General features: G+C 34.6%; 3 protein-coding genes across 4 annotated transcripts; 2 read left to right on the top strand and 1 right to left on the bottom strand.

Annotated features, from left to right (window-relative positions):
- The first annotated feature begins 1,575 nt into the window (after window positions 1-1,575).
- LOC131634225 (uncharacterized) lies at window positions 1,576-7,313 on the top strand. 2 transcript variants are annotated; one of them, XM_058904880.1, is made up of 15 exons: window positions 1,576-1,733; window positions 1,835-2,103; window positions 3,183-3,273; window positions 3,513-3,597; window positions 3,912-3,996; window positions 4,153-4,222; window positions 4,318-4,387; window positions 4,552-4,597; window positions 4,706-4,946; window positions 5,036-5,241; window positions 6,068-6,142; window positions 6,278-6,347; window positions 6,545-6,625; window positions 6,733-6,812; window positions 6,914-7,313. In XM_058904880.1, exons 2-15 carry the CDS (start codon window positions 1,988-1,990, stop codon window positions 6,990-6,992), a joined length of 1,395 nt encoding a protein of 464 aa, XP_058760863.1. In that variant the 5' UTR covers window positions 1,576-1,733; window positions 1,835-1,987; the 3' UTR covers window positions 6,993-7,313. The 2 variants fall into 2 exon arrangements, with proteins under 2 accessions (XP_058760863.1, XP_058760867.1); XM_058904884.1 differs by lacking the exon at window positions 1,835-2,103 and having other exon boundaries at window positions 1,654-1,733.
- A 15,882-nt stretch (window positions 7,314-23,195) lies between these two features.
- On the top strand, window positions 23,196-24,790 carry LOC131634217 (transcription factor MYBS1). The gene is made up of 2 exons (XM_058904871.1): window positions 23,196-23,819; window positions 24,014-24,790. The coding sequence occupies exons 1-2, from the start codon at window positions 23,380-23,382 to the stop codon at window positions 24,486-24,488; spliced, it is 915 nt and encodes a 304-aa protein (XP_058760854.1). The 5' UTR covers window positions 23,196-23,379; the 3' UTR covers window positions 24,489-24,790.
- Window positions 24,791-26,128: 1,338 nt separating this feature from the next.
- On the bottom strand, window positions 26,129-45,981 carry LOC131634209 (histone deacetylase 15). The gene is made up of 18 exons (XM_058904865.1): window positions 45,858-45,981; window positions 45,418-45,554; window positions 45,144-45,329; window positions 44,844-44,955; window positions 44,236-44,312; window positions 43,334-43,409; window positions 43,110-43,174; window positions 42,624-42,679; window positions 42,280-42,403; window positions 42,061-42,186; window positions 41,894-41,944; window positions 41,616-41,684; window positions 41,106-41,214; window positions 40,214-40,293; window positions 39,864-39,946; window positions 39,733-39,778; window positions 39,464-39,635; window positions 26,129-26,564 (listed from the first exon to the last, which is right to left on the bottom strand). The coding sequence occupies exons 2-18, from the start codon at window positions 45,514-45,516 to the stop codon at window positions 26,437-26,439; spliced, it is 1,659 nt and encodes a 552-aa protein (XP_058760848.1). The 5' UTR covers window positions 45,517-45,554; window positions 45,858-45,981; the 3' UTR covers window positions 26,129-26,436.
- Window positions 45,982-72,089: the final 26,108 nt, after the last annotated feature.

Below are 72,089 nucleotides of genomic sequence, written 5' to 3'. Positions count from 1 at the left end.
ATAAAAAAAGGAAATAAAGAAAATTAGAAAATAGAAGAAAAAGCGCAAATTGGAGAGAAGCTGAATACGTGAAAGAGGAGAAGAAGATGAAGAGAGCTTTCAAGAATTTCGAATTAAGGTAAGGGGGACTCTTCCGATTAATATCTCTTATGTATTCATGAGTAGTAGGATTGATTAGGGTCTTATTTGATTCAATTTGAATATGTTAGGTTTTGAGATTATTGGATTTTGGGAAGTTTCATAACTTTTGCATGATTTGATGGAATTGGATGATGATGATTGTGTATGATGTTGATTGACTATTAAAACATGTTCGAATTATGTGGTATTATGTGAATTGATGCTGTTTCTATATGGTAATCGTTTTGGTACGAAGTTAATTGAGTTGGAAAATGGAAAGTGATGTCAAAAGTGATTTTTTGGGTTACTGGTACGCGGTAACTGGTTACTTGAGGTGAGGTAACCGGTTACCTCGTCTGTGTTTTGTGTTGTTGTTGCTGTCTGGGAGGCAGTAACCGGTTACTCGGATTGAGGACCTCCCAAAATTTAGAGCCATGTGTTGTAGCACTTCCTGCATTTCTATAGAGCCGACCCTGACTCTGTATTTGTGGTTTCTCTGTGTTTGTTAGAGAGTGACTTTCAATATTAAAGTGCTGATATATTTATAGCCTCACATGGACCTTAAATCGAATGAACCAATTCTTCCTAAAATACAACAACATGAGGGGAAACGTGTGGTTAATTTCCTACCATTCAAGAGACATTGTTAAATTTCACGACTTCCTATATGATGAATGTTGACCCAATGCATGCTCACCCACAATCACACGTTGCATATAAACGAGTGGAAAGTTGGGCGATGGATCCACATAAGTGATAGTCAAACCAAACGAAGAACGCTCGAACTAATACCATAGGCGACTCGGAAAGACCAAAGCGTACGCCTCTCATCCATGCACCAATGTTTCCCCCAATTATTCGAATATATATAGATACAAATAAAAAATTAAACAATATTTGTTAAAAATATATAAACAACAATAAAGAAAAAGATAAAATGATATTAATAGTAAAAATAAATGCTTTAAATTTAAAATGAGAGAGATGATAAGGAAAAAGTTGAAGGAGAAAACAAATTAAAATAGAAAAATAAAAAAAAGTAGAGAGAAAAAAGAAATATATAAAACAGAAAAGATATTAAAAAAATTTAAATAAATAAATAAATATTTAAATAATTAGTTCGAATTATTAAATAAACAATTAAAAATATAGTTGGGTAAAGTACTACAATTAAGATATATGTTAGTTGAACTAAATAGATTGATTAACATTAATATATTAGATTGATATTATAAAATTTAATATGTTTATACAAAATTAGTTTATTTTATAGAAAGTAGTGAAAACAATGTCTTGTCGTCTTTTTAGATTTTATGTGGTTTATGTATTCGGATACGTGTTATTTTTCCATTTTGTTTGAGTCTATGAGAGTATGAGATATTGATAAAAAATTATAATAATAAATAAAATAATAGATAAAAGATAAAAAGCAAGATTATTTTAATTAAACCAACGTTTTCAATGATAAATTAAAAAAAATACATAATTAACATAAAACAAAATAAATAAATGAGGAACAAACAACGTTGTTTCGGGTGGGTGAATTTGAATTGACTCACTCAAAATTCCAAGGTTGTAAGCTGAAAGAAACCAGAACAAGAAGAACAATTAAGGTATAGAATAATTTTTGTTGCGTTAATTTAGAGTATTAAATTCAACAACAATTGACACTGACTCTCACATGTTTCCTTTTTACTTTCCTTTCCTGTTTCAGAATCTGTTTATAGTGTAATGTAACTGAAAAACCCAAACCATGGACTCGACTGGATAATTAACGTGTGTGTCACAGATAGATCTTATTTTCGATTTGGGTTTTTCGTTTTCTGTTCTTTCGGTGGGTTTGCTTTTGTTATCACAAGACGACAAGATGAGCTGGAGTAGGGTGTTGAAATCGGCGCAGGCTCTCGCCGCTCACACTTTTCTCATCTGTTTTACTCTTTTGCTGTTTCTCAAGCTTGATCATCTCATCTCTTCCTCTTGGTGGTTAGTTTTCTTTTTTCTTTTTTTTTTTTTTTTTTTTGCTTTTTCTCTCTTTTAATTGTTGTTATTTTGGAGACAAGGGGTTAATGATGTTACCCAAATCAGTGTCTGGTTGGAAAATATACAGGGTTGGTTTGGTGTAATCACATGCAATGTCTGATTTCTTTTTTCTGGTCTCACCAAATAATTCAATTACCATCAATATTTTAATTACCCCTAATTACAAAACTCTCAACAGTTTTTTTTAGCACTGTTGTATTTCTAGGGTTTCAGCTTGACACTTCTAGTAAAACTGGAACAGACTTCTGTTCTGACTGTGAATTGATTTATGTAAAACTGATTTTCTTGTGGGAAACACTTGTTTGTATATATTGCATGATACGGGTATGGTTCGGTATCGGATATTGATTTGTTACAGAGTACGACATTTTTATTACTGCCCAGAAAATTTTCAAATATACTATATTTCAATTCAAGATTGAAATCAGGAAAGGGGATATTTACATAACTGGAAATAGGGAAAGAATATGTACGTAGTGAGAAAGGGAAAGAATCTACGAGGTACTAAGGAAAGTATCAACATTATCTATAGAAAGAATCATGTAAACATAGTTATTTTTTTAAAAAATTTACTAAGTACGCGATTGTTGTACCCTTTAATTTATCTGACTAAAGTTACAGATTAGTACAGTCCCAATTCCCAAAGAGTGCCTGTGTGTATTCAAATGGAGTACCCAATATTTTTGTGTTTGAAAAATATTTTGGTTACATGATCGATCCAAATTAAGTACTCAGCAGTCAAAACGTACAGAATAGACGGATGGATTGAGTTTTGAAGTATTTGTGCATCATAGTGCAAAGTACGAGCAGATAATGTTGGTGGTTTATTCACCCATAGTTGTTCAAATAAAATGTAAAAGGATTCCTGAAGAAAAGGGGGAAAATAGTTCAGTTGATTGTGTTGTCTAAACTTTGTTATTGTGGAAATTTTATGATAGTAAATATGTGTGGCAAATTGCAGTGTGTATTAGATTCTGAGAAGATGTTGATTATAAGTCACTGACTTCAGCTTTTACACACAGGATGATATTTTCACCTCTTTGGATGTTCCATGGCGTTGTGGCTCGAGGAAGGTTTTCATTACCTGCACCCTCAGCTCCGCGTAATCGACATGTATGCCAATGCCATTTTTAACTGAAATTTGAGACATTTTTTTATTGTGAGTTTTTGTTTTGTTATTGTGGATATCCGACCATTAAACTTTAGAACCATGAATAATTGTATTGTTTTAAAACTTAGTTTTTTGAATCTTTATTTCATCTTTCTTTTAGAAATTACTATTATCATATTTTCCCCCTGTTAATGATTATTATGACAACTAAATACAATACTAATTTTCTATGGTGTAACAGTGGGCACCGTGTCATGCCGTTGTCGCAACGCCATTGCTTATTGCGTTTGAGTTGCTCCTTTGTATATATCTTGAGAGCTTATACGGTACTTTTCTACCCTATGCCTTTGTGCTTTCATATTCATCAATAATTTTCAATTATTTTAATCAATTCAACATGTTTCTCAGTTGTCTTTCCTTGGTTTTTTACTAAACAAATATTAAGTTAGTATTATATTATTATTTGTTCATCTAGTTAGATTGATGCTCACAAAGTTCTACTATAGACTCGTGAACATTTTGCAGTATCCTTGTGTCCGTTAAATGAAAGGCTTTTGTCTCAATAGAAGACGTGACTTTCTATAATGAAATTTCTGCAAGAATTCCAATTATACCAATGCATTTTTTTTTCTGTGCACAGTTCGTGGCTTTGCAGCAGTCGACCTGAAGATTGTGTTCCTTCCTTTACTAACATTTGAAATCATAATTCTCATTGACAATTTCAGGTAATTTCTTTTGGATTGTTTTGTCTTTTTTCTTTATCTACTTGGAGAAGTCCTGATCTCAATCATTGATGCAGACAATGTTTTTGTTGTGGCATGCTTTGTTTATGAAGAGATAAATGTGGAGCCCTTCAATCTCAATGTTTGTTATCTGTGCAGAATGTGTAGAGCTCTAATGCCAGGGGATGAAGAAAGCATGAGTGATGAAGCAATATGGGAAACTCTTCCTGTAAGGCTTTACATGTAACTCTTTTGATTTTCCATGTTCTCATTTTGTGGAAGCTTGATTACACTTAAAAATGTTTTTCATTCCGTTTCTTGTAGCACTTTTGGGTTGCCATCTCTATGGTTTTCTTCGTTACTGCTACAGTCTTCACACTCCTAAAACTGAATGGTAACTCCTTTTCTTCTACTATTGAATAGATGGATATTTCTTTTCATAATATCATCTATTTCTTAGAAATTTTGTCATTATCAATTTTTAATCTCATGATACCAACATTGTGATTAATATGAAAAATGATAATAAGTATGGTTTGTTTTTCTTGTGTGATACAGGTAGTGTAGCTTCTCTCGGTTGGTGGGACTTGTTTATTAACTTCAGGTAGGTTTTTATGTTATGCACTGAAATGTACTTTGATAATTAGCTTTGTGTTTATTAGATCGCTGACTTGAATTATTCGTATATGGTTTTTATATCTTATTCTTGCAGTATTGCCGAGTGCTTTGCGTTTCTTGTATGTACTAAGTGGTCGAATCCTGTCATTCATAGAAGTTCCAGAGAACCGAGTTCTTCTACTACAGTTAGATATCTTGACTGGAACAGTGGTTTAATGGTTTCTTCAGAAGGAGATCAACGGGAGGCGAGAATATGTAGCCTGCAAGACATAGGGGGTCATTTCATGAAAGTGCCGATTATTGTATTTCAGGTTCTTCTTTGCATGCATTTAGAGGTACATAATGATGCTGAATTGTGTGCTTAGCCGATCTCGGAAATTCACATTGCATTTGGAAATCTGAGCTGTTTTGTTTTGTATTTCAGGGAACGACTGCTTTTGCTGCACATTTATCTCTTGCAGTTCTTTTTTCTCCCATTTTCATATTGCAAGGTGTTGGCGTGCTGTTATCGGCATCTAAATTTGTGGAGAAACTTGTGCTTCTTCTACGTAGCGGAGCGGGTAGAGGACTTTATTTTAGATTCTCTTCAAGAGCTCACGATTGCTTGGGGTTCTTACACCATGGTTCTAGGTAATTAATCTTCTTTATTGTTATCATTACTAGAGAAAATTATAGGTTCAAAATATGTTGCTTGGTCTGATTTAAAATTTTCATTCTATTCCCGTAATCCTAAATCTGTTATGACTCAATTCTTAATTCCTTGGCTACTTTATGACACAATTTAACATGAATCGGACATGTTGCAGTAAAAAAATCCAGTCCTTTAGCTGTTTCTCAAATCAAATTAAGCCTTGATTATTGATTACTGTATTCTATGCACCAGCTATTTTTCTTACATTTGAATGAAAACCGCTCAGTTATATGTTAAGAATATGAATAGCGTGAAATCAAGGTTGTGTGATCCATGAGAATTACCTTTTCAATTATTTGGGTGAATTGTTTTCGTTAGCTGCAACAAAGGGAACATAATGGATGTATGATTCAATATGACCAAGCTGCCACAACGGGGGTAGAAGAATCGGAGTATATGTACGATTCAATATAATGACGCGTAAGAGGAAACAAAATAAGGAATATAAAGAATCAGTTTATCTCCATATTAGCACCTTGTATGTATGATTTTATCCACTGATCATAATAAAACGGGAGGGCACTTCATGGATCACATGGTCGATAGGGGAGTATATGTAATTCAACATATGGTTAATGTTATCCAATTTTAATGTTCAAATCTATCTCCATTATTATTGTTATACTGCTGCCATGGTTGGAGATGAAAAGTCCAACTCCAATGTTTAATGTTCAATTTTTTCAAAAAAGCGAAGTAGAAATCTTGTTGAATTACCATATGCATGTCATTATGAACTAAATCTGATCTGACAATTCATGGAATCAGATTATTAGGCTGGTGGTCAATTGATGAAGGAAGTCGGGAAGAACAGGCCCGATTGTACCACGAGGGAGCATCTGGGTAAACAACATTTCATTTACAATCTTAGTGTGTACCGTCAGAATAATGTGATTTATATGTTGTCTCATATATGGTTACCTCTTTATTTTTCTGTTTAACACTAGAACTTTGTATATATAATTTCTCAATGCACAGGTATAATACATTCAATGGTTACCCTCCTGAGATTGTTAAGAAAATGCCTAAGAGGGATCTCGCCGAAGAGGTAATGACTGTTCCTACAACATAAGTAGATCAGTTTATGGTGGATTCTGTTCGTGTCTACGAACATCTAGAGTAGTATGATCTGCATAAGTTTAGTTTATGATGCTCATATGTTCAATATTAGTTGCAAAATTCTCGTTCAGCCACAAGAACTATCTGATTTTCATCATTGACACGCTTAAAATTTTGTAATGTCAGGTGTGGAGACTCCAGGCTGCTCTTGGCGAGCAGACGGAAATTACAAAATACAGCCAACAGGAATATGAAAGACTTAAAAATGTAAACACTCTAACTTCTTCAAGTTATTTTTAGTCATTTCTTGTAGTTAGTTTCATAAAAAAAATTCATTTGGCCAACTTATATGTTTCATATATTGTTTTTATCAGGAGAAAGTGCTGTGCCGAATTTGTTTCGAAGGAGAGATTACTGTTGTATTGCTCCCATGTAGGCACCGTGTCCTTTGCAAGTAAGAACAACATAAAACTATATGATGATCAATGATACAACTTGCCACATTTCATTCATAGCTCATTCTTATGCTAATTTATTTGCATTGATGAACTGCAGCTCATGCTCAGAGAAGTGTAAGACGTGCCCGATGTGCCGCAACTATATCGCAGAGCGCTTGCCAGTATATGATGTCTAGGTGTTAACTTGACCAACTTTTGTATACAAGACCATAGAAGAAAGTGACTAAAGGAAAGTGAAAAAATGTTAATACTTGGTATATTTTTTGTTGTCACATTAATTCAGTGCCAACTTTTTTACTAATTTGTATATATATAAAATAGATATTTTGAGGCTTTATAAATGATTGCAATCAATTTCAATGTATGTAATGAATTGTAGTCAACCCAACTTTTTTTCCGGGTCAATCAAGTGTAAGAACTTGGCTTCAATTTCAAATGATACAATATTGTTTAGGAGAATAGGATTGCCATTTGAAAATGATTTTAACTTTTATTCAGATGCAAGGCTTGATAAATTTTTGATAATATGTTGTTGGTGTGAAGTATCTATCGTCTTTTGTCGATGATTAATCTTTGCTAGAAAACCCTGATGAGCACCTTACACTTAGTATCTTGTTTTTGTCGATGACTTATCTTTATCAGGAAACCTTGATTGGCCACCTTACTAGTATCTATTGTTTTTGTCGATGACTAATCTTTATTGGCACCCCCTAATTGTCTACCTTACTAGTATCGATCGTTTTTGTCGATGACTTGTTTTTATCGGAAAATTTTGATTGACTACCTTACTAGTATTTATCGTTTTTTGTCGATGATTAATCTTTGCTAGAAAACCCTGATGAGCACCTTACTAGTATCTTGTTTTTGTCGATGACTAATCTTTATCGAAAAACCTTGATTGGCCACCTTACTAGTATCTATTGTTTTTGTCGATGGCTAATATTTATAGGCACCCCCTAATTGTCTACCTTACTAGTATCTATCGTTTTTGTCGATGACTCTTCTTTATCGGGAAATTTTGATTGACTACCTTTACTAGTATCTATCGTCTTTTGTCGATGACTATTTTTTGTCGAAAAATCATGATTGACGGACTTTAGTAAGGTCCTTTAAGTAAGACAAAGAACATTTATATCATATCATGTGATTTTAATGAGGGGACTTGTATTACATGGCTAAAATAATTTAAGCACTTAATGTTGATTAATCTTGTGTAAAGTGAAAGTTGAAGGTAAATCTTCAAAGTTAAACTTTCCAACATTCAATGATTGAGTTGTGGTGCCTCTTTGAAACACTATTGAGTCTATAAAAAAAAGACAAAAATGATTTTTTTTATTATGTTTATGACATGTGTCAACCATTGCACTCACTTGTCACTTCATCATTCGAGTTGCTACACTTTGGAGCTATATGGCGTGACTACTACATACATATTACTCTTAGGATCCAAACAAAAGTAATTTTTAGGATTTTTATTATGAAGGTGATGTTTAATCTTTTAGCTCATAAACTGAACTATCTACTTTAAAACTACAATTTTGTTATATATGTTGATGAAAGAGAAAGATGAAGTTCATTAGTATCTGAAAATATTACAAAGTAGATAGTTTGTATGTTCATGTTTTGAATCACACTGAATTTGACAAAATTACGATAATACTGCAAATGTTACGTTCTAGATAATTTGTATGTTCATGTTTTGAATTATAGTGAATTTGACAAAATTACTATAGGATTGAAAATGTTAGTAACATGTTGATATTATTAATTATAAGTATGAGTCTTCCCTTTGAAAATAATGTATGGTACAAGTTGTAAGTTGTATGAGTGTAGTGGATTAATAATCCAAAACTTGTGCTCTATCTTGTCGTCCCATACAAGTTTTGTGTCCAAGTAGTAGTTATGTGGTAGGCATCAACAGGTCTTAATCAGTGGCAAATGTTAATTTGTTGTTACTTGATCAATGATGATATTAAAATTGTGCTGATTTTGGATGTATATATAAGATGTCACTTCTAACTTATAACTTATAACTTGTAATACATGGTAATGAGAATGTAGATATACAATCTAGTGAGATAAATATGTATGTGTTTAACTTCCATGATATATATATATATATATATATATATATATATATATATATATATATATATATATATATATATATATATATATATATATATATATATATATATATATATATATATATATATATATATATATATATATATATATATATATATATATATATATATATATATATATATATTCATCAAAAGATTAAATATTTAATTATATAGCTAAAATTTAATCCTATCTTCTTTTAAAAAATATTCTTATTTGATGCATCTCATATATATATATATATATATATATATATATATATATATATATATATATATATATATATATATATATATATATATATATATATATATATATATATATATATATATATATATATATATATATATATATATATATATGGGATAGGATCAAATGACACCAAGGTGTCAAAGTTTAATTTGACACCAAAATCTCAATCGTTAAAAGAATTGATCAAACGGTGATACTAAATAAAATAAAATAATAATAAAAATACATATAGCATATTTTTCTCCTAAAAAATAGGCCATTTAGTACCACCGTTTGATCAATTCTTTTAACGGTTGAGATTTGGTGTCAAATTAAACTTTGACACCTTGGTGTCATTTGATCTTATCCCTATATATATATATATATATATATATATATATATATATATATATATATATATATATATATATATATATATATATATATATATATATATATATATATTATTCAAAATATATCGGTAAATAAATCCAATGACATACTCATACAAGTAAGAGAAAATTGCATTCATGTCTCTTCTAGATTAGAAGATTATAATATTAGGCTTTCTACTTAAAGGACCTAGGATTAATAAGGTCTGTATTATAATAGTTAGAAATAGGGTTATATTTACAACCACTAATCACTATTGAATCATCCTACTATTAAATCAATTGAATCATCCTACTATTAAATCTATTAATTGAGTAAGAAATCCACTATTACAGGTGATTAATTGGCAAAGTCTAATATAAATAACATTTTCTTAAATTTTGATCACATTTTCTTTACCTTTACATTATTTTAGTTACAAACAAATAAATTTTTATCTTTGACTTAAAAACATACAAATACATTGAATAGTTGAAGTAAACATCAAGTTCAAATAGAGACAATAATAATAAAAAATCTTGATATTATAATAAGATTCTATCTAAAAAGCTCTATAAAAATGACGCAGTTGCGGGGGACTTGAGTCGTTTTGATTCAACATATAACAATAATTTATGTTTTCTAAGCATTTTGCTCATATCTTACTTAAATATAAATTTCTTGTTTTATTGTTCATTTGCTTCTAACCCTCTTTGTATATACGAATAGAGATTGGCCCGTACATAATTTCTTATTCCATCACATGTTTGTCTCTTTAAGTCAAGTCTGTTTTTATGTTTCCATTTCATTTCTTCATAATTTTATGTCTTTGTCAGTTCAGGTTGGGTGAGTCTTTTGTTTGTTTTTATTAAAGTCAGTTGGGTCAAACACCTAGTTATTGAGTCATTTTTTGTTGTTGTTTGTCTTGAATTAATTCTGTGTGTTTTGGTTTGTTGTGTCAGTTTCTTTCTTCTTAATTTTTGACTAAAAAGGGGGAAAAATATTATTGTGTCTAGTCTCTAAATTGAGAAATTCAACAATTTAAGGGGGAGTGAGTCTTGAGTCTGTTTTTGTTTTTGCTTTTGCTTTTGCTGCTGCTACCACTTCTGTTTAGGTTGTGTTTGCACAATATCGTGTTAGATGTTCTAACATCCTGTTTGTTTATGGTTGTGTCTTGTGCTTTAAGTTATGTGATTCACATAGAAAGCTCACATGATATATTAGAACCGTGTCTGAGGGGGAGTATCTCCTATCTTATTCCTCATGTACACTGTGTTGAAGGGGAGTATTACTTATCTTCTTCCTCATGTACAAAGTTTACATGTTTAGCATGTAGCTTGTGTTTGTGTAACTGCGTTTGAATTGACATATATTTGTGCATTTTGATCTTTGGTTGTTTTAGCCTAAATTTGGTAAAGGGGGGATTGTTAGCTCCATGATTTTGGGATTGATAGAATTTTGCTAAAACATGATGCTTAAAAGATGTTAAGCAAGATGCCATAACATCTTATGCTCTTGATACAACTGAGTATGAGCTTACACTAAAAATCAGATGTCCAGACTGATGTCGTGACATTCTGAACCAGAAGATCAGCACAAGCTGTTTGGAATCTTGACAAATTTGATTTGTTTTAAATTTATACTATGATATTTCTTTTGGATATATCATAGTGATTTACGCATGTCAAGAAGATTAAATCTAGAAAAAAGGAATCAAATCCCCACCAAAATTAAAGTTTTTAAAATTAGATGATTGAGACAACATTTATTTTCAAGATTAAAAAAGATTTCTCTGCAGATTTATTGCAACTCTCAGCTTGTGGATCACGTAAAGTATTTCGAAGTCCATGAACTGTTGAAGACTATTTAAAGAGATCTTTAGACCTAATGTAACTAACTCACACAATTATAAAATTAGAGGAAGGTTAGAAAGCTTAGGTTTTGAGAGTCTCTTGTGTTTCAAGTCTCCCACGTATCTTTTGATACTGTGTGGTAGACAGTTTGTTGCTTGATTGTTTGTCAAGTTGTTTGTTCTCACTCTTAAGCTTTTAAGCATTGAGTTGAATATTGTTATTGGTTGAAGTTTTTAAGTAAAACTAAGTATTTTGTATTTGAAGTGTAATCTTCTAAAATTGGGTTATTCTTGATACAGTCATTGGGATTGGACCTGTTAGATATCACTGAGGTGATTTAGGAAGAGGGCTGGCGATTTCCCACTTCTAGATGTCAATTTCTAAGCAGAAGTTGTAATGGGTACTGATTAGGCGGGAAGTTGTAAATTGAGACTATCTAGCTTTGAACTAATACCGCTGATAGTAGATTTCCTTCCTGACTTGGTAGCCCCCAGATTAGATGTTGTTGCACTGAACTAGGTTAACATTTTTATGTGTTATTTATCATTCTGCAATTTTAATTATGTATCAATTTCAATCTGATGTGTTTGGTCTATTTCCTGATGTCGTAACATTGTCTTGACATCATGTGAGACAGTTGTGTTAACATATGTGTTGTAAAAATAAATCCAATATGTCACTCTTAATTTACCCATATATTTTTTCCTTTTCATTTGTGATTAATTTATATTGTTGTTCAAAGTAAAATTTTACTATATTTATTATAATTTTTTTTATAATAAACATAATATAAATATATTAATTATATTTATCAAAAATATTCTTAAAATAATTAAAATTCAATAAAAAATAAAAGCATTTCTTAATCTAGTTTATATTATTTTAGTTACAAACAAACCAATTTTCATATTTTACTTAAAAACATATAATGAATAATTGGGAGTAAATATCAAGTTCTTGTACTGAGGTCTAAAAAGACTCTATCACTGATCATGTGTATTCTGATATCTTATAGATATTGGAAGAGTTTTCATAATATTTATTTATTTTGTACTTAGGTTCTCCTAAATTTCTAAAAAAAAATAAAAATACATATTTAACTCAAATAATACAAAGAAGCATTCCTCTATTTTTTTTCTGAAATATTTATATAAGAGATAAAAAGAGTGTCATATAAAAAAATCTAAAGGATATAGAACAAATATTTAGCTTTGTTTAATAAAATAGTATTTTGCTTGTCAAAAATACCTCTAGATGAGTACAATTTCTCCGAAAATAAAATTGAATAAAAAAACAAAACAAAATAGAAAACGGATAGAAAAGAAAGATTATAGTATTATAGAAGTTTCCATAGTTATGGTACAACTTGACTTTATATTAATAATATGTATACTGTTTTTTGAGATGAAGATTGTATTCACTTGACATAATAAGAGTTCATATATGGATAGTATTCTTCTATTTGCATAATGTGAATGAGAAGGTTCCTCTTAGGGAAAAAGAAAACACACAAATGTGGTTCATGTTATCTTAGAGAAGACGTGGAGAATTGGCCACGTCCATTTTTTTCTATTTGGCTTTCTTAACAAGACAAATACTATATAAGTGTGGGGGCATATGTGCTTTGTATTTTGTGAATTATTTGTCAAGATCATTATGGTATCATATTTCTTCAATTTCATTCTAGATAGAGAAATAATAATTTAATCATTAATTATCTTACAATTTAAAAATCGCAATTAATTATGTTTATTTCGATTAGGTTCATTCTGCACACAAAAAATAAGATGAGACGAGCATAATTAAATATTTGAATTTAAAATTTTAAATCGTTTTAAAAAAGTGAGAATAGATTGAGAAAAAAATGCGGTTTTATGTTTTTAAAGACTAAAATTTATAAAAAATCATTTGTTAAATAATATTCGTATTTACAAAAATTTGTATGAAAAACGAAACAGATATGTTTTGTCTAACTTAAAAAATAAATATAGGTAAATGTACCTGTCCGATGCGCCGGACTAGTTCAGCCACCCTTATGCTTAAATAGGTAGGACTTAAAATCACTTGGATAAAAAGTCCTTAAGACTTAAAATCACTTAATATTAAGTGATTTATAAAAAGCCATTCCTTATGAAGTTGTCTTTGTCACCACTCACAATGTGTCTATTCATTAGCATGGTCGAGATTCCATTTGATATGAAAAGAAATTCTATTGGGCCTACTATGAATTTATTCAAATTTTGCAATAGTGTATTATATGTTTTTGACCAAAAAAATCATTTTTATTCTTATACATACTAGTAACAAACCTGTGCATACGCACGGGTTCTGGTCTGATACGCGCATTTATTTACATAATATATTTATTTTAAATAGAATATTTAAAATGAAAAAATATTTAGATCAATAATAAATTTTTCGTATATCAAAATATTTAAATCAATAATAATTTTTTTCCTCTTATATCATTCTTGGATCATTAATGTTTGAATCATAAATATCATCTTTCTTATATATAAACATGTAGACAAGAATATATTTTTTCCCGTATTCAAATATTATTTATGTTTAGGTATTATTTACAAAAATATTTGGATAAATTGTAAATTTTTGTATATAAAAATATTTAGATCAATAATAGATTTTTTCTCATATACCATTTTTGAATAAATTTTATATGGATCTAAATACCATTTTTTGTATATAAAAATATTTAGATCAATAATAATTTTTTTCCATATACAAATATTATTTTTGTTTAGGTATCATTTATAAAAATATTTGAATGAATAGTAAATTTATGTATAAAAAAATATCTAGATCAATAATAGATTTTTTCCCGTATATCATTTTTGAATAAATTTTTTTTGGATCATAAATTCCATTTTTCGTATATAAAAATATTTAGATCAATAATAAATTTTTCCCGTATTTAAATATTATTTATGTCCAGTATCATTTACAAAAATATCTGAATCAATAGTAAATTTTTTTATATAAAAATATTTAAATCAATAATAGACTTTTTCCCGTATACCATTTTTTAATTAAATTTTTTGGATCATAAGTACCATTTTTCATATAGAAAAATATTTAGATTAATAAAAAAAAATTCCCGTAGACAAATATTATTTATGTTTAGGTATCGTTTACTAAAATATCTGAATCAATAGTAAATTTTTTGTATATAAAAATATTTAGATCATTAATAGATTTTTTCCCGTATACCATTTTTGAATTAAATTTTTTTGGATCATAAATACTATTTTTTATATAGAAAAATATTTAGGTCAATTATAGATTTTTTCCCGTATACAATATTATTTATGTTTAGGTATCGTTTATAAATATATCTGGATCAATAGTAAATTTTTGTATATAAAAATATTTAGATCATTAATAGATTTTTTCCCGTATACCATTTTTGAATTAAATTTTTTTGGATCATAAATACTATTTTTCATATAGAAAAATATTTAGGTCAATTATAGATTTTTTCCCGTATACAATATTATTTATATTTAGGTATCGTTTATAAATATATCTGGATCAATAGTAAATTTTTGTATATAAAAATATTTAGATCATTAATAGATTTTTTCCCGTATACCATTTTTGAATTAAATTTTTTTGGATCATAAATACTATTTTTCATATAGAAAAATATTTAGGTCAATTATAGATTTTTTCCCGTATACAATATTATTTATGTTTAGGTATCGTTTATAAATATATCTGGATCAATAGTAAATGTTCGTATATAAAAATATTTAGATCAATAATAAATTCTTTCCCGCATATCATTTTTGAATTAAACTTTTTGGGATCATAAATACCATTTTTCATATAGAAAAATATTTAGATCAATTATAGATTTTTCCCGTATACAAATATTATTTATGTTTAGGTAATGTTTACAAAAATATCTATATAAATAGTAAATTTTCGTATATAAAAATATTTAGATCAATAATAGATTTTTTTTCCCGTATACCATTTTTGAATAAAATTTTTTGGAGCATAAATATCATTTTCCGTATATAAAAATATTTAGATCAATAATAAATTTTTTCCGTATACAAATATTATTTTTGTTTAGATATCATTTATAAAAATATTTGAGTGAATAGTAAATTGTCGGATAAAAAATATTTAGATCAATAATAGATTTTTTCCTGTATACCATTTTTGAATAAATTTTTTTTTAATCATAAAAAATATTTTTCTTATATAAAAATATTTAGATCAATAATAGATTTTTCTGATACAAATATTATTTATGTTTAGGTATCATTTACAAAAATATCTGAATGCATAGTAAATTTTTGTATACAAAAATATTTAGATCAATAATAATTTTTTCCCTTATATTATTTTTTATTAAAATTTTGTGGATCATAAATACCATTTTTTTTAAAAAATAAATGGAGTATAGAGAGATTAAGGTAAAAAACTAAAAAGGTGAAGAGAGAGAAAGAATGGTGAAAATAAGTTATAATATAGTTGAATAAAATATTAAGATATAATGGACAATTGTGTGGATAGACCAAAAAACCAACAATTTTCATTTTATGCAACACAACCATTCACACCAAAACACCTCAAAATCATTTGTTTTTAAATAAGAGAAATGCTAAGCTTACATATAAAAGCTACACTACACCGTATGTTTCTACGGTTTGACTTGTTTTTGATTTTTTTTAATAATTATTTTCATGCATAAATTTTTGTGTCATAACAAAATTGTTAGGATAAAGCTAAGGTGTATATACGGTGTAATTGAATTTGGTGTAAGCATAGCACATCTCTTTAAATAATATTCTTTTTGCTTTAGGTTTTGTGTTAATGCTTACCATGCTTTGAAAAAAGCTATGGTGTAAATACAGTGTAGGAAAATTGAATGTAAGCAGCATGCCTCATATAAAAAATATAAGTAATACACATAATAGTAGACCAAATCAAAACATTTAAAATGTATGAAATAGCGTTTGAAATATAAGTTATAAGCTAAAACGCTATTTGAAATAGTGTTTGGAAAATAAATTATAAGCTAGTAAAATAAGTTATAAACTATTGATGAGAAGACCGTTACTAAACAGGTCTAAATTGTCATATGTGCTTATAAACTATAAACTCTAAGCTTATAACTGATAATTGAGACTGATAACGGATAAGTTAATTGAAGTGTTTGGTAAAATTATCGGTTCAATTAATTTATAAATGTAAAATGATATAAAAGATATTTAATACATAATTATTTAATTTAAAATTAAAATGAATTATAAAGGATAAAAATGAGTTTACGCTAAAATAATAAGAATAAAAAAAGAAGAAAAAATGATAAATTATAATAGCGATTGAAACATAAATTATAAGCTTGTAAAATAAAATATAAACTAGTGATGAAAAAATCGTTACTAAACAGGTCTAAATTGTCATATGAGTTTATAAATTATAAACTATAAGACATAAGCTCAAAATGTGCAAAGTCATTATAAATATGATTTTTTTAATGAATTGTTCTATCACTAGAGTTATAGACACCAATGAGATTTGAATCTACAACATAGAAAAAAGAACAGTTTTAGATATCAAACCCTCACTACTAAATCAAACTCTGGAGATTGTTTAAATATGATTTGACAATTTATTTATAAGTGGGGATAGTTCTTATTTTGCAAATCAGTTGTGTCTTATTGAATTATAACCAATATAAAAAATTAATATTATATTGAAATTTCATCTAACCACTTTGCTAATCACCACTTTGTTTTCAACATTATAAAGTGTTTGAGAAGAAATCTTTGCTTCATCAATAGAAGATATAAAGTCCTCAATCTCAGTTGAAGAATGTGTCATTGATTGTCCCAATCTCGTAATGTAATTTGTTTGCTTGAGATTGTAGTTTTGTCGTATTGTATTTTGAGTTGACGTGTCAATGGAGGGTAGTAGAAATGTTATTGTTGGATTGGATTTGGTGTGAATGGTTGTGTTGCATAAAATGAAAATTGATGTTGAGGTGTTTGAAAGTTATAAGGGTTGTCTTTGAAGGCGTGTTGGGCAGATTACCGTACAGGGCTAAAAAATCAACATGATTAAATTTGGGCTAAATACGACTTCATAAATATTTGTCAGGGTTAAAGAGTGGTAAAAAGACTCATAATTGTTTTGGCTCAATTAAACCATGCAAAACTTATAAAGAGTGGTAAAAGGACTCATAATTGTTTTGGCTCAATTAAACCATGCAAAACTTACACAGTACCTCTGAAAATTTAAGAACGTTTTGTGTAGGATATGTGTGTGAGTATGAATTAGAAGAGTTGGCGTATGATGTTTGTTTTTTAAAAATAAGGGTTAAAGTGTTGGTGTTGTTGTTGGGTATTTTGCAAGTGTTGGTATTGTGTATCAAAGAACTATTGGTGTGTTCTTTTGTAATTAAGTTGTGTTAGGATATATGTGTTTATTGATGGTTGGGTGTGTTGGAAGTATGAAGAAGAAGAAAATTGTTCACGTGGGTCAACTAGTAATCTATTTTAGGAAAGATATGTAGTTGGAATTGATTTATATCAAGTCATGTATTCATTGCTTATTTTACATTTGGTGGAAATGATATAGACATTCAAGACATAATTGTGGCGATTCTTCCATTGACGACACACCTATCTATTAAAGTCTTTCTAATTGGGGATATTTCCACTAATCGATCATAATACTTTTTATGCCAAACTAGAGTTTAAATTTTTCGGCTTGATGTATTTCTACAATGTGGAAATATTTAAAGAGTTTGTTGAACTCTAAGGGATCGGATTTTGTGGATTGACATCTTATAGACCAAGATAAGGTCTCCAAATATATTGGTATATAAGATTAAGTTGGCAGTGTACTAATAATAATTTAAATAAATTAAATGAGCAACAATTTACTTTAGAAGAAATACATCATTTTACTTTAATTTATCGATAAACTGACGATATGCTATGATACAATGACTAGGGAATTTTTAATAATCATATCATGTGCGAACCATCTAAAACAAATAAAAATGTTACAAAATTAAGAAATAAATTTTTCACGAACAAATATGTTTAATATCCTTTTTGGTTACGTATGTTAACTTCAGGGCTCACTTTAGTCTATTAACTCAAAAAAAGTTCAAAATGGTTCATTAACTATTCAAAACATATCATGTTAGTCCTTTTCGTCTAATTTAACGACTAATTAAGCGACAAATTTCTAAAATTTTCCTCACTAATTAGACGGAAAGAATAAACATGGTACATTTTAAAGAGTTAAAGGACTAAATGAAACTTTTTTAAGTTAAGGGATCAAAACGAACTCCGAGGTTAACATATGGGATCAAAAAGGATATTAAGCCAAATATATATAATTTATTAGTCCTAGAGCTTGCATTCTCAACATCCTCACTATTCTAGCAAGAAGGTGCATCCAATCAATATATGCGCATTTTTTAATGTGGCCTTACACATGCCTATGTGAAGATGTGCTAAACACAAGGAGCCCTAACTATAATTACCTATTTTATCTGCATGTTTTGAGAGAAAGGTAATCTACTAATATGTATAATGTTTCTAAAACTATTTGGAAATACAAATAGACACATAATAAGCATTATGTAAATTTCAGTTTTTTTTTCTTCCCTAAAAGAAGCTTAGTCTAATATAAGATTTATGAGCATTGATTTAAGTCAATATAGTTGAATACATTAATCCTTCCTATGTTTATCCTCTAAGGGGAACCTCTGTTTTTATCCATTTTATGAAGTATTCAACTCTGATAATCAAGAATTTCAGTTGGTCGTGAGCAAGGCGAAAGGTCCCCAAAATATCCCCGCCCATTGGTAAAAAGGCCAAGGCATTGATACTGAAGGGACAATCTCGGTTGGCGCATGGTGTAGATTGGCATGTTTATGGCATTTGTCACATCTTTTGATGAAAGCTACAATGTCCTTCATTAAAGATGGCCATTAATACCCTACTTTTAACAGCTTATGGGTCAAGACTCGCCCACCAATATGACTATCGCAATCCCATGATGCACATACTTTAGTTAATACTAGTACAGTCACTTGTTCCCCAACCATCTCAACATGGTAGTGGACTTTCCTATTTTGTAGAGATTTCTAGATATAAGGGCATACTTATCTGCACGCTTGCAAATTTGCATTGTTTCTAGATCACCTTTCATCAATGTTCCTGATTGCATATAGTGAATTATGGGTTCCATCCAACCGCCAGTTAGGGTAACATCAAAATAATTCGCATCTTCTGCTTCAGCTTCCATGCTTTGGATAGCAGCTCTGAAGTTATATTCTCTAGGCACATGTTTAACATGTTCTATTTCAAACCTTTTAAAATGTTTGGACAAATCATTTATCTGATTTGAGTATCTGACTAATTGGGTCTCCTTTGCCTGGTACTGATTGGAAACTTGTCTATCCACTAGTTGAGAGTCGTTTTTGGCTTGTATGTTCAACGTGCCTACTTCTAAGGCGAGTGTCGTGCCAACAATAAGGGCATCATATTCTGCTTGTTTGTTGCTAGCCTTAAATTAAAACTTCTATGAAGGTTTGATCAATAAGTCCTCTGGTCATTCTAGCATGGTCCCTATGTCGGTTCCTTTGACGTTATAGGCTTCGTCTATTGAGAGAATCTGGGAGGGGGACACCTTCTCACCAATGGGCATGTTAAACTCAACCAGAAAATCCAAGACCAGTGATTTGATGTTTCCTCTAGGAATTTGTTGAATGTCATATTCAAATGATTCAACTGCCTAAGATACTATTCTTCCTGCTAGGTATGGATTCTTCAAAACTTGGCGTACAAGATAGCCTATCTTCACTAATATTTGATGTCCTTGTAAATAAGGCCTAAGCTTTCTTGCGGCCACCACCACTATCAATTCGAGCTTTTCTATCTTTTGATAGCAGACCTTTGCGCCTCTGAACATTTTGCTTACGAAATAGACATGTCATTCTAACTTTTTTTGCTTCCTGAACAAGTATTGAGCTTAATGCATGGTCAACGATAGACAAGTAGAGCTATAATAGAGTACCTTCTATTAAGCGTGTCAAAATGGGAGGTGACACTAAGAAATACTTAAGCTTAGAGAAGACATGCTCGCATTCATCGGTCCACTGAAACCTTTCCTTCATCTTGAACATAGTGAAGAAATGGAAAGTCTTGTCACATGCACGTGAAAGAAAACAAGAAAGAACACCCAAGCTCCAGGTTAATTGTTGAACCTCCTTGACAATTTCGGGGATTACCATGTCTATGATGGATTGACATTTATCTAGATTTGTCTCAATGCCTCTCTTGGTGAGATGGAAACCCAAGACATTTCCAACTTGTACGTTGAATGAACACTTGGCTGGATTAAGGCGCATGTTGTAATCCCTAATTGATCTTAGGATATCTTCTAAGTTGGTTGTGTGGCTTCCCCCTTCTGACCTCTTCACAATCATTTTATCAATGTAAACTTACAGTTTGTGTCCTATATGCTTTGCGAACACCGCGTCCATGAGTTATTGGTAGGTGGCGTCAATTTTCTTGAGTCTAAAAGGCATGATGTTGTAGTAATAATAAATGTGATTTGACATGAACTTCGTTTTATTAAGGATGGGATAAGGATCTTTGGGACATGCAACATTTGATCGGTGAAGTCAACACAAATTTTCCATTTGTTCAATGCCTTCCTTACCAAGACCATATTAGCCAGTTGCGAAGGGTATTAAATCTGCGTTTTAAAACGGGTGCTTGTCAGCTTCTGGACTTCCTTTTCAATGGTTGTTCTCTTTTCTTCGCTAACCTTGCGTTTTCTATGAGACACCGGCTTAACTGAGGAATCTATGGTGAGACAATGACAAATCACTCTTGTGTCTATGTCATGCATAACTAAGGGAGCTCGGGCGAATAGGTCAACCTTCCTTCTGAGCAAAGCCATCAAATACTCCTCCTCATATTCAGACAACGAGGTGCCCATCTGGACCTCCTTTTGATCTCCAGTTAGGGTAAGCCTTTCACTTTATGCTTCCAAGCTTAGGTTTCATCTTTTCCTATTGGAGTCTTCCATTTCAGGTAGAAGGATTGCAGCCAAGGGGCTCCCTTACTACCTCTATGCAATTTAGGTAGAACTTTTAGGAAACTTCCTGGTCTCTCTTGATCGTGCACATGCCCCATTAGGTAGTGGATATTTTAAGCTTAGGTGGCGTGTGGACAGGGCCTTCCCCAACAGGTTGAGGGAGGGTCTCCATAGGATCACATTGTAAGGGGACGTGGCATCTGCTACGAGGTATTTTACTTATATGGTCCTAGTGCTCTCCTCTGAGCCAACTCTAGTCTCAAGGGCGATGTAGCCCTTGACATATACTTGTTTTCCTGACAGACTAATAAGGTGTCCCTAGAAAGATCCAATATTGTGGGGGTTTATCTCAATACCTAGGAAGGTAGTCCATAACTGAATATTCGCGGAGCTGCTAGGATCGATTAACATCGTTTTATGCCCCAATCAGCATGTTGAGTCGTGATGACCATATGGTCATTATTATGGGGGGGGGGGGGGGTACGCTACAACTTCCTCTGGCGAGAAGGTGATTTTAGTCTCCCAATCTGCAAAGATACTATGGGTTTTTTAGGGGCGTAATGTTTGCTTCTAACACCTACCAAATGTATCTTCTCTAGGAGGAACTAGATTCTTCCCCTTCGGAGAAACCTACAGCGATGGTCTTAGTGGTCTTCTCGAAACTTTGCTTGAGCATCTTCGTGGAAAAATGGAGACAGCAACTCATGAGAGGATGATGTGTGTAGCCTAGGTCAATTTTACAATGCCCTAGGTTGTGTGTCAATTGTACTGGATAAAAGTACAATGAGGGTGACAACCCCTTTTGAGCAAGGGTTATCAGAGGCATTAAGGTTTGTTAAGAATTAGAGCTAATCCACACAATGGAGTGAGAAGCTTTGTATAAGTGATTTTTCTGTGATAGGGATTGGTCCTCACAATGTACCATGGTACTGATGTATTTATAGCAGCTCCCTAGGAGTCTTGAATCAGGTGAGTCAAATCTTCCTAGAAGATAGCAACCTTCACAAGAGTGGGTGGTTGGTACCAAGAAGTTTATATGATATAGTTAAGCCCCCACGACTTTCCAAATATTGACTGTTGACCCAATACATGCACCCCCCACGAGCACACATTATGGACAGAAAAATGGAAAGTCATGCAATGAATCTAGACAAGAGGTGATCAAACCAGATGAAGAATGCTCGAACTAATATAGAGACGACTCGGAAAAGGCAAAGTGTACGCCTACTGCTCGCGCCCCAAAGTCCCTCTTAATTACTTGACTACATAATTAAATAAATAATAAAATACATATTTAATAAATAAGTAAATAAAACGGGAAAGGAGGGTATGTAATTCCCCTATGGGCTGGTGCACTCTTTATTGTAGAGTCACCAATACCAGTGGCAGTCCTACGTAATCTTTGCCTTACCATCTAACTTTGATAAATTAACTTATATCATGTAAAGTGAAATATAGAATTATGCCTATAATTTAACTACATGCAATCCAAATCGGTCAAAAAGATACCTATGATTTCTCATTAACCTCGACAATTTTTCTTTGTAACATTATTCACAGTTAAGAAACAAAATACCGACAAATTGGTCGGTGTAATTGAGGGGTTAAACAAAAACATTACTACATTAACCAACATGAAAAATGATAACACATCCCATAAATTTTCATTGTGTGGTCCTCTCCAAATTGATTGTTTGATACCACTTTACTTCTTATCATACACACATTATGATTCTTCTCTTTATCCTACGCACCCTTTCCACTACTATGTCATCATGTAGAGACAAATTCCACACTCACACACACACACAACCATTTCATCATTCTCACTCATCCTCTAAACTTTGAACCATAATTCCAAATCTAACCAATATCCACCATGTCATCAAGTGCAACAATTTGGAGCTATGAAGAAGAAAAAGCATTTGAGAATGCCATAGCCATGCATTGGATTGAAAAACAAGATTCTAAAGAACAAGAATGGGAAAAGATTGCTTCATGTGTCCCTAACAAAAGCATGGAGGAAGTGAAACAACATTATCAAGTGTTGGTAGATGATGTTAGTGCAATTGAGGCAGGTCATGTTTCATTTCCAAATTATGCTAATGAATTATTAGAAAGTAGTTCAAATAAAGATTCTTCTAAGTCCACCACAAGTTTGGATAAGAGATCAAGTTGTAATTTTGGTAGTGGGTTTTCTGGTTTGGGACATGACTCCTCCACCCACCATAGTAGTGGGAAAGGTGGACTGTCAAGGTCTTCATCTTCATCAGAACAAGAAAGGAGAAAAGGAATTCCATGGACAGAAGAAGAGCATAGGTACTTTCTAATTACATCTTCATCTTTGAATTTGTCTGTCTTTTTATATATTATTCATCTGTTTTTCACTCTGTTAGTCTGTCTATCTGTTTGTCTGTCTATCTGTCTACATAAATATATTTCAGTAGAAGTTAGATGAACTAAGTTTCAACAAAAATTCAATTGGATTAAAGGTTTTGGATTTGTTTTTTCAGGCTATTTTTACTAGGTCTAGACAAATTTGGAAAAGGAGACTGGAGGAGTATTTCAAGGAACTTTGTGATATCAAGGACACCAACACAAGTGGCAAGTCATGCACAAAAGTATTTCATAAGGTTGAACTCAATGAATAGAGATAGAAGAAGGTCGAGTATTCATGATATTACTAGTGTTAACAATGGAGATGTAGCTAGTAATCATCAAGCACCAATAACTGGCCAACATGGTAACACAATTCCTTCAAATACAATGGGTTTAGGACAATCAATGAAGCATAGAGTTCATCCTCATCATCCTGGTGGTGGTTTAGGAATGTATGGAGCACCAGTTGGACATCCTGTTGTTGCTCCTCCTGCTCATATGGCTTCTGCAGTTGGGACTCCGGTTATGCTTCCTCATCATCCTCATCATCATCCACCTTATGTTGTTCCTCTAGCTTACCCTATGGCACCTCCACCAATGCACCAATAACAACTCTTTCTTTTCTTCTTCTTTTATGGAAATAAAGTTTATGCGAGTTGGATTTCGAGAATTCATTAGGTCAGATAAAGTCTGACAGAGATACTTACATAATATATGCCGATTAAGTTTTTACATCGGCAACAGAATTTGAACTCGGAAGTTTATGAAGTTTGTGTTAATCTTTCATGACTTAACCAATCTACATTGGTTAAAATCCTCTTTATTTTATTTGTTAGTTTAGTGAGGATTTAAAGAAAAGTCCTCTTATGTGAAAAGTTAAGTTTATGTTAAATAAATTCTGCTCTTGCTAATTTACTCAAGAATTTGAGGAATTCAATAATGGTGGTGAGTATGTAGACTATGTTTTAGTTGGTTTAGTAAATTTCCTTATTAGGTGGAGGGGTCATGGTGTATATGTACATAGATATGATTATAATAAATAGGAGTACCAATGAATTGAAGTAAATAAACTTCTCTTTGTTGCCAAGATTATTGTGTCATGTCATTTTATTTGATGAATAGAAATATCATTACTTTTCATGTCTCTAGATTGATGAGACTCAAAACTAATTAATGTTGATTTCCTATTTGCAATATGTCTAGTCATTGTTGTCGATGAGTGCCTTTATAAAAGTTGTGGAAACAAACTTGTTATTTTCCTTAAGCATCAAATCCAATTAAAAGCATGTACCTGAAGTTATTATAGGTGCCTTGTTATTTATAGAAAATCAAGACTTAAAACAAATTCTTGAAAAAAGGCATCATTAGATCCGTCAATAACACGAAAAATCTTATGATTAATAAGTAGAATCTATCATCATAATGTAAAAGTTGCCTTTTCAAAATTACAATTTATCGTCATGATTTCAAGGCTACTTTTCAACAAAAACAATGAACAAGCCTGTAAATTCAATAAAATACATTAAATTTAGTAGGCATAAAAATTTACTCAAAGTGGCATATTTTCATTGAAAGTACTCAAATTCAAGTTGAAACAAACATAATACGTAGTTCTTTTAGAGAGATATTGAAGACTACATGGTACAGCTAGGCACTTGTATTCCTTCTATAGTCTCATTTTCATCTCAATCTTCTGACAGTTCCATCTCATACAAGGAATGTTGCAAGCTATAAATTATTTCAGACAAGATCCATATATATAGATCAGTAAACCTCATTTAATCTAATATTGCCATTAACGTCACCTATCTATTTGTTTGCTTCCATTCTAACATCTAACCTGCTTCAGACATCGCAGATTGGATGATGGATTACTCCACCTAGGACTTTAGACAAATTAACACTAATTTACACAACCACCAGAAGCATTGCGCCTGAAATTTTGGCAACTTCACTAGCCAAGACATCAGGTCCAGAATCCTTCCTTACGAGTCGTGACTAGAGTTGAATGCCCATTTATTAACTATGCATGCATGCAAAAGTAGTAACACAAAATTTACTGTTGCCAACAAGATGTTGTCAGAAGATAACAAGCGTGGCATAGTGTGCAATTTATTTGTACAAAATCCTACAAATACTCATTGAATTGAATATGAGACCATCCTTTGTTTGGGCATTAATCCCCTCATTTTCAAATTTTCTTCTACCAAAAGAATGAACTTACACTTGACAAGCAAACAATAAACACATTTTAAGAACGGAAAATTCTGCATGCATTAAGTTGAAAGGCGATTACAAGTTACAACATCAGTTTGCTTTTATAACAGGTATAAAAACAATTAATTCCTCACATTCTCAAGTAGCTTCTTAAATATTCAAACAAGTCATTTTTATCTTTTACCTACCCGAAAAGTTTCTTCTAAGCTGCTCTTTCACAATTTCTACGTCAACCTTAATGCACTTTACAAGGTCAACCAAAAAATATATTATCTGGAATCAAGATGGAATATACAACATGCTGATAACTACCAGGTATTCCTGTACTTCAAAATCCAGCTCAACAAAGTCGTTTTGATTTTACACGGAGATGACCATTCAGCATTTGGAATAAGAAACTTCTACGACCCCACCTCCACCATTTTGGTACCACAATTCGGCGTCTCTTTTTTGTCTGTTTGCCTACAACTGAAAAAATACATATTGTAGAAAAGTGAATATTTGGTGAAATGCTTGAGTTCCTAATGCACTCAAGTAATTTGATTATATACACACTAGAGAGTAAATACAAGATAAGATTTTCAAGGATGTTGTTAGTTCCTAGATACATGTATGTAATTTTCTAGGCATAGACTTCTAGGTACATGTATTGACTCCTAAATACAAATTTATAATTCCAATATTTTATAATTCCAACACTCCCCCTCAAGCTGGTGAATGGATATCAATCATTCCCAGCTTGCAAGTCAATTGATTGAAACGATCAGGTGGCAAGCCTTTTGTTAACACATCTGCTAGTTGATGCTTAGAAGGAATGTAGGATGTAGCTATTAAACCACTGTCTAATTTTTCCTTGATGAAATGGCGGTCAATCTCAATGTGTTTGGTCCTGTCATGCTGAACAGGATTATGAGCAATACTGATTGTTGACTTGTTGTCACAGAACAACTTCATAGGCCCTTCACATTGTATTTTTAGATCATTTAGAATGATCCTCATCCAAAGTAACTCACAGATTCCTTGAGCCAAAGCTCGAAATTCTGCCTCAGCGCTTGATCGAGCCACTACATTTTGTTTCTTACTTCTCCATGTGACAAGGTTCCCACACAAGAGGGTGCAAAATCCCGAAGTGGATCTTTTATCACTAATTGATCCTGCATAGTCAGCATCGGTGTAGGCTTCTATAGTTAACCTTCCACCTCTTTTGAACAATAGTCCTCTTCCTGGAGTAGCCTTGAGGTATTGCAAGATGCGATCAACAGATTGTAAGTGTCGCATTTTCGGGTCATGCATAAATTGGCTCACTACACTGACTGCATAAGCCAAGTCAGGCCTAGTGTGTGCTAGGTAAATCAACTTTCCTACCAACCTCTGATATTGGACTCTGTCAACTTTGGCACTTTCTTCTTCGAGGCTTAACTTGTGGTTTTGCTCTATGGGAACACTTGAAGGTTTGCATCCCAGTTTCCCAGTTTCCTGCAAGAGATCGAGTATATACTTCCTTTGAGATATGAAAATGCCTTGGTTTGAGTAAGCAACCTCAATTCCCAAAAAATACTTGAGTTGTCCAAGGTCCTTCATCTCGAATTCTGCCGATAGTTTTTCCTTTAGCAACTGTTTCTCTGCCTGATCATCTCCTGTAATAATAATATCATCAACATAAACAAGAAGTATAGTCAGTTTTCCTTCATGCGAGTGCTTAAAGAAAAGAGTGTGATCTCCTTGACTCTGCTTGTAGCCTAAGTACACCATTGCTTTTGTAAATCTTCCAAACCATGCTCTAGGAGATTGTTTTAGCCCATATAAGGCTTTCCTCAATCGACACACCTTGTTGGATCCACATGAAGGGCCAAATCCCGGTGGGATCTCCATGTACACCTCTTCTTCTAAGTTTCCATGCAAGAATGCATTTTTGACATCAAACTGTTGTAATTCCCATCCGGAGTGAGCAGCAAGAGATAATAAGATTCGAACAGTGTTCATTTTAGCAATTGGAGCAAATGTTTCCTCATAATCTATGCCATATGTCTGTGTGTATCCTTTTGCCACTAGTCTGGCTTTGTAACGATCAAGAGTACCATCTGATTTGTGTTTAACTGTATAGATCCACCTGCAACCAACGGGTTTCTTGCCTTCCCGTCTATCAACAATCTCCCAAGTTCCATTTTTTTCAAGAGCTTTCATTTCCTCATCCATGGCTTGGACCCAATTTCTATCTTTCAATGCCTCTTGAACAGATGATGGGATGACCACAGAGTCAACTGCAGAAATAAAACTTTGATGCTGCAAGGAAAGATTTTTAGAGGAGACAAATTGAGATATAGGGTATTTGGCACATGACCTTTTCCCTTTCCTTAAAGCAATAGGCAAATCATCTGTATTAGTATCGCAAGTGTCAGAGCTATGGGAATCACTAATAGGATTATGAGTTTCAACACTTACCTCCGGTTCTGGCAATTGGAGTTGTGTTTGGAGCAGGTCGGGCTTACTTCTTCTTTGATACACCAAGGTTGGCTCACCAGCCTTAGTTTTTGTTGGTATGGAGGATGATGGTTCCTGCAAAACAGGCGACAAAGGAGGGACAAAAATAGAAGCAGGCGACTCAGATTTTGTATTTGGAGAAGTGTGATCAATAATAGGAGGATCAGTAATAGGACTTGACACAGGATTCACAGTCGACTCGGGAGACTCAATTGTAGGACCAGTAATAGGACTTATAAGAGGAGTCATGGGCAACTCAGGTAGGACTAAAAATTCGGAATCAAATTCTACATTCTGAATGCTCTCCCCCTGAAGCTGAGGACGAGTGAAGTAGGCTAAATTCTCATGAAACGTGACATCTTTAGAGACAAAGTACTTACGACTAGGAGGATGATAGCATTTATATCCTCTCTTGTTTGGGGGATAGCCAACAAAGATGCATCTGGCTGCACGGGGGTCCAACTTACTTCGGTGTTGTTTATGGATATGGACAAAGGCAACACAACCAAATACTCGAGACTCGAGACTCTGCAAAATAGAAACAGAAGGAAACCGTGAAGTCATAAACTGAACAGGACTGACATTACCTAACATGCGAGATGGAACCCGATTAATCAAGTAGGCAGCTGTCAAAACGGCTTCTCCCCAATATGAGTTAGGAACTGCCATTTGGAAGAGAATGGCTCGAGCAACTTCAAGTAAATGACGATTCTTTCTTTCTGCAACACCATTTTGTTGTGGGGTGTCGACACATGTAAATTCATGAACTATTCCCCGTTGACTGGTAAAATTTGAAAGGATGTGATTGGCATACTCTTTGCCATTGTCAGAGCGGATTCTTTTAATCCCTTTGCCAAATTGTGTTTGTACCATATTTAAAAAACTAATAAACAATTCTGGTGCTTCTGATTTATCCTTCATCAAGAAAATCCAAGTTGCTCGAGTACAATCATCAATAAATGATACAAACCACTTAGCACCCGAAATATTAGAAATAGGTGCAGGTCCCCATACATCAGAATGGATGAGATCAAAAGGTTCAGCACTTCTATTGGAACTAGGAGTAAAAGAGACACGATGATGTTTAGCTAACTGACAAACGTCACATTTAAAAGACTCAACTGAATGATGTAAAAATAAAGAAGGAAACATAGACTGAACTAAAGAGAATGGTGGATGACCAAGACGTTTGTGCTGAAGCCAAATTTGTGCGGCGGAATGAGAAGAGGACACTGAAGACTCAGTCTGCAAGTAGGAAGCCAACACCTTCGAACAATTTGGTTCATTAGATAGGTAGTACAACCCTCCCTTTTCCTTAGCAACTCCAATTGTCTTCCCCGTGGTAAGATCCTGAAAAACACAATAAGAAGTGAAAAATATTACTTTACAATTCTGATCACGGGTGAGTTTACGAACAGATACTAGGTTGTGAGAGAGTGTGGGAACATGAAGCACATCTTGTAATTGAAGTGAAGGTTGCAAGTTAACTCTCCCAGAGCCATCAATACGAGCATAAGAACCATTAGCAACGGTAACATAACGGTTCTTCTCAGAGGAGGTGTAAGATGAAATCCAACTGGGATTGAATGTCATATGGTCGGTGGCACCAGAGTCCAAAATCCAAGCATTCTTAGGTATTTTATCGCAAACACTAAAGGATTGAGAGCATACGCTCAAGCCGGTCGTCGGTAGAGAACAACTTCCAAAAGGCTTACTGACAGAGTCAAGTATAACCTTTAAACGATTCACCTCATCCTCGGTGAATGATAAAGAGTAATCAACATAATTTTTTTTAGCCATTTGTAGCAAGCTAAAAATAAAAATAACAACAAGATGAAATATTCCTCAAGAGGGGCCTAAAAGACAACAATGAATGGTTGACAGATGAAAGGAATAAATAGGGGTTTGTGTGAGGTGTTTCTGGACAGGGTAAGAAGGCTGCAATGAAGGCAGGAAAAAAAAAATTGCAATGAAGGGTAAGAAGGCTGCAATGAAGGCAGAAAAAAAAAATTGCAATGAAGGATAACAAGGCTGCAATAAAGGCAGAAAAATTGTCACGATGAAGGTGACTTGGGATTTACCGAAATGAAGACGGCTAGGGTTTATGCGGAAGCAAGTCTCTCAGGATCGAGAGCTCTTGATACCATGTAGAAAAGTGAATATTTGGTGAAATGCTTGAGTTCCTAATGCACTCAAGTAATTTGATTATATACACACTAGAGAGTAAATACAAGATAAGATTTTCAAGGATGTTGTTAGTTCCTAGATACATGTATGTAATTTTCTAGGCATAGACTTCTAGGTACATGTATTGACTCCTAAATACAAATTTATAATTACAATATTTTATAATTCCAACACATATAATCAGGTATTTTAGAGCTTCACCAGAAATACTAATTCTAATCTCTCTTGCCACAGTTCACATAAATTTTGTAAAGCAATATCCTGTGATGCATATATATAATTCTAATCTCTATAAATTTTTGTAAAGCAATATCCTGTGATGCATAAATACAGGTACCAGTACGGGATATGGTATTTTAAAAATAATTAAGATACAGGTACAGGTACGTCAATAAAAAAAAATATGAATAGAGAACTAAAATGTAAACTCACAACAAAACATCACCATAAAAATTTAAAATTTAAAATCTATGATTAGAGAACTAAATTTTTAATTTACAATAACACATCACCATAAAAGTTTTAAAAAAAAAGTGTCAAGTTACATAAATATAATATATTGATATGAGAAAATCAAAAATTTCACTAGAGACATGGACGGAAATGTTTTCACTTAATTACTTCGCCCTTGCAGCCCTAGTGATTGAAGGACTGTGGACGGAATATCTTTGGTCAGCCCATCAGCTCGTCCCATTAACTCTCCAACTCTTAAATGACATTGAACTGGAAAAGCCCATATGAGCCAAGAGAGGTCGGCCCATTAATCAATAGATAGACCAGATTAGAACATGGAGATTGTAAGGCACAAACGAGTGGAGTAAGGTGGGGAGGACGCGAACTGACTCCAGCCCAAGACTCATTCTGGCTCGGTCCAATATTTCCCAACTATGGATCGTGGTAGAACATGTCAATTCACATATTAGAGCAGTAACGAAAGTCATTATGAGGTTACATTCTCTATTTTGGAGATCAGAATTAAAAAGTACCTTTATCACTATCCCACTAACTGCCTTTATCACTATCCCACAATAGTGAGACAAGACACCGCCAACAGCAACAGCGATCAAGAAACCATAACAGAAATGCAGAACAATATGGAAGAATTATGTCGGGCCAACAAAATCTAGCAAGACAACGTTTTGCATCTCCAACAACAGCGACACGATGACAATCCACCTGAGGCCGAGATCCTAGATCCCCCCAACCCCTCCCTAATGAAATATGGGATGCACATGTGCCAGAAAATTTCAAGCTGCCATCCCTGATAGTCATCGACTGAGAAAGCAACCTGCGGGAGCACATCAATGCCATCGATACTCATGGAAATAATAGACGCCACTGACTCCCTGAAGTGTAAGCTCATATCTAGTACATTCAAGGAGGCGACATTAAGACGGTATAAGAACCTAGCTAGGGAAGGAGATGTTATACCTATGAGCAAGGAAAATGAAGTTGAGCTTGAGAAGGTTTGAGTGCAACTTGTCCTGATAAATGGAAACTCTGAAGATAGCGTGGATGAGGAATGAACTGAAGTTTTCCTCTAATAGGAACAAGAACCTAGAACTCATAGGTAATGGTTACATCTCCTTAGGCACGCACTAAAGGTTGCAAGGAGAGCATCTCCATGTCTCCCTCCCTTGTTGACACGTGTGAAGAAATCAAGGTTTTTAAGCAAACTTGTCTTCCCAAAGACAAACCCGTCATGATAGACATTTAAAGCAACTCTCAATTAATTGCCAATCAAGTAACATGCGAGTATCAACAGAAGGAGGCCTAACTAGTCAAATATCTTTAGAGTCTTAGATTGTGTGGGTTGGGCCTAACTCAACCTTACAAAACTGGCTTGCAGGGCGAGGATTTGCCCCCAGTTATAAGCACATGTTCAGGTCATATAATGTCTCCTTGGCCATTTTACCAATGGGCCAGCTGAAGTTTTTGATCAGGTGTAAAATGGGCAGAGGCTGAAGCCGGGTCCAAAATCACAGCAGGAAGAGAGTGTTGTTTCTACTAGAAGCGCCTCATTTGCATGTTTCATTTGCCAAGGAGTATTGTCTCAGATAACTTAACACAATTCGCCAGCTCAATCGTGGTAGAATTCTATCATCAACTAAGAATTCAGATAAAGTTTGTTCCAGTCACCCATCCGCAGGCGAATGAAGAGGTAGAATCAGCCAACTATGTGATCATATGTGAGATAAAGAAATTGGACGACACCAAGTATATGTGGGCCGAACAATTGCTCGAGGTTATTTCTTCTCTGATTCCGTTTTCCTTAAGGTGTGCAGTCATATTTAATATATTGTCTACAAAGGTTATGTGCTCTTATCATACAATATCCCACTCAATCACTAAGGTAATGTCATTCAAGATTGTTAATGGCGCATGCATCATGTTGCCGCCAATGGGGATTGATACGCCCACATGGTGTCGTGAGCATTTAAATTAGAAGGAGAACAAAGCCAGATTGAAAGTGACTTCAGACATGATTGATGAAGCCAGAAAGATCGCACGTATTTACAAGTTTGTAGCAAAGCAAAGAGTCGTCAGATGATACAACTCCAAGGTTAAACAAGTTAGTTTGTAGCGAAGCAAAGAGTCGTCAAATGATACAACTCCAAGGTTAAACAAGTTGTGGCGCCTATCCGAATTAGGAAGTTGTTGCCCAATTGGGAGGGACCATATCGCATACGTCAGAAATTACAACATGGTGCTTACAAGCTTGAAGAATTGGATGAACAACTCATCCCCGGAACCTGGAACTCAATAAACCTGAGATACTACTACAGTTAATTGTTATGTTTTAGTCGATTGAATAAGGCGAGGTCGTTTATCCTGCCAATGGTCGAACTATCAGCACTTACTTTTGAATAAATAACGTTTATGATTGAAGAATCTTTGCCACCTTATCACGCATATGATCTTTGTTGCCTTATCAGACATATGAATGTTGGATCTTCATTGAAGGATCCTTGTAGCCTTATCAGGCATACGAATGTTGAACCTTCACTGAGGATCTTTGTTGTCATATAGGCATATAAATGTGGGACCTTGATTGAAGGATCCTCGCTGTTGAAAAATACATCAATATTTATTTTCCTATTTTATTGTTTTCAAAGCGATTCTAGAGAATCCCATTATGTCCTTTTATTTTTCAATGTAATAATTTTCTCCTAAATTCAAGGAGAGAATTAATTGTATTCTCATTATAAAAAACAGCCTTTGGTTGAGGAATAATTCATAAAAAAGCATTTAACTATTAATCCCTCCGTGCAAAATAAGTGTCGCATTTGAGTATTTCACACCGATTAAGAAAGTGTGGTAAATGAATGAGAGAGAATATCAATTTTACCATGTTATCCTTGTTATCCATCGGTGTATTTTAATGATCATAAATGCTAAGTGACAGAAGAGTGATGTAAGAAGTATTAATTGAAGGGTATAATTGGAAGAAAAAAATGAAAAATGCATTGGAAACCAAAAGTGACACTTATTTTGGGACAAATATTTTATTAAAATGTGACATTTATTTTGGGACAGATGGAGTATCTTCAAATATGGTATCAGAGCATGGTTCTGATCCAGGGACATGTGGGTTATAGGCCCACCACGCACCTATTATCTTCCAATACTCGCCAAAGCAAATTTGACTCGCCCTAATCAATGCTTGAGGAACTCGCCCCAAGCGGAAAATTTATTCAATCAGGACAACATGAAAGAAAGACGCCTCGAAAGTAATTGAAATAACGAAGGAAGAAATCAAAATAACATAAGGCAAATTGCCACAAAATCTGAATGTTTTCATTAATAAACCCCATGCAAGGCAATGATACAATTGTTATAGTAAACTAAACATCAAAAAGGCCTAAATATAAATCTAGGGTTTAGTTGGTTCATGCTCCTCTTTCAGTGTAGGAGTAGCCTTCGAAGAGGGGGCGTTCTCTCTTTCAACTTGGAGGGTCGCCTTCTAATCCACTGGATCTTCCTCATCCACCAGATGGCCATCCTTAACAACCTTGAAAATATCAAGCATGCTTAGATCTAGGTCGGGATAGAGGCAAGCCATTTGGGCTTTCGCTTTTTCAAAGGCCCTGTCCTCTGAGGCAACGATGTCATTCTGGGCAGCTGACAAGTCTTCTTCCAGCATGTTCTTAAGGAGAGCCTCTACCTTAGCAGTCTCCTTCATCATTGACAACTCCTTTCTCACTTGGACGAGCTCTTCCTTAAGCTTTTTAACCTTTTTATTTTTATTTTTCTTAGATTCCTTCAGTCGGTCACGCTCTTCAGTAATGGAGATCAGGGATTTATGAGCCTCAATGGCCACCTCTCGCTGAGTGTTCAATTGAACTTTCAAATCGGCGACCAGCTTGTCAGACTGACAATAGGCATCAAACATTGCGCGCTCTATCAAGAAGCCCCTCAACATATGGGTCTCGAACACGTTCGACATCTGTCTGGCTCCCATATGAGCCGCCATGTGATGATCATTAGGGAAGTCGACCGAGAAATCCAAGCGCGTTTGCACAAAACTCTTGGCGTCAAAATCATTGTCCCAGAGGGACTGCACCTTGTTCCCAGAAGGAGCATATGATTCCCCCTTCTTAGGCATTCCATCCGGATCGACAGTTTCCAATTGTGCATCCAAGTCGATGGTGGGTGTGGGTTGCACTTCAAAAGAGGGGCGACTTTGAGAAGTAGAGTTTGCATGTCTAGCCATGCCAGGTATCACAATCTTTACAGGGCGGGTGGAGATAATGGGTGCTCCATCACCCATTTTCCTTTTTCTCAACAGGCCGCCAGGATGAGTGTGGGGACCCTCAGACCATCTCTCCACTCGAGCAGCTTTTTGCTTGGCATGAAGAGCCTTTTTCTGTTTGATAGTCAATGGCGCCATACGTCCTACAAACAGAAAGAAAGATATCAACCAAAAACAATATGTTGTAAACGCCCTAACAATGATAAGACTTGCGTATATAGCCGTTATTGTCCATCTTGTTTAACTCCAACATCTCCCTAGAACTCATACAAAATTCATCTAAGATGTCAAAGACCTCTCTTTCGATTTTGGTGAGAAAATCATAATTGAACTAATTTATCGCCTCAGGGTCCTTCGTCCAATAAAAACGGAAACAAATCTTTGTCGTTCTCGACATACTTTATCATAGACTGGTCATTTCTCCCCTTCACTCTCACAAACCTATTTTTCCAGTTCTTATAATTGTTCTAATGGGGTGAAGAGAACCCTTTCGGATAAGGTGCCCAAGTGACCCAGCTACCCTTGCTAGCAGTCTTAGTGTCGTAGAAAGAGAAGAATGGACCCACAGTGGAAAAGGCCTCCAAGTTCCTACACAAGATCTCAAACGCCTTGATAAAAGCTCATCCATTAAATGATATTTGAGAAGGGGAGACGTAAATGGTTTTAAGCACCTCAGACTCAGATATTGTGAAGGGATTAGCACCCCCAAATCTCGGATTATAAGGTACATGTAGAAGAAGTTGCCTTCAGAATCATCAAAGGGTGCCAAGTGAGCCCTTTCATCTTTAGAGTAGGACTCCAAGATGACGTCCTCCTCATTCCCTGAAACTGGCAAATTCAAGCTCATACAAAAGGAATCCACCTTCCCTTACTTACTTGGTGTTAAGAAATGTGGTTGGACCTACTTCATCCCTACAAAACTGGCTGGTAAGGTGGGGATTGCCCCCATTTATAAGTACATGTTCAGGCCATATATTGTCCAATGTGGGACTCTTAACACTTGGTATACACTATATCATAATCTTCGACCGCCGATCTTTTGGAAGAGTTGGACGCCATCATCAAACTTGATTTTCTTGGAAAAGAACAAGAGAAAAAAGAGTCGCTATCACAACTAGAGTCGGAGATACTTTCGTAACTTTCGAATGTCCCTATTTCAAAAATCTTGTAATCAACCATCCCTTTGATCGCCTAGCGTTTTTCAAACAACATTCCCACATCTATGTGAGCTATCTACCGGTGGAGGGTTCAACCACGCTGCTACGCTCGACTAAATCCATGATTATTGTCATTACTAGAAAAAGGAAAAGATACAGGGAAATAAGGAAGATTTTAAATGGAAGAAGGATGGAAGACGGTGTCTAAGCTAGGGAGAAATTTTTAAGGAAAGTTCTTGCTAAGGAAAGAAGAGTTTTGGAAGTAGCTTGGAGAAGAATGAAGCATAATCCTATTAATATGAAGAATGAAGACTAGATCATGTGCGTCTGTAGTTGGAAAACAAAAACATATATGGTTGGATATGTTTACATGTGTATGATCAACGGTTCACAAAGATCACGCTCTCCCGAGACAAGAGCCAACATACCTAAGTATTAAATGTTTCACGTACCCCAAGCAACATAGGATGCTTGAGGGACTCGTCCCAAGCGACGCTTGAGGGCCTCATTCAATGCAATTCTCAAAGGATTCATATCATTAAGACCACTGCCCATTTTAAGCTAATCACTTCGCCTTACACATGTCTCGTGCTTGAGGTACTGTGGACTGGGATAATTTTATTGGGCAAGCGACAGTCTATGGCAAAGCAGGCCAAATGAAGTGTTGGAACTATGGGCCGGAGCACTCCAGGTCACCCAGCCCAAAATATGGTCCATATTCTACCCGTTTTATCACATGTGACCTATGAGATGTCCAAGAGATAACGGTTTGTGGTGATGGCAATCAAAGGAACCGGTCTTCCCCTAATCCCACGTATTTGTCGGGAAGTAAGGGAAAATTGTTTCTCTCCTTGCCCGACCCAAAGAACCCTCAGTAAATACTCCAACCACTGGACTTGGAGATGGATTGACTAATTCCATTAAACCCTAACATATAGAGTTTCTTGCTATCAAACATGTGTGAATGTGTATAGGCAGACTCTCCCTTTATTATTTTTTACAGGTACGCATACCTTCTTGGACTCAGTTGGCAAAAGTGTTAACGAAGAGTTTGCCAACAAAACGGTTCAACCAATTACTTGCAAGCTTGGAATGACTGATATTTATTTACTATTACGCTCATTAATCTTTTTGGCGTCATCAAAATCTTTTTGCAGTTTGTTTTTGGCAAGGGCCTCTTCTTGGGCAGACTCCTTCAAAGATTCGATTTTGGCCTTCGTCTGGTCAAACTCTTCGCTCACCTTCTAGTAGACTTCATCGTTCTTTTTACTCTCCTCCCTCAACTTGCCCATAGAGCGCTTCACTTTATCGCGACTCTCATTACCGAGGTCAGTAGGGTTTGGGCCTGATTAAGCTTCTCTTTCAAAGTGTTTAACATAGTTTTGAGATCCACCACAGGTCTATTGGACCAATAGTAGATGCCAAACATTACCCACTCTAGTAGGAGCCTCCTCAGAATTACGTCACAGAAAGTTTAACATTCTACTGGAAGCGAATTATGTCGTTTTGGATTGCCAAGTATCGTCTCAAATAATGGTACAAAATTCGCCAGCTCATCAGTGATGGAGTTTTACCACCCTTTGGAATCTAGAAAAAGTTTGTCTCAGTAGTCCACCCGGAAGTCAACGAACAGGCCGAATAAGCCAATAAAATGATCTTTTGTGGAAAAAAGAAAAAGTAGGACGAAGCCAAAGGATTATGAGCAGAACAACTACAAGAGGTATAATCATTCTCGTTTACTTATTAGATTAATGTGTCTCACCCAGGAAGTGTGCAATCATACTTAAACCCAGTTTCTAAAAAGGTTTTGTGGTTGTATCATTCGACGCTCCATTCCACCACTAAGGAAATGCCATTCAAGATGGTTTATGGTGCATATGCCATGTTGCCAGTTGAGATTGACACACCCACATGGCGGGTGAGCATTTCGCTGAAGAATGTGAGGCACGCTCATAAACGTTCATATTTTTTATATACACTAAAAAGTATCTAACCGCCCTATGCCAACTTAATCGTATTTTCATATGTTAAGAGAACGAAACAGGGTTTAAGTGTGTGGTCGACCTGCTCGACAAAGCTAGGGAGATCGCCCACATCCATGAGTTTGCAGTTAGGCAAAGAGCTGCCATGAGGTACAACTCCAAAGTAGTTCCAACGGACATGAAGGAGGGTGACCTTATGCAAAGACAGATGGTGGCCCCTACCCGGATCAATAAATTGCTCTCCAATTAGGAAGGTCCATTCAGGTTGCACCAAACGTTGCCACATGACGCGTATCAGCCGGAAGATTTGGATGGAAGACTTGTTTCCAAAACTTGGAACTAAGTGAACATGAGATATTATTATTTATAGTTAATGTCTTGTTATTTCTTCTTAGTCAAATAAGGTGGTAATGACATTTATTTCGCTAACGTATGGATTTTCTCCACAGACTCCTCGACTAGATGACCACGTCTATAAATACACAACTAGGAAGCTTGGTAGATTCATTCACTCTCTCACATATCAAAACCTAAAGCCCTCTTTTGCTCAACAACACCAGTAGTGTAGTATCTATTTTACTCAAAGCTGAGTACAAAACAGAATAATAAGAAAAAGGAAGTACCAGTAGTATGGAACGTGTATCATGTACGGGTACTTCATCATTTTAGAAGTACCTACACTTCATAGATGAAGTGAGATAGCAAAATCCCCCTCCCACAAGGAATCCGACCATTCCACCCAGCAAGGTCAAATATATCAAATAAAACAATTTCAAAAAGAAGGTTGCAAAATTTAATGAACCTCACCTTTTTTTCCAAGACAGCGCATTTCCCAAAGTGACATCACATTTTCAAAGATAGGTTTCAAGGAAGGCCAAAAATTATTCTGAACGTCGAGGACTTCGAAAACAGTCTGCAGGCCAGATTTGGTAGGGAAACTGTTTTCCAGTTCGGGTACATGACTCTCACCCAGTAATACCTGTTCCAATAGAACCCCAGTCAAAAGCCAAAAACTATCAACAAGAGAAGTAGCTCTGATTTATTATTCATGTATAACGAACAGAAGAAGAATTTACCTTGATTACTGCAGTTGCGGAAGATGATATAGAACGGAGATTATAGCTGCAATAAAATGTATTTAAATCAACTTGGCAAAATGTAGAGCCTATAGAATACTAAACAGCTAAGAAAGGTATGAGCAACAAACCCCCCCTCAAGAATAACAAGCATTTTTCCACCAGATAGGGCATTCAACATGTGTGTCATCTGTGCATAGCCAGAGGGAGTAATCTGCATCATTGATGAAAGTCTCAATGTAAAACCCAATCGTATGCTGATTTATTATTGACAAATTAGGTTGTTTCAACTTAAGTGTAGTGAATTTTTTAATCCTCAATAAAACTAAGGTTGCCGTTATTCAAAAAAATCAAACTGCAGATTAAATTCTTTATATGGTGGGTTGATGTAATTTATTGCTTAGTACTGCCAGCGATAGTATTTCAATAAAGTTATTTACAAAAAGACCAACACAGATAAAGATCAAGTTAAAATTCTTACATCACAACCTCCTAGGGGATCACCTCTGGCAGCATCAAATCCCGCTGATATTATGGTAAAATCGGGAGCAAATTCAGAAGCTGAAAAGGAATGTCATTTAAAATCAATGTTTCAAGCAGAGAATAGTTGCCTTTTTAAATAGACAGGCACACAACACTCGCGATCTTGACATAAATAGAATAAAAGATAAAGAATTTCCTATCCAAGAATTTTGAGAGTCTTGGTCTCTCCCCTCCAAGAATTCGAGAGTCTTGGTCTCTCCCTTCCAAATAACCTCTTCTAAATTTTCAGATAACCCATCTACCCTACTGTATCATCATTTTACTCGCACACCCCAAATAACTACTCAAAAACTGCTACAAAATGTTAATATTAAAAACAGTAACTATTGATAAAAAAAGCAACTGTCTGATAGAATAGTACAACCACATTCAGTTTTGGTTCCTAGTAATTCTTAAGGTCTGACAAACTTGAACTTGGGAGTTTGGAGGGGAAGGGAGGGTTTCGAAAAACGTTTTTTTTTAATTATAGAGAAATCTTTGACATTTTTTGAAAAAATAATCTTGTTTAGAATGATAAAATAGTACTCGTCATTAATATATTTTAAGTTTTTGGAAAACTATGACAACATTTAAACAATCTGTCTAAGCCCTCCAAAACCCTCCTACAATACAATTTTTTTACTTCCCCCAAATTAGGGGAGTTGTGGTTTTTAAATAAAAATAAATCCCTCAAAATCCTCCCGACCTAAATCCTTCTATTTTTTTCACTCAATCCTACCCTTTTTTCAAAGCCCTCCCTTCCATTCTCCTCCAAACTCCCAAACAAAGCCTAAATGCTACGACTAGGAATAAAATAAAATAAACTTTAGTAGGCCACAATAAATACTAACCTATAGGAAGTACAACTTGCTGAAATGCAAAATTGTAATCATTATCACTAACACCACCTCGACTCCATGGAATATTCACACAGTATCCTTCTGCACCCATGTAACCAACCTGAAAGGGCAAAAATGAACTTATGATTTTCTCAGTTCTCAAAATCTAAACCTGTTAGACAGCACTCCTTCTGCACCCAAGATAGCGGTGCTGCAACCAATTTGACCCAAAAGCACGTGGCAATAACAACCAAAACATTATTTGAACATGTACATATCTTTCAGCAGTTTACACATAATACTGAACTCTATTTAACCAATTCCTATCAACAAAAATCTTCTATTGTATCTACAGGACAGAGCTAAAGCATAACCCAAGCCCTCCATGTCCAGATAACCCATGCTAAATTCCTGGATGAAAAATTTATCTCTACCTGTTTTAGTTTCTTTAAAAAATACTCCGTACAAAATATTTCCACAAATATTAGATCAAAATTGTCAAATTTGTCTGCAATCAAATACCTCATGAGCACCTCCAGTACCAGGATAAAATGTTCCGTCCTCATGTCTATGCAATGAAATATACAAGACCTACAGTATTGATAGTACTCATAAGCATCATTAGAATGATGAGAAAGTGGCATAGCTCATTAAAAAACCCATAGTTAAACTAATTCATAAAATATAAAAAGTAAGAAACACCCATATGAAAAACAATAATTAACAGGTTAAGATTAGTACAATGTAAATTTAAAGGTAAAAGCAAGGAGAGCAAAAAATTATAATAAAATCCAGCTCACCGATTTTTTTTTCTCAAATATTTCCTGTGTGCCATTTCCGTGATGAACATCCTGCAAAGATCAAGAAGCACAATAAACTAATACTTAAATAACATAGTGAATGTCTTAGTCTACATTGCCTTCAGGAAAATTGCATAATTACAGAGATAGATGAGTAAAGACATTACCCAATCTAAAATTAGAACTTTCCTAGCCCCTGCAGCCTGAGCTGCCAATGCTGCCACTGCAGCATTATTGTGTAGACAAAACCCCATCACATCTTTTACACCAGCATGATGACCAGGAGGTCTAACCTGAGTTTAGTTATGAACATTAATTGACTACAATAAACCTTAAATTGGTCGGATTTTAATGCCAGCTATCAAGAGCAACTAAATGATTAGTACCAAAGCAAATCCATTTCTGACACGCCCAGAAACAATTGCCGATGCCAGATCAGCACATAACCCAGCTGCAAGCCTAGCAGCACATGCTGAATGCTTGTTCGCGTATGTGTCGGAAGTGAAATAACTGAAATCATATGGGGGGTCATTGATCATGATAAAGATATATTACCAATATAAAGCAAGAGTATGGAAATCTTAAAACTGAAGCATTTAATGAAATCCAGTAAAGAGGACCAGCGAGATTACGAACTGTATTAAAAACAATATATCTATAGAAAGGAGGAAAATATTAATATATAATTAAAGAGAAAGACAGCTCACGAGAAAGAAATGAATTAACACACCTAGACATTAACTTGCTTGTAACTTCCACAGATTCAATATGCTCCGAAGAATGAACCTTCAATTCCAATATCTTAAATGGTTAGAATTGTGTGATGATCATTGATCCGACAGTTTCTTTTGTGATATATGGTTAAAGAAAGGAAAAGGAGAAAAAGACAGAAATTGAGAAGTACTTGAAACAAAAGCTGTCCTACCAGCATAATCACTGAATGACAAGATGCAGCAGACAAAAATTTATTCTATAGATATAATTGAACTGGAACTGGTTTTACAACTGATACTAAAATGGTGATTATATTGGTGTTTAATAAAAGAAGGGTGTGATCTATTCATACTTTATAACATATTTAAATTAAATTAAAAAAAAGAGTCAGTTTTGCCTCAAAAACAATGACCGGTGTATATCATTTAGCAAGTATGTCCAGCCATTGACCTATATTTGTGGGGATCTCCCTTTAAAAATAGATGAAATAGGTGTCAATTACCATCATAAGTTCTTCTTGAGTGATTTCTCTAGCAGGAATTGGATAGCATCTTCCTGGAAATATACCTACATACTCAAATTTGACAAATTAATGCACTTGACCAGTATTACTTTATCAAAGACAAATGAAAATTGGAAAGAAATCAGTAGTAGGGCTAAGTGGTAAATTTTGATAGCCACAAAAAATGAAAAATAGTAATAGCAATTATTTGAATAGATAAATACCAGCTCTCGTAAGACTAGCAACAATTGCTCGAAGTCGATCTGGCCTTTCAGGGTGTGGATGCGATTTCTTTTCAACCTACTCAAACCAACCGCCAGAAAATATATTATCACATAAACATATGTGAAATTCCTAGCAAAGAAAAACACAGATCATCGTAGTGCATGCATGTGATACATCAAAATTCAATGTTGTAGTGGCAAAACTGTAGTAATGTGTATCGTAGACCGTGGACCTAGCAAACAAGTTTTTCTGATTTAGAAAAAGACGAAGAATAAAAGGAACAAAGCGAACAACAGACGGTATCCATGCACAGGTCGATGGTAAGTCAAAAGCTATAATATAAGTAAATAACTTTGAAACACTCGCAGAAACATGTTAGAATGATTAAAATTAACAGAAAAACTGGTAAAATCTTGAAACACTTAAAAACTTACAACAAAACAATACATATACAAACTTAAAAGATCATACAACCCTTGACTCCTTTGAGTATGTTTAAAATAGAAATTAGATGATAGTATTAAAAAAGAGTAAGGTTAATAATATGAACGAACTAGAACTACATTTTTCAATTATGGAATCAGATATTTGTAAAAGAAAATCCCTACTTTGATATACCATCAACTGAAATAACTTTCTCCCTATAAATGCAATAGTGTATAATATTACTACTATAGGGTGGGCGAGTACTGAATGTTCTTTTCCAGTTCAACATTTTCAAAGCATACAAAACAAAGACATGAAAATGAAAATACTGGTATTTCATTGAAAATAAAGAATTATTCGTGATTGGATATTGATCAAAATGGCAGTGTTTACATACGCTAATAGGCTAGTAATAAGGCATTGCATTATTTTTTAAGGGGGCAAAAGTGAATCAACAAAACAAGCAAAACCATACTTCTGAATGTAACAACATTCTTTCGTCAAAGCCAATTGCCGTAGAACTGTTTGCAGCTGATTCCTGGGAGTCAAGATCTACAAAATAAGGGTAAAACCGAAATGAATTTGGAGTTTAATACCATGCTGAGGTAAAATCCACGTACAACAATATGAGAATGGCTATCTTTAATAAGAATAAACATAACGATATAGAAAAAAGTGACACTAGCCTGTATGAATTTCTTTTAGTTAGCTCCATACAGATTTTTATATAGGCTAAAGGGGCAAAAAAACACTGAGCTACAAAAAGGTCACTTTTTTGCATTTTGATGCATTGTAATTTTCTTGAATTAATGTTTCTTGAGATGCTACAATAAGGCCACATGAATCTATATTCTATATAGAGTTGCTGCTTTGCATTATCTTCATTGTGTCTATTAGCTTTTTTTATTAGCATTGCCTTAAACAGCTAGGATCATGGGGTAAAGCATAAATATGAGCTTCAATTTGCTTTTAATTAGGATTTATTCCAATACAAAGGCTATTTTTTAATACAAGGAATTAGATTAGAGTTTTCTTTATAAACAAGTGTTTTAATTCTACAAGGAAACCTGTATATATACTCACCTCTCATTACTTTTATACTTGGCTGGATTTCATTCAGATTTCCATCTTGTGCAAAGGGTGATGCAAAATGCCCAAGGGTTAGGATTTTAGAATCTTTATGCTCCCCACATACCTGTACATAGAAGATATCATTAAATGAGTTGTAATAATGATAAAAGAGATGCATAATACCACCAAATCCATTTCACACCCATATATATCACAGATTGATAACTATCCATAAAAGAATTAGATTTCATATAAAACGTATTTAAAAATATATATAGCATACAATATGGAAAAGGTAAATTACAAACATACTTCGCAGCAGATATTAATGTCTAGGTTATCCATAGTACAGTTTCTACAGAACCACTTGACGACTTCAACACACTTCTCCACGGGACACGGCTCCCAATCAGTGTCCTCCTCGTCATCCTCCTCGAACAACTCTTTGTTCTCATACATGTCCTTAAAAGTTAGTTCCTTCTCCACCCTGACCCTTTTCTGCAAACAACAATGTCAGTCTCGGTCAAGGTTTTACAAAATAGTCGACAACAACTGCCATTGACAGTAATTTAAAGCGTATACATACCGCATTAGGCTGTGCCTCGCTGGCATTGGAACGCGAGCTCTCGCCTCTTCCGTTAAAGACTTCAGTAGCTTGCTTGTGAAGACTGTTCTCAGCTTCCATTTCTAGTGCTCCGGTAACAGTTAAAATAGTCAAAAACCCTAGAAATTTGAAGAAATTCGTTAATGTGAGTCAAAATCAACACATACAACAGTTCAAATTCATTACATACATTTAATTTGGGGAAACACTGAACAATTTTACGTGCTTATTCATCCAACTGAAACTATAATATAACATAGAGAAGAAAAAATAGAACAAAAAAATGAGGGAGAAAACGGTTGGAACTGACAGTGAAATGAAAGAGAGAGAAAGAAGAGAGAGAAAGTGGTTAGTGAAAAAGAGATGATAATGATATTTAGCGGTAATTGAAGCTCGGAATTGTAAGAGAAAGTGAGAGTTACCGGTTAACGGTGAGGGCGTCGGAGAGAGATTCCGGAGTGCGTTGTTGCGGGTTTAGAGCTGCCTGCCAAAAAATCAACGTTCTTTTCAAGTTTTTAAAAAATGGGGTTTTGTTTTGTTTTCTTGTTCGATATATGAACGGGATCGAAAACCAAAACTCTTTATTTATAGTACATTACAGCCGTCAAAGTGGGTTCATATGGGCCTATAAAGCCCAATAAATCAATAGGATTTAAATTAGAGATTTTGGACCCAATAAATCTATTGTTTTAGATTTAAAAAATAGATTTTTTTTATATTTTTTAAAATAAATTTTATAAAATTGTTTACTAAAATATTACAAGTTTTTTTAAATTTGTTTTTTTTAAAATAGAATGATTAATTTTGACATTCTATAACATAAACATACATTATTAAATATCAAAACATAGTCGAAATCGTAATTTTTATCAAAAATTTGTATTACGAAAATGATTTTTATGAAAAGTTATTTGAAATGATTTCACATTTAAGTGATTTTTTTAAAATTTAAATATTCAAAAAAAATTAAATAAATGATAAAATATCTAAAATAAAATTTTATAAATAACTATTCAATTCAAATTTTGATTTGAAACTTTTATAAAAAAATTGTAAATATTTTTTATACAAAATTATGTTACACTAAAAAATTATTTTAAAAAAATAAACAATGTCTTTATCATGTCATCTTACTCATATTTGACATTCCGCAATTTTTCATAATATTTAAAATATGTTTGCTAAATTTTTATCCAAAAATCTTGTATGAATACAAAAATTTAGTAGTTTATCATAAAAATTTGGTATGCATTTATCAGTTTTTTTAAAAAATCGATGGGTGAAAAAACATAACGATTTTCAAAAACATCATGGCTTATCGGATTTTTTCCAAAACATTGAAAATTTCAAAAGTGTAATATTACTGTTTTTTTAAAAGCTCGTGCATTTACTGGACTTTTAGATGGGCCAAAAAAATTGGTAGTTTAATTTTCATCGGTTGAGATTTTGCCGTCTGTTTTGTACGATTATGATTTCATTCACAGTTGTGAGTGGTCCATAATGAATCTAAACTTTTATAAATATGAATCATGTGTTGTTAAAAAAACATTTTAGAATGTCTTGGTATTCATTTATGGCAGTTATGTCCTTCAACAATGATAAACCTCATGTTGATGTTCGGCTACCTGGGAACACCACTAGTCTCGTGTTCTGAGATCCTTGTTAGATAATTAGTTACCCCACACCTAGAACGGAATGGTGGATATGTTCAAGTTTGTGCACCATGGAATAATACTAAAAAGAATGTGAAATACATCAACATTGAGCTGGAGTCTGGCGGAGATTTGAAGGTTATGCGAAGAACATATCATCGTAGGCAAATAAAGGGACCAGTCGAGTTTGATGTGACAATTGCTACATATGGCGACGTTATAATCAAGATGTTGAACGTCCAGAATCATATAGTAGTGTGTATTTATTTATTATTATTTTGTTAAGTTATGTTAATTGTTTTGTGTTAAGTTATCCATAATGAATCATCTGCACACATTGCTGGTCAGACATAACAGATGTAGGCAATGGCACGTAATCATAAGGTCCCTCGCCATTTGCATGCTCGATTAGTTGAATTATATGGGGGTGTGATTCAGTAAGGTACGGGCATGGAATTGAACCTCCACTGTATGTTTTGTAATCGTACGAGCAGGGCTGACAATGTTAGACACAAACCATCTATTAATGCCCTTAGCTGGAACAGCAGTCCCTAGTCGTGGTAAGTGTCTAGTCACTGAGGTCTCTCATCATAGATAACCAGAGAAGAGGGAAGTTCGTCAAATTCACAATGCACTTTATGATTTGTGTAAGGTGTCTTGATGACAACATATATAGTCAGCGTACCAATCCTCCTCTTGTACTCCAAAAGACTGTTTAGGTGTGCATATTTGACCTTCAATCTCTTGGCATGTGTGGAGCCAGCAATTGTAGGAGTATCTGCTTCTCCCAAATGGACTGGGAAATGCTAGTATATTAAACATTGCACAAGAACATAGGCAAATAAGGAAATGTAGTAAATAGTAATTAATTAATAAAAATTAATAAATTTTATACTTGAAATAGATTCATATCAACGTTGCTTTCTCTGACTTTTTAAAAAATTTGATTAACCATCTCAACATTTTCTTCTACCAAATATTTTTAAAAAAATTAGTATTCTTGTATGCAATTTTTACCAGACTTTTCAAAATAATCAGTAAAAATGCATGCATTTTTACCATATTTTATAAAATGTCTTGTAAAAATGCATGAGAAACATGAGTTTTTACTGGATTTTTCAAAGTATCTGAGAAAAATGCATGAGAAACATGAGTTTTTACTAAACATTTTTAAAATGACTGTAAAAATGCTTCTTATTTTTTGGAAAAATCTGGTATACAACTTAAATTGTCGGTAAAATTGTATACTTGGAAAAATTCGATAGGTGGCTCGAAAAGTCCGATAAGTCGCACAACTTTTTGAAAAATTCAAAATGCTATAAAAGAATAGTGAATGAGTTTTTAATATGCAAGGGTAATATAGTAAAAGCACAACATTTGGACATTTCCATTTATGAGTGAGGGGTGAGAGGACAAAATCTCTTAGACTTAGAGGGATTGCTTCTCCTAGCCTAAGTGGTGAATAAACATTATAAGGAAATCCAAAAACGCCTCTACGAATTTGAAAGTGCATTTTTAAGCGCACCCATTTTCACACTCAATACATGTGCAAATGAGTCACACCTCTCTTTTTGCATGAAAATAGTACGGAGATGCACTTTTTTTTTTTAAATAAACGATTATATTATAACCAAAAACAGTTAATACACCCAGCGACCCATAGTGTCCAGCTATACAAAATCACAGCCTACAAAAACACCTTAATCTAACATCATTTGAGTTATCTTAGTTATATATTTAGGGTATACCCATATCCTATTTACAATTCAATCTATAGTCCTTTTAGCTATATTTGTATCTTTATCATCTTTGTGGAAAATAGTATCATTCCTCCTCTTTCAAACTTCATACACCATCTCCGCAATGGCTATTTTAACAATGTTGCTTCTCCAATTCTTGCTCTTGCACACTTTGACCAGCCACGCGAGTTCATGATCCCACCCTTGGGCATTATGATCCATATTTAACCAACTGAGCACCTGCTTCCAAATCGCCTTGGTGACCCTGCATTCAAACAATATATGCTGTATATTTTCATAACAGTCACAGAACACACATTTTAGGTCAGCGTGCACACCAATTTTCTCAAGTCTTGCTTTTATGGCAAGCCGTTTGTGGCCGGCTAGCCATAAGGTAAACACAGCCCAAGGCCGTGCATAGTTCTTTATCATCAGTCCTCTCCAATCCACCTTTCGGTGTTGTTCTAGGAAATCCAAATAAAACTTTTTCATTTTGAATCTTCTATTTGCATTCAGCTCTTTCCACTGATCCATTTGGGCCACCTCATTTCTCAACTTTAAGATGCTTCGCAAAATCCAAGATCCATTATATTTGATATCTACTTGCATCACATCCTCATTTTTTACATAATAGGTGTGGATCCAACAGACCCATAAAGAATCCTCTTTACTAGACAGCTTCCATAATAGCTTTGTGAGGCATGCTTTGTTCCAGGCCTCAAGATTAATCACATCCAAACCTTCATTCCTTTTAGGACCAAAGACTCTATCCCAGATAACTAGAGATTTCCTAGTGATCTCACCCTTCCATGTCCACATGAAAGACCTACACATAGCTTCCAACTTCTTTGTCACCATTTTCGGTAGAGGCAGGCAGCTCATCCAGTAGCTAGCAGTCCCAAACACAACACTTTTAAGTAATTGTATGCTCCTAGCATAGCTAAGAAGATTTGTACTCCAATGCTTCGTTCTATAACCAATCCTATCAGCTAGTGCCATATAATAATTATTGGATATTTTCCTACTTGTGAGAGGAATTCCCAAATATCTGAATGGTAGCTGCCCTCTGCTAAAGCCATTGATATGCTCAATATTTTACTTCTCCTCTTCCTTCATCCCTCCACATTATATTTTGCATTTTGTTGGATTGACATTCAGACCCGTAGACCTCGAGAACTCATTAAATTTGTCCATCCTCATTTGCACATAACTCCTATCACCCCTGGAAAACATAAGTAAATCGTCAGTAAAACTCAAATCAACCAGATTCACTTTGTCACACTTGTTATGGTACTTGAATCTTGTATTGCTTTCCAAATCTTCCACCTTCCTGTGAAGATATTCCGTGACAATCACAAAAAGCATAAGGGATATAGGATCCCCCTGCCTCAAGCCCCTGGCAGCTTTGATACTTTTCGTAACCTTCCCATTTATGTTAAATTGGTATGTCACTGTAGTTACAGCTTGCATCACTCATTTGATAAATCTTCTAGGGAAACCAGTTTCAGCCAGTATAGTCTGCATTGCTAGCCAGTCCATATAGTCATATGCTTTTCTAATGTCCATTTGAACCATACATCTTGGAACACCTCCTTTTCTACTATAGCCTTTAATAAATTCATAGGCCATAAGTACATGATCCTGAATTTTTTAACCAGGCACAAAAGCTGCTTGGTTCTTGCTAATAATACTCCCTAGCACTGCATTCATCCTATTTTCCATGATCTTATAGATTAACTTGTACATTGTGGTGCAACATGAAATATGTCTGAAATCCCTTATGTCAGTGGCCTTGCCATGCTTGGGAATAATAGTAACAAGGGTCTTGTTGAACCTGAGATCTATCCTACCTTCTTTAAAAAAATTCCTCACAGCATCCATCACATCATTCTTAACAACCTGCCAGGACTATTTAAAGAACTTTGAGCCATAGCCATCTATCCCCGGGGCCTTGAGATCACCAATACTCTTTAGAGCTTTTTCAACCTCACTCACCTGGACTGGACTGCTAAGCATTGCTCTCTGCTCCCTATTTAATTATTTTCCTCTTCTCATGGCACCAATTTCCACACCCTCCAAGTTAGTAGCAACAGTTCCCATGAGACTAGTGTAGAATTCTGGAACCTCTGATTCCATAACCTTTTGGGTTTCACAGATCTCTCTATCCTCTTTAAGAAGTCTGGTAATCATTTTTTGCTTGTGCCTACTTCTTAATCACCATACATGCACCCCATGCATTTCAAAGTATGACACGTTCATTTTGTCACAAATTAATCCGGAGATGCATCTACAGGTTCTGACTATGCACTTATGTGTTCACCCTAGATAGTAAAATTTGGCTTTTTAAAGAAATACACCAATGTAATATACCATGTATTATAACTATACTATCATAATAATTTGTTTATAAATAAAATCATACACTTAATTCACTATATGAAAATGTCATATATGAATGAATCAATCCATATAATAGTCAAAATAACAAAGTAACAAATGATAATAATAATATACATAATCCCTAATACAAATACTATATTATTATGTATGTCGGACCCCCCATATTCTTATGTTGCCTCCTGTATTATAGTGTTGTATATGCCTCAGTAAGAACGACATCTACCATTTCCCTCCTATGAAATCCTTTCGAAAAGACTCATTTGTCGATACCCGCTCGTAGAAGATCCATGATACGATGAAATGTAAGCAACATATTAACAACATGATATGTCATAATCTCCTATAGAATCTCTTGGCGAGATGGTATAGGTGGACCTCGTGTAGCATATGGTGTCATGTAAGGATGTGACACTCTAAAATACCATTAAACGTAGCTGAATGCGCAACTATAGTCGCTAGAAGCTACGATATATCGTGTTTCATCCTGTACCAGATAATTAAGGAAATCATCATACAAAACATCTACATCTCAGTGGATCCTAGTATGAGGATCAAAATCAGAGGGGCCTATTGGAACAAACTGAATATACTCAAGTTGGTGCATGATGTACTCAGGCAACTATGGATACATAAGTCGTGACTCATAAGCCAACCATCTAGAATATAAGGCCATGTCATCCAAATGACATGTCTAACGATTATCTTTGTACGTCTAAAATCGGGCAAGGTACTCCCTGAGAGATTCGGAGTGGCCTAGCCGGACTGTGAACAGAGTAGTAGTGGACACCTTTCGATGTTTAATAGCCGAAAAGTGCTGAACCAACTTCTTAGTGAGATCCTGGTAACTCAAGATGGACTGTCGAGGAAGGCTCATATACCACCTCAAAGCTACATATTTTAATGTGCCCGCCATAAGCTTGCACTTCTGGAATTCGGTAGAGCCTATCACCGCCATTTGATTATTGATGGGGATGACATGCTCCTGAGGACCAGTTTTGCCATCATAGGTAGCCAGGGACGATGGCCGAGAGTTCTCAGGAACCACATCTTCCCAAATTTCTTGAGAGAGAGGTTGGGCCTCAAAAGGATCATCCTCAGGAGGAGGGTCCCCCTGACCCTACTGTTGTAGCTACTGAACGCTGTCATGCAGTATCTCATTATTTTGGCGTAGTTCGTCAACCATGGCCAGCATTTGAGCCATGTCTGGTGGTGTTTCTGACATTGTTGCTTATGAGCGTGGTCTGGGATAAATTTTCACTGAGTTCCCATAGATGGCGCCAATGTTCTTATGTAGAAAAATCAGATATAGGCGAGCTTGCCCTCAGAGGTGAGGGAAGCTGCAACGCGAAGGGAATTTGTGTGTAGCTTTGGGGATTTGGAGGCTGTGTACTGAACACTTTGCTCCAAGATGATTTTCTTGCTTAACCCTCTTGCGGGAACCCCTATTTATAACTTCATTTTGGCCCTTAAGACCTTATTGAAGAGGTGACTTTCGAGCTTCCTCCATTACAGGCGTTGAGATGGCTTTAATCGACTGATCATTAATGGCGTAATCAATTATTAGTTATAGCCAAGCTCTGCGTAACTAGTCTGGACATTACGACTCTTCACTTCCCATCCCTACGCGGCCTTGACAGCACCCGACTGAGATATCTGTTCACGGTACCTTGATATCCGGCTAGGACAACCCGGGAGGACCTGAATAGTAGCCCATTTTCGTCTTGTATACTTGACTGGCTCTATAAGTTTTTGCCGGTTAGGTCCATGAAGCATGTACGAGCACACTCGTTTGGTCGGGGTCTTACAAGAATCCCGAGCTCGGAATAATATATATTTAATTAGTTGAGGTAAAAAATCAATTTATGAATATTATAGTTAAAATTTAAATAACATAAATATGAACGATATATTAAAATAAAACAAAACTGAGACGTATAAAGGAAGATTTAAACCTTTGCAAATTCACCATTTTTAAAATGTGCAGCAAATCAATTTGAGAAAATCCTACAAATTGAAAAAAAACCTCCGTTAAATATTTGGATTTCAAAATTTAAATATTTTTTAACTTTGATTGTAAATGGTTATGAGATTAGCTTTGGTGTGGTGTGTTAAGGCGCGTTTGAATTTTAATTTTCGTATCTTGTTAATCTGAATTTCAAAATTCAAATACATACTTACATATGATTCAACTTGTTTGTATATAGACAAATACACACATCAGATATGTTAAATTATTTATTTATTTATAGTTCAACAAAAATTTTTTTTTTTTTAATATTGTTAAAAACATTAAATAAGATGATATTTTATAATAGATCGATTTATTTTTATCAAGATATAGTTAACGAATATGACTATCGATAGTTACGTGTCCATGTGATTCTAGTACGAATGTTACTGTCCACATGGGTTGACCTTGAGTATAAGATTAATACAAAGTAATTCTAATATTAATAAATTTTAGACTAAATTACAGTTTTAACCCCCTATTATGTTTTGCCCCCTATTATGTTTTGCTCACAAAATATTAAGTTCTTCTATTTTATTCTTAAATAATTATGATATCTCATTTCCAAGTTTTGTCCAAATAACAATGAAGTGTAAGTATTTTTTAGTAAGTGACATTTTTTTATGATGTTTCATGAGATTTATTAGTTTTTTTACTATCTAGATTATTTTGTAAATAAATTACTAATTAATAATTTTTTACTTAATACATTAATAATTTATAATTAATTTTTTTAAAAATTTATTTACAAATTAATTAATACAAATTTAAAATGTTAAAATAAATTAATTGGCCTTAAGGCCCGTTTTCTTAACCCATAACTTAACACTTAAAAAAGTTTGTGTTTGTTATATAAACACTCAAATAAAATAAAGGGAATTGCTAGATGCGTCCTATGAATTGCTACCACACTCTCATGAAAAACTCAAAACACCCCCAGATTTTGAAGATGCATCCCTAGACTTACCTAAAATCATAAGCTACATTCGTTTTTGACGGCACCCAAAATAATAGGTTGTTTTTATTCCGGAGATGCATCTTCAGAGAGTATTGGAACACATATTCAGAAACACAAATGCACATTGAGGCATATTACATCAGTAAAATTGATAACTTAATAGACGAAACATTACTTATATAATCATGCATTACATATGAAGGATAGAAAAACACTTAGAAAGGGGGGGTTTGAATAAGTGTAGTTTCAAAAACTCGTAAGATAAAAATAATTTGCACAAGTATTTTTATCCTGGTTCGTTGTTAACTAAACTACTCCAGTCCACCCTATACAAGGTGATTTACCTCAACTGAGGATTTAATCCACTAATCACACGAGATTACAATGGTTTTCCACTTAGACAACTTCTAAGTCTTCTAGAGTCTTCTGATCACAACCTGATCACTCTAAGAACAAATGCTTAGACACAAGCTAAGACTTTCTTAGAGTATCCTGACCACCACGTAATCACTATAATTACAACTGCTTAGACACAAGCTAAGACTTCCTAGAGTATCATGATCAACACTTGATCACTCTAGTTACTTACAAATTAATGTAATCAATTCTAAGAGTATTACAATTGCTTCTTAAAAGCGATAATCACAAACTGTGATATTTCTCTTACAGATTTAAGCTTAGACTCACTAAAGTATTACAACAGTAATGTAGTGAGGTTGAAGATGAAGTTTCTGAGCTTTTGAGTAGAACAGGGTTTCAGCAAGTTTTTCAGAATAAGTTCGTTCAGGATTCGTAACCTTGCTTCTCATCAGAACTTCATATTTATAGGCGTTTTGAGAAGATGACCGTTGGGAGCATTTAATGCTTTGCGTATTCCGTACAGCATTGCATTTAATGTTTCACTGTATTGTCAACTACCTCGAGCCTTGCTTTTGCTGTGACTACTGACATTGCCTTTAATAGCTTCTAACGTTCCTTTTGTCAGTCAGCGTAGCCTGCCATCTAGTACTTGATTCTGATTTGTTCTTTGTAAATACTATGTTGAAAATCATCAGAGTACAAACAGCTTGGTGTAGAGCATCTTCTGATCTTGATATGCTTCTGAGCGTGATTCCATGACTTCAGTGCTTCTGCTTCTGAACTCAAGTTCTTCTGATGCTTCTAATAGACCATGTTCTGATTCTGCTTGACCATCTTCTGATGTCTTGCCAGACCATGTGCTGAAGTTGCATACTGAACCTTCTGAGTCAAAGCTTCTTAGCGCTGATTTGTGCATACTCTTTATATATTTCCTGAAAAGGAAATTGCATAGGATTAGAGTACCACATTATCTTGAGCAAAATTCATATACATTGTTATCATCAAAACTAAGATTATTGATCAGAACAATTCTTGTTCTAACAATCTCCCCCTTTTTGATGATGACAAAAACATATATAAATGATATGAATTTGCAATCAGAACAACAGACGGCAAAAGACATTTACACAGTTATAGCATAAGCATATAAACATAATGTGAATGTGTCTCCCCCTGAGATTAACAATCTCCCCCTAAGATGAATAATCTCCTCCTGAAATTAATACTAGAAGAATTTTATAAATAAAAGACTTCCCTGAGTATTTCAGTAGAGACGTTCACATATGCTTGAACTTCAGAACATTCACTGCTTCTGATTTCTGCTTCCATAGGACAGCTTCAGAACATTGAATTTTTTTAGATCCACAGAACATTCACAGCTTTTGATTCCTGCTTCCATCGGACAGCTTCAGAACTTGAATTTCTTTGATCCTCAGAACATTCACAGCTTCTGATTTCTGCTTCCATCGGACAGCTTCAGAACTTGAATTTCTTTGATCCTCAGAACATTCACAGCTTCTGATTCTTGCTTCCAGCGGACAGCTTCAGAGCTTGAACTTCTTCTTACATCACTTCATGCTAGATTGTATCAGAACATTGTTGAATGTACCAAAGCGTCATCAGACCATCTTGTCGCTACCGCGAAAAATGGAATCAGAGTCGCCACTAATATATTTATCCCATAAGGGAAAGGAATACCGGGAAACCTAACTCAGAATAAGAACAAGGTCTTTCGACCAGAGAACAGGGTACGGGAGTCGGTTACGCAAGGGGAAGGTGCTAGCACCCCTCACGCCCATCGTACTCGATGGTATCCACCTATGTTTGTTTCTATCTAAAGGGTGTCTAATGTCTAAAACCTAAATGCGAATGCATGCAAAAAGAAATACGGGGAAAAGAAGGAATTATTTACAAGTGTGCTCGCTTAGGCCCCGCGACCCAATGCCTACGTATCCCTTACAAGGAATCAAAGCGACCGTAGTTCGGCTCCATATTTTCTATGTTTTTGTGTTTTTTAGTTGAACAGAGGTTAAAGTCTCACTCCACGATGCTCGACCTTTGGAGACTTATACGCCTAGTTATGGAATGGATTCAACATGTTCTTAAGAATGCCACGAGGGCGAGAGATAGAAGAGAGTTTGAGCGTTTCGAGGAAATCCCTAAAGCAAGGGAAACTCGAGTTACTCTATGGTTTGTGTTTTTTAGAATTTGGGAACTTACGCCCGAATGGAACCCTAAAGCAAGGGAAATCCAGGCACTCGAATGATTCCCTAAAGCAAGGGAGATTCAAGCTTCCATTCCCTTTTTAATGATTTTCACTTTTTTATTAATGTTTTGTAAGTGTTTTCTTTGTATTTTTTAAGGGATTTTATTTCAAGTATTTATTAAGTGTTTTAAAGTTGAAAAGAAAAAAGAATGAGGGGGGACTAACCTAGAATCTATCCTAATTGTTATTCTAATTCTTATTTAAGACTAACCTAAAATCTAAGGGGAATTAACTAAAAAGAGTTGTTTTACCAACTAGGGGCGTTTTTGGCATTTCACAAAATACGGAAATTATATTCACAAAAATAAGAGAAGTAAAACTCTGAACTATTAAAGAAAATATCCACAAGCATTGCATTTTTTTTATCATGTTTAAGACTATTTTTTGAATTAAAACTAAACAAAAACTATTTATTTTTATCATTGAACCAATCGAAATTTAAAACAAATCAACAATTAAAATCTAATAAAAACAATTACTAACAACTAAAAAGATTATTTACTTCTAAAAACTAATTTGTTAGAAAACTATTTTCATCATTTCTTAGGGACAAAGTTTTAACAAATAAAATGAAGAGAAAACAATTCCAAATAAAAACCTAAAATTAGCCTAAACCGGGGGTGTAACAGTAAAGCATAAATGAACTGAATTCTTAGTTCACAGGCGCATTGGGCCAAAACTGGGATGGTGCGAAAATCAATAGTGTGTAGGCCCAGTCAGTAGAACACATGCAACACAAGCAAAATAGGGGTGTGGAGATCAGAATGGTGCTGAGCCCAATCATTCACGTGGCCCAGGGTCCTTTTATTGCTCATTTTTATTCCATTTTGTTGCACTTATTTATTCCATTCATTTCTTTTATTTATCATGTGCATTATTCAGAAAAAAAACGTGACTCAAAATAATAGCGACATAAAATCAATTGGGCATGTATCATTTAAGTCACTAAAGGACAAAAAAATAAAGCCTGAGCCAATGGGAACATTCCAACACATCACCTAATGATTGAAATAAACAAAACGTTCCAAAAGCTGGGGAAACAAACCAATACATGGGCTCCACGTCAGCGGAGAGAGGTTGAGTCGCACAAGCACATGCAGACGCCGGAGATTCTCTCCGGTCGTCTTCTTCGTTAAGCACCGCCGCCGGAGATACATGACTCACCCAGAAATTAAAGAAATCAGACACTTTTCTACTCGAAATTCGCTTCTAATCAAGAATCTAGCACCAGTTTTCGTTAATTCTTCCTCTAAATTCTGAACAGTAGCGATTCATAGAACCCTAAAACGAACATTCTTCCCCAAAACTAATTCTAGGCACACCAATACATTCATATTCGTCCATAGAATTTAAAAAAACAGTTCAAACATTCATACAACAATAGATTCAAGCAAATCCAGATTAACATTCAAGAATCCGATATTATGCAAAGCTACGTTCATCCATCTCCTGTAATGCTAATATGCTCACAAGATTCAGAATGTTTACCTGGAGCAAATTCTGGAGTTGAAAATAAGCAGAGAAAATCCTCACTCTAGCTACCACACGAATCAAGTGGAGATGATGACGTTTGGTCCTTAGATCCTTGTCTACTACTTGGAGAAAATAAACTCCAAATGTTGTGCGATGCTCCAAGATGATGCTAACAGAGCTAAGATGATGATGATACACTTGCAACGGGAAGGATGAACTTGAGGTAGATGGTTAGAGATCCAGGGAGCTTGAAGGATAGGTAATGGAAATGCATCTACGAGGCTCAATGAATCTTGATGAGAATGGAGAAGATTAGGTTCTCGGTGAAAGCTTGCAGAAGATGAAGTAGGTTATCATTGTTGAAGAAGTTTGTTACAGGTGTGTAACAAACTTTTTCTTCATGAAGGAGGAGAGTGGATCGAGGAGAGAATGGGAGAGTGATGAGAGTGTGAAGGTTTCTGAAACTGTGGGAAAAAAAGGAGAATGAAGCGTGGTGGTGATTTGAGGAGGATGAAGATGAAGGTGGTGGTGATTGTTAGAGAGTTTGTTATGGTGGTTGAGGTTAGTTAGGGTGGTTGTTATGGTGGTTGAGGTTAGTTAGGGTGGTTGTTATGGTGGAGAGAAGATGAAGTGAGAATTGAAAGAAAATGGAATGGAGGGAGAGAGTAGAAAGAGTGTGAAGTTGTGAAGCTGGAAAAAGGAAAAGTGAAGCGTGTCCCTGTGAGTGAGGATAGCATTGGCTTATATAGAGATTGTGTGTGTGTGTATGGTATTACGGTGTAGGTTGTTAGCAGCTGAATATTTCCTCCACCAACTTAATGAATAAGGGTGTAGTATTTTTGCATGGTTATAACTTCATTGTGTCACTACTACAGAATCTTGCGCGCCCATGACCATGAATTCATTGTGTCACTACTACAGAATCTTGCGCGCCCATTATTGGAATATTAGCTTGCCACCCTTGTTGACATGAAACTTCCACGTGCATGACTTTGAGACACCATATCTCCACAATTACACGACCAAAATCAACAATCTTCATCTTATTGGATAGAGTGCATGGAAATGAAGAGATTAGTACCAAACTTAGGTTAAGGACAGGCTTAGAATTCCTTAAAATTGGATATGAAAATGGCCCACCAAATGCTCGATCAAATGCCTGGCGCGTGACATAGATTATGGCCCATGTATTTGGCAATGTCTGACTTGGTTAGGGTGTGACTTTGAGACTTTGTAATTTGTTCAATACTCATCCAATTGACATGTTTCTTTGTTTGTTGTATAGAGGACATGGAAAAGAGTATATGTATACCAAGTTTGTACTTTATGGGCCTTTACACTTCTCTAAAATCAACCTCACAAATAGCACACCACATGCTTGATGGAATGTGTCACGCTGCCCAGAATTCTGCCTAACAACATGACTTGAATTTCAATGAAAAGTTCCAACTTTAAACCTTCATATCTCTCCAACCAAGCTTCCAATTGAAAAGTGTCCAACTACAAAGTTTTAGAGGACCATGAGATGAACATTTCTTATGTTGATCTTGTGTTGAATTGGAGCCTTGAAATATGTGTAAATCAACCATGAAGTCAGCTGCCCAGCCAAAATTGAAAACCTTCAAAACTTCCAAATTTCTCTAAGTATTAAGAACTTTCCATTTATAGCATGTCTCTTTTTAACCAACTTCTATTTTTGGTAATTATGAAAACTTCTTGATTTTTATTATTTCTTTGGCCGATTTTCCACCAAAAGTCCAGATTTGACAGTTGGCTTTGACTTTGACCAAAAAGTCAACATTCCCTGATTTTTCTGATTTCTGATGAATTTCCCGATTAATCCGTTTCTGATCTAATTCTCAATCAATTTTCAACCACTCCAATAAATGACATTTCTTTCAGACAGCCATATTTTGCATCCACAATCATTTTCCTGATTAAATCTTTACCAGAAAGTCAACAGGGTTGACTTTGGTCAAAACCCTAATTTGGAGACTCTGATGGATCTGAAGCTTGTATCTTTTAATGAGAGCTTTGACTTGGAGAGAATGAAACCCCGATCTTTAGGAGGACTTCCATGGGAGTGGTATCATACAATCAGACCCCAAATCTTTCTCTTTTGAACCAAGATATCTTTCACATAGAAACTCTTTTTTGTCAATTTTCTTGAACAGTAACAATGATATGAATGGATGTATTGAGTGGATGGCCTATATGAAGTATGTACATGAATGTGATGTGGAAGCCCGTTAGGAATAAATATGTGGGCAAATTTTGGGGTGCAACACATCTCTACATCCTGAAATGTTACAGAACAAAACTAAACGACAAAAGTCAACATGAATGAATCAGAACATAAAATATGTTTCAGAACACATAATATGTATCAGAGCCATATAAGCCATATAGAATGTATCAGAACATATTCTATCATCAGAATATCTGAACATTCTTCCTTCTTGCTTCTGATTCTGAAGCTTCATAGCACTCAGCTTGCTTCAAGAATCCAAGAGCATATTCCTTTTACAGAATTTGCGATTCCTCATGATTTTGCTTCTAATGTTGAGCTTTCCATCCTGCAAAACAACTTAGAACCATATGAAGCTTGCAGCTTCTGTTAGTAATGTGGGGGCTTTCTTCCCAGCAACTTCTAATATAAATCAAATCATTTATCACTATTTCTCCCCCTTTTTGTCATAACATCAAAAAGAATGTAAAAGATTCAGATGTAAGCGATCGACAAATGGAAAGAAAAACAACTAGTCATTGATAAAAAAGCAGAAGTACAAGAGTTATGCAGAATAAGCTTTTCATTGATTAACCAAACAGGATTAAAAAAGATGTATGCTGATACACAAGTGCAACAGGCAAAGAAAACTACAAGGACACAAAGACTACAACCCTAGCCTAGTCCTAATCTAAGCCAGCATATCATGAATCCCAGCGTTGTTCTTGCTCTTGCTTGGTCATCAAATCTTGAAACTCTGCATGCCTGAGCAGCTCCCAGAGAAAGAAGTAAATGAATACAAGGGAGGAACTGAGAACAGTTCACCAGGAGAGAGCGTATTCTCAGATGGGCTTTCCCTTAACATAGAAGTTAAGTCCTTATGGAACCTAACTTCATCCAATATCTCAAGAAAGTCTTCTTCCTTTGGACAAATGTTGATAACAGCATCAAAGAAGAGATCTGACTTGAGAAAAACTTGGAATGCCATCCCGAGATACGTTTCTCATCCTGTAACCGATTAACCCTTCCATCCGTTCTATTCAAATAGATCAGCCACTTTTGAGACTTAGTTTCTTCAACTGGTTTAAAGTTTTGATGAAGGGAACTAGGCGAAGGATTCATGATGAACGCTAGATCGATGAAGGATGAACTAGGGTTTACGCAAAAGATATTTATAGAAAAATGAGAGAAAGAGAGAGAGAGAGAGCGCAAAGATTGATTGAAGAATGCAAAGAAATGGAGAAATAAATAGAGGGAATGTGGGGAAGGAAACGTTCTAGGGAAGGGAAACGTTTGACGAATATAAAAACGAAAAAGAAAATGAAAGAAATAATGAATGGCATTTAATGTTACGTGACAAGAGGAGAGAGAAACTATGACAAATGAAGTGATAGAACAGTTACCTATGAAAGGCGCCTCCTCAACTGCACGCATGCTTGTCCAAATAGGGTAGACACTTGTTACCATCTGGAAAGCTAGATACAGCTGTATTTACTTTAAAAGATATTCTGAATCAACTTAGACAATGAAACGTTAGTAATAAACGAGTCACTACTTCTAATTGATTTAAGATCAGAACTTCTTATAAAACATTAATCTAATCTCATTTCAGAAGATAGCCATACATAAGATTTTCTCATCTTCTCATTCTGGGCATAAATCCATACTGATATTTTTCAGAATGAACTTAAACCTATCTTCAGCCAGGGGTTTTGTAAAGATATCAGCCAATTGATGGTCTGTATCTACAAAGTTTAAAGATATAACACCCTTCTGAACATAGTCCCTTATGAAATGATGTTTAATCTCAATATGTTTAGCTTTTGAATGTAAGATAGGATTCTTAGATAAACATATAGCAGAAGTATTATCACAGAAAATAGGAATGTTACTATCATATATCTGATAATCTTCTAGCTGACTTCTCATCCAGAGCATTTGTGTGCTACATCCAGCAACAGCAACATATTCTGCTTCTGTCGTTGAAAGAGCAATGGTTGCTTGCTTCTTGCTGTACCAAGAGATTAGATGACTTCCAAGAAATTGACAACTTCCAGAAGTACTTTTCCTTTCTATTATATCTCCAGCATAGTCAGCATCACAGAATCCTACTAAGTTGTAATCTTTGGATCTTCTGTAAACTAAACCAACATTAGTAGTACCTTTCAAATACCTCAGAATTCTCTTAACCGCAGTTAAGTGAGATTCTCTCGGATATGATTGGAATCTAGCACACAAACAAACACTGAAGAGAATGTCAGGTCTAGAAGCAGTTAGGTATAGAAGAGATCCAATCATACCTCTGTACAACTTTTGATCTACCTTCTTACTTACCTCATCCTTACCTAGGACACAAGTCGGATGCATAGGAGTTTTGGCTTCTTTACTTTCAGAAAGATTAAACTTCTTCAGAAGTTCTTTCACATACTTCGTTTGATGAACATAGGTTCCGTAAGAAGTTTGGTTGATTTGAATCCCAAGGAAATACTTGAGTTCTCCCATCATGCTCATTTCAAATTCAGCCTGCATAGACTCAGCAAACTCCTTTCCAAGTGTAGCATTAGATGTTCCAAAGATAATATCATCAACATATATTTGACAAATTAAAATATCCTTTTTAAATGTTTTACAGAAGAGAGTAGTGTCCACTTTTCCTCTAGTGAAACCATTTTCCAGAAGGAAAGAACTCAAACGTTCATACCAAGCTCTAGGAGCTTGTTTCAATCCGTATAATGATTTCTTTAATTTAAAAACATGATTTGGAGACATGGAGTATTCAAAACCAGGAGGTTGAAGGACATAAACTTCTTCATCTATGTAACCATTTAAGAAGGCACTCTTAACATCCATCGGATAAAGAGTGATGTTGTGTTGAGTGGCAAAAGAAATTAATAGACGAATAGATTCTAACCTGGCCACTGGTGCAAAGGTTTCTGTATAGTCAATCCCTTATTGCTGACTATAACCTTGAGCAACCAGTCTGGCTTTGTTTCTTACCACTTCTCCCTTCTCGCTTAGCTTGTTTTTGAACACCCACTTAGTGCCAATGATGTTAAATCCTTTTGGTCTAGGAACCAAGTCCCATACATCATTCCTTGTAAACTGATTTAGTTCTTCTTGCATGGCAATTATCCAGTCTGGATCTTCTAGAGCTTGATCAACAGACGTTGGCTCGATCAAAGAAACTAGACCTAATTGACAATCTGCATTGTTCTTAAGGAATGCCCTTGTTCTGATGGGATCGTCTTTCTTTCCAAGGATCACATCTTCTGAATGAGCTGAAGCAAGTCTAGGTGATCTTATGATAGTTGGTTCTTCAGAAATCCTGAGATTCTCTAAAGATGCAGCAACTTGATCTTCTGATCCATTGCTTCTGAGACTATCAGCTTCTGCAGCTTTGCTTCTTGGTTCTCCTTCTTCTGATATATCAATATCAAAATCTGCAAAATTCTCAAACTGCTTTGGCTTTTCAAGACCAAGCTTATCATCAAACCTGATATTGATTGATTCTTCTACAATCAATGTTTCAGTATTGTATACTCTGTAGCCTTTAGAGCGTTCAGAATATCCAAGAAGGAAACACTTTTGTGCCTTAGAATTAAACTTACCAAGATGATCTTTAGTGTTTAGAATAAAACAAACACATCCAAAAGGATGAAAATATGAAATGTTGGGCTTTCTGTTCTTCCACAATTCATAAGGAGTCTTATTTAGAATTTCTATTCTGAATATAACATGAAGTGTTTATTGCTTCTGCCCAGAAGTGCTTAGCCATATTGGTTTCGTTGATCATGGTTCTGGCCATTTCTTGTAGAGTCCTATTCTTTCGCTCTACAACTCCATTTTGTTGTGGAGTTCTAGGACAAGAGAAATCATGGGCAATACCATTTTCTTTGAAGAACTTCTCAAAGAATTTGTTCTCAAATTCACCACCATGATCACTTCTGACCTTTATGATTTTACACTCCTTCTCAGTTTGGATCTGAGTGCAGAATTCAAAGAACACTGAATGAGACTCATCCTTGTGTTTCAAGAACTTTACCCATGTCCAACGGCTATAATCATCAACGATGACTAATCCATATTTCTTCCCTCTGACAGATGCTGTTTTGACTGGGCCAAACAGATCAATGTGCAAGAGTTCTAACGGCCTTGAGGTAGAAACAACATTCTTAGACTTGAATGCAGGTCTGGAGAACTTGCCCTTCTGACATGCTTCACAAAGAGCATCTGATTTGTATTTCAGATTTGGGAGACCTCTGACCAGATTTAGTTTGTTAATCTGAGAAATCTTTCTCAAACTAGCATGTCCTAATCTTCTGTGCCAGACCCATTGCTCTTCAGAAACAGACATAAGACAAGTCACCTTCTGCTTCTCAAGATCAGAAAGATCAATCTTATAAATGTTGTTCTTCCTCTTGCCTGTAAATAGGATTAAGCCATCCTTCTGACTTACAGCCTTGCAAGACTTTTAATTGAGGATTATATCATAACCATTGTCACTTAATTGACTTATGGACAATAAGTTATGCGCTAATCCTTCTACAAGAAGTACATTAGTTATGGAAGGAGAGATACCAAGACTTATGGTTCCAGAGCCAATGATTTTGTCCTTCTGATCTCCTCCAAACTTGACTTCTCCACCTGGTTTAAGCACCAGGTCTTGGAATGTAGACCTTCTTCCCGTCATGTGTCGCGAGCACCCAGAGTCCAGGTACCATGACATTTTGCTTTTTGTCCTCTTTGCCGCCAAGGATATCTGCAACAGAAATTATCTTCTCCTTAGGTACCCACAATTTCTCGGGTCCTTTCTTGTTAGTTCTCCTCAAGTTTTGATTGAACTTGGGTTTAGCAAAATATTTAACAGGAGGAACAGCATGATATTCTTTAGGTTTGTCAGCATGATATTTTTTAGGATGTGTCACATGCTTCTTGGTGTGAACAGTGTTAAACTTCTGTGCATGTGAAGTGAGCCTAATATCATGAGCATGGCCATATTTGAACTGATCATACAATGGCTTGTATGTGATCTTCAGATCATCAATAGGTTCAAATTTATGTGAGGTATCACCCTCATAGCCAAAGCCAAACCTTTTGTTTCCAGAAATACCATATATCATAGAAGCAAGATGACTTTTTCCAATACTTCTAGATAAGAACTTTCTGAAGCTCGAGTCATATTCTTTCAGAATATGATTCATGCTAGGAATGGATTTTTCTGTTTCAAAAGGAGATCCACTATCTTTGGATAGATTTAAAATTTTTTCCTTCAGTTCAGAATTTTCCACTTCCAGCTTCTTAGTTTCAAATTCAAATTGCTTCTTCAGCTTTTTGTATTTGATACTAAGATGAGCCTTGAGTTCCAGAAGTTCTGTTAAATTGGAAACTAACTCTTCTCTAGATAGTTTAGAAAATACCTCTTCAGAATCTGATTCTGATGTAGATTCTGATCCATCATCCATTGTGGCCATTAGTGCCAGATTTGCCTACTCATCTTCAGAGTCTGATTCTGAATCATCCCATGTTGCCATAAGACCTTTCTTCTTATGAAACTTCTTCTTGGGATTCTTCTTCTGAAGTTTTGGACACTCGTTCTTGTAATGTCCAGGCTCATTGCACTCATAGCAGACAACCTTCTTCTTGTCAGATCTTCTATCACCAGAAGATTCTCCTCGTTCAAATCTCTTTGAACTTCTGAAGCCTCTGAACTTCCTTTGCTTGCTCTTCCAGAGTTGGTTTACCCTTCTGGAGATCATGGACAGTTCATCTTCTTCAGATTCTGATTCTTCAGGATCTTCTTCTTCAGCCTGAAAAGCGTTAGTGCATTTTTTAAAATTAGATTTTAATGCAACAGACTTACCTTTCTTCTGAGGTTCATTTGCGTCAAGTTCAATCTCATGACTCCTTAGGGCACTGATCAGCTCTTCCAAAGAAACTTCATTCAGATTCTTCGCAATCTTGAATGCAGTCACCATTGGGCCCCATCTTCTGGGCAAGCTTCTGATGATCTTCTTTACATGACCAGCCTTGGTGTAGCCTTTGTCCAGAACTCTTAATCCAGCAGTTAGAGTTTGAAATCTTGAAAACATCTTCTCAATGTCTTCATCATCCTCCATCTTGAAGGCTTCGTACTTCTGGATTAGTGCAAGAACTTTGGTCTCATTGACTTGAGCATTTCCTTCATGAGTCATTTTCAAGGACTCATATATGTCATGGGCCGTTTCCCTGTTAGATATCTTCTCATACTCAGCATGAGAGATAGCATTCAGCAAAACAGTTCTGCATTTGTGATGATTTTTGAAATCTTTCTTTTGATCATTAGTCATTTCGTTTCTCGTGAGCCTTACACCAGTAGCTTTAACAGGATGTTTGTAACCATCCAACAGAAGATCCCATAGATCAGCATCTAGACCAAGAAAGTAACTTTCCAGTTTATCTTTCCAGTATTCAAAATTTTCACCATCAAATACTGGTGGTCTAGTATAACCATTGTTACCATTGTATTGCTCAGCAGAGCCAGATGTAGATGCAGTTGGATTTGTTTGAACATCACCAGCCATCTTTTACTGAAGCGTTTTTCTCTTCCTGAATCTTTTCTAAACACGGTTAAGTGCTTGCACCTTAGAACCGGCGCTCTGATGCCAATTGAAGGATAGAAAAACACTTAGAAAGGGGGGGTTTGAATAAGTGTAGTTTCAAAAACTCGTAAGATAAAAATAATTTGCACAAGTATTTTTATCCTGGTTCGTTGTTAACTAAACTACTCCAGTCCACCCTATACAAGGTGATTTACCTCAACTGAGGATTTAATCCACTAATCACACGAGATTACAATGGTTTTCCACTTAGACAACTTCTAAGTCTTCTAGAGTCTTCTGATCACAACCTGATCACTCTAGGAACAAATGCTTAGACACAAGCTAAGACTTTCTTAGAGTATCCTGACCACCATGTGATCACTCTAATTACAACTGCTTAGACACAAGCTAAGACTTCCTAGAGTATCCTGATCAACACTTGATCACTCTAGTTACTTACAAATTAATGTAATCAATTCTAAGAGTATTACAATTGCTTCTTAAAAGCGATAATCACAAACTGTGATATTTCTCTTACAGATTTAAGCTTAGACTCACTAAAGTATTACAACAGTAATGTAGTGAGGTTGAAGATGAAGTTTCTGAGCTTTTGAGTAGAACAACGTTTCAGCAAGTTTTTCAGAATAAGTTCGTTCTGGATTCGTAACCTTGCTTCTCATCAGAACTTCATATTTATAGGCGTTTTGAGAAGATGACCGTTGGGAGCATTTAATGCTTTGCGTATTCCGTACAGCATTGCATTTAATGTTTCATTGTTTTGTCAACTACCTCGAGCCTTGCTTTTGCTGTGACTACTGACATTGCCTTTAATAGCTTCTAACGTTCCTTTTGTCAGTCAGCGTAGCCTGCCATCTAGTACTTGATTCTGATTTGTTCTTTGTAAATACTACGTTGAAAATCATCAGAGTACAAACAGCTTGGTGCAGAGCATCTTCTGATCTTCTGATCTTGATATGCTTCTGAGCGTGATTCCATGACTTCAGTGCTTCTGCTTCTGAACTCAAGTTCTTCTGATGCTTCTAATAGACCATGTTCTAATTCTTCTTGACCATCTTCTGATGTCTTGCCAGACCATGTGCTGAAGTTGCATACTGAACCTTCTGAGTCAAAGCTTCTTAGCGCTGATTTGTGCATATTCTTTATATATTTCCTGAAAAGGAAATTGCATAGGATTAGAGTACCACATTATCTTGAGCAAAATTCATATACATTGTTATCATCAAAACTAAGATTATTGATCAGAACAATTCTTGTTCTAACAACATAGATGAAACATATCAACGTTGAGGTGGACGTTCCAACATCGTAACAATTTATTTGACAAATCTCGCTATTTTTGTATCTTGCTTGATCATAAGTCACAATGGTCGGGGGATTTTTCAAAAAGCCCTGTTGTCCACTTGAGATGGATCTAAGATGTTATGTTTGGAGGTGGTTGGACTAGAAATGGGACATGCTTGGATCAGACCATTTCGAGTAGTCACTTCCTTGCGGTAGTCAACTCTCTGAAGGTGGGGACGAATCCCTTAGTATGTGGTCGGACTAGAACATATATAAATATTGATCAATAAGTCACAACAGCGAACAATACACACTCGTGAGTTAAATAAAACTTTACATGACACACAATCCTTCATCCGATTTCGATAAAGAAATTACTACAACAAGAACAAAACTCTTTGAACATGAAAAATTTATACATGGAGGTTTCGGAAGAGGAAAATGTCCCACTAATAAATCATCGTGACTTTTAAGAATTCATGAATTGATTCTCATAAATTGAAAACATCATTTACACATGCATATATATTATTATGGAGGAACATAAATGAATCAGTTGTACTTTTTCTTCGAAATAAGCAAGATTATGGAAGTGCATCTTCAAAACATTTTCTAGAGATGCATTTCTGGATTATTTTTGGAAAAATGGGATGGTTCAATTATGAAAGCGTTGAGTGTGTGAATTGTTAGTGTGTCGAGAGATGTGTTTTCGAAATTAAAGGACATTTTTTATTTCTAACCGCAGTGCACTAGCACCCTATAGGGTGAACAAATTACTCCTCGTTCAAGAGTAGATAGATTTGATCGAATTGAATAAATAACTTTGTGTTCTTATCACTTTATCTTCTTGTCCTTGTGAATTTGCTTACACTATTTAACACACCGATTAATTTTTAAACTATTTATTTTGATTGTTATTATTCGTTATCTCACATCAATACTCTTATTTGATTGATACTATTAGATTTCACACAAAAAATGTTTTACTCATTTAAATTTCGCAACAAGCAAAAATATGAAGATCTTCTCTTCTAAATTTTTTTAACTTTTTTAATTTCCTAATTTTATGTCTTTTTAATGAAAATCAGTCACATATTTTACATGGACCTCTACAATAATTAGGAGTAATACTATCTACTCATTTATTTCAATCATAAATTCATACTTTGATTAACAACATAACCAAGTCAATAGATTTATATGTTTGTGAATTTGTTGTGACGATTATAGCATTTTAAAGCACGAGAAGACTACTCACGCTTAACACACTGGTATGTTACTGAGATTTTCTCACTGTGTTATAAAACAGAGAAAACAACAACGATAAATGAGAAATATTAGAGTGATACTTGAAAAAAACTTGGTGATTGAAGGAAGAATATATCAGAAGGCTGCTTAGAAAGTGCAATGAACCAACACTATACAAATTTCAATGAAAGAAATAAATAGGTAAAATAGAATTATTAGAAGCTAAGGGAAGAATAAATGAAGTTTGTAAAGGGAAGAGAGAAATTACAGTTTGCGCGAAGAATGGAAATTGTACTCACAAAATTCGGAAGGTACATAAATGTTCCCTGAAAGGTGAAATAATATTCATATAGTGGAGCGAGATAGACAAATCTACATCCCAAAATAAAAGAAAACACGTAGATGAAAAACAACAATCATATTTGCCTCGCAGTGTCCAATGTACTCGAGTATACTTGAGTACTCTAGAGGAGAGAGCCATACCCTACTATTAGAACCTAGGGTCACGTGTAATTCCAATCTTGCAAAGCGTACAATGACGAGACTAGCATTTAATGTGTTTTTCCAAGGGTCGCTTTCTCCAAATTTATAAATCTTTTCTATTTTTGCAAACAAAGGACCTTCCATGAAGATCTTGGTCTAGGGTGATGCCGACCCGATATTTTGGAAAACTTCTAATTACTACACTATGACAATCCTTAGGGGCAATTATTTCGGGCTAGCCATAGGCCCAATAACGAAAATGCCCAATCATCAATCCAAAATCATAAGGTATCGGAGGCACTATGCACCCACTACCTTGAAATATGTACTCAATTCACACATACACTATTATTCAAGTTGTATATCATCCAACGGTTTCTTGTATACCACATCGAAAAGCAAGGTGAATTCTAACCACTCCTTATATATAATATATTACACACAAGATTTCTGGTATACTCTAACCATAACTTACTCTCACGCCTTTTTTTACTCAATAACCGACTTGAACATTTGAGTGCTAACATTGAAGATCCGCTACTTCTCTGATGTACCATAAATTTGCTTCACCACTTAAATACAATTTTCAATTATTTGAAGTGAATAGTAATACCTTTTAACAAAATTTGCATGAGTGATATGTGATTGCAAGGTTTGAGTTTTAATGAATAATATAACAAAAGATATAATAATTTAAAACAATTTTTTATGGTAATCAACTTATAACATATATTTAGAACAAATATTATATGATTGGTTAATTTAAAAACAACTCTTATAATAGAAAAATATAATTACTTTTAAAATTTTTGGTAATATTTTATATATCTAATATTATTTTTTAATTGATGAGAAAATTTGCTTAGACGGGTTTATTTTATTATTAATTAAAAAAAATTGACTACAATAATGAAAATATAATTCATATTCATTAAAATATAAAAAACAACAAATAAAAATAAATTAACTTTATTAAATTAAATAGAATTTTAATTTCGACTCAAATTTTAAAATGTATCGCACCGGTCTAGCAATCTAAAATATATATTTTTCATGAGCTACATTGTAAAAAAATGGGTTAAATATATTTTTGGTTCCTTTAAATATTGTGAAATTCGTTTTTAGTCCTTCAAAATGTTTCCTTCAAAGAATGGTCCCTCTATAATTTACCGTCCACACTTTTGGTCCCTCATGCTAACGTCTGTTACAAGAGCTGACATGGCGCTAACACTTGGCAGTGCCAGCTGTTAAAGAGGATGACATGGCATGCCAGGTGTCTAAGCACATACTTGTGCCCATAAAATTTTGTAGCTAAAATCACAGTTATTCTCTAGCAAACTCGTACAAAGTGGTGTGTCTCTCATAAAGTGTGTCCCAAGTGTAATATGCTCCCTCATTGACCCCTTCGAAGTGCATCCAACAACGGTATCATGAGCCTTTAGTTTGAGAAAGAGACCGAATTACTTGTAGTTAAAGAAAGTCAACAAATACAAGTAAATATGGTAGAGAGAGCTTTCACATGAGTTAGGAGAGGTAAACAATTCATGAAAATAAAAGGAAAATTATAAAAGGGCATGCAAAATATTTAACTAATGTAGAAACTTAATTGGAATACCTTTGTTTTCTGCTGCAAATTACAATCTCCCGTGTAATTACAACGTCAACAAATATTTCTCATGGGATTGAATTTCCATTTAAAAAACTTAAGGTTTTTTTTTACCCACCTCCCTATGGGGATCACCCCCAGCGAAAATCCCACTTTACCCCGCTTCGGAAATGCATTTCCGAAATATCTTTTTTTCTAAATTTTTCCAGACTTCGGAAGTGCATTTTCGAGAAAATCCCAAAAATTGAGATTTTGATTAATTCGGAGATACATCTCCGAAAAAACAAAAAAAAATTAAAAATCCCAAAAATTAATTTTAGGATATTAATTAATTCAATATCATAAATTCGATAT

Source organism: Vicia villosa, linkage group LG1 (assembly GCF_029867415.1).
Source record: "Vicia villosa cultivar HV-30 ecotype Madison, WI linkage group LG1, Vvil1.0, whole genome shotgun sequence".
NCBI classification, from domain to species: Eukaryota; Viridiplantae; Streptophyta; class Magnoliopsida; order Fabales; family Fabaceae; genus Vicia; species Vicia villosa.
This window is presented reverse-complemented; position numbering and strand designations above follow the sequence as displayed.

Excerpts from the sequence above, each read along its gene's own strand:
- LOC131634209 (XM_058904865.1), bottom strand. The coding sequence starts at position 45,516 with ATGGAAGCTGAGAACAGTCTTCACAAGCAAGCTACTGAAGTCTTTAAC. Across the intron at positions 44,956-45,143 it reads ACATTAATATCTGCTGCGAA|GTATGTGGGGAGCATAAAGA; the intron begins GTATGTTTGTAA and ends TTCTATGTACAG. Across the intron at positions 40,294-41,105 it reads GCAAGTTGTACTTCCTATAG|CTTCTGAATTTGCTCCCGAT; the intron begins GTTAGTATTTAT and ends ATTCCTTTTCAG.
- LOC131634225 (XM_058904880.1), top strand. The coding sequence starts at position 1,988 with ATGAGCTGGAGTAGGGTGTTGAAATCGGCGCAGGCTCTCGCCGCTCAC. Across the intron at positions 3,598-3,911 it reads ATATCTTGAGAGCTTATACG|TTCGTGGCTTTGCAGCAGTC; the intron begins GTACTTTTCTAC and ends TTCTGTGCACAG. Across the intron at positions 6,626-6,732 it reads AATATGAAAGACTTAAAAAT|GAGAAAGTGCTGTGCCGAAT; the intron begins GTAAACACTCTA and ends TGTTTTTATCAG.
- LOC131634217 (XM_058904871.1), top strand. The coding sequence starts at position 23,380 with ATGTCATCAAGTGCAACAATTTGGAGCTATGAAGAAGAAAAAGCATTT. Across the intron at positions 23,820-24,013 it reads TGGACAGAAGAAGAGCATAG|GCTATTTTTACTAGGTCTAG; the intron begins GTACTTTCTAAT and ends TTGTTTTTTCAG.